Below are 68,995 nucleotides of genomic sequence, written 5' to 3'. Positions count from 1 at the left end.
GAAAAAGAGGAATACCATATGCCCAAGAAGAACTGTAGGGATAACAAACGTGAGAACTCCAGCTTCTAGCTTGCCGTAGCACAGTCCTGTTTAAAGAATACAAGATCACATAAAGAGAATGCATTTTCTCAATTTGATATTTAATGGGAAAAGGAAAAGAAATACATCTAACATTTACCTTCCTTGAAGACAAGTCCTGTCAAAGCGGCAAAAAGAGGACCGACAAGCCAGACAGCTGGTGGGTTATCAACAACACATTGTATTAGATTTTCATTTGCTGGTAGAGCAAGGTTGATGTAGGCTATAGCCGATCCAAGAATACCAAGCCCCCACAGTGCTTGTAGGGCACGCTTGATCTCAGACACGTAGATGTGAATCAACAGTAGAGATAAACCCAGCCCGCCTGACCCAAGGACATAAAGTAAATCAAGGTTTTGCTTGAGTGCATCACATAGTGCCGAGTTACTGGGCAAAAAGGCAGCACATGCAGCCATGACAAATGATGCAGCAGCTGTCACCAATCCTGATCTGTATAAAATTACCTGCCACAGGGAATAGCCAACCCATAAATACATAGCTTAAGCGAAAGCTTTAAAGCTGAAACTGTATATGAATTGTTGGAGATAACTGAAACTCAGTTTTGACAGTGGAGGGTATCAATTTTGTTAGTTAGTTGGTAGTTTTGATGGAAGTTCGTTACTGGTTGTGTTTGGATTTCAGTTCATTCGCCTCTAACCAACTTTTCATTCAATCTAAAGCACCAAGGGTTGAAGTTTGAATTTCTTTCATTAGGTTGAAAGTAACTCAAATACAAACACACATGTAATGGGTTAGTTACAGTAGTTAAGTTAGAGTGATAGTGGGAGAGCAAAATTTATGTAAGCAGAACATGTGTCAGTGTATCAGTCAAGGTTATCAATTCAACTTTGCTATCATCTACTACCATTTTGATTCAGCTCCCCTCTCTCAACCTGCTTTCAACCTCTTCCCCATTTCCAACATAGTATCAGAGATAATCCTGTATTTCACATGAAGAATGAGAACACGAACAGAAATCAGATTGAAGCTGAAGTTGAGGACATTTAACAAATCAGTCAAGTAAAACTGATAAGATAAAATCACTATTCCAGAACAGAAAGCAATTCATCTACTGCCATCTAGGACTGGGAGCCTAATAGTGCCTCTGTTCTAAATGATTGGAACTCTGACTAAAGAGTGGCAGATATGATCAGTGCTCCCTTTGTCAAGAATCCAGTACCTTGATTCAGAAGGATGTGTAATAGAATAACCAGCACCTGCAGGTTGCAACTTTTCGTCTGCTATCTCTATGAGTATTCTGAGCTGGTATGCCAGCTGATTGACTGAATGAGAGGTTTGAGCTGTTGATTGCTGAACCAAAGCTAATAAGGCTTCATGCTGCTCAGGAGCAAAGTTCAAGTTAGCATTCTGATTTATCTCCTTTAGAGAACTAACACTGCCAGCATCATCTTGTCTCAGATAACTAAACTCAGTTTTGACAATTGACGGATAACTGTTAGTTAGTTGGTGGCTTAGATGGAAGTTAGTTACTGAATACTGATAATGCAATCTGTTAGTTACAGTAGTTAAATTACAATGATAGTGCGAGAGCTCTATGTATATAAGCAGAACATTTATCAGTGTATCAGCCGAGACAATCAACTCAACTTTGCTGTCATGTCTCTTCTCTCAACCTTCTTTGAACCTGTTCATTTTTTTCAACATGTATTATGTAATACACACCGGTTCGCAGGTTCGTTTTCAATTGCAGCAAATTAATAATAAAATAATAATACTCATAATAATGAAAGATAATTGTTTACGAACTGATTAGTGTCTATGGTTAAAATGTCAATTTCTGTCAGTTATAGCTGCTAATTAATTAATGAATCAACAAATAACTAATATCAGGATCAGAGTGATTTAAAGGGAAGTGAAATAATGAACATATGTGCTTGGAAATGGAAGCTTAGCTATTCTGCATCGAAAATGAATACCTCTCGAACATCCGAGGAGTCAATGGTCCAAGGGCCATAAATACCCTCGTAAACTGCAGTGTCGTCTAAGGAACCTTGCCGGTTGTCTCCGAGAGCTTTATACCGTACCGACCCGATTTTGATTCTGCAACCCGAGTATGGAATCCGACCACCACGACATAATCTCGTTGTGCCGCTACCTACTATGGACCGAGGGCTGGGAGGCCTTACCGACACTGAAACCGCCACAGCCGCCGTACTCAATCCTCGCAGTTCCATAATCAGACTTGTCTTCCGGTGATTTCAGTTCTAAATTGAATTGCACGACTTGAATAATAACGTTAATTTGATTTTTCTAGTGGTCATGGATAAATCCAATTCGAGTAGCGGTCATAGATGCACGTCTTATATTAGAGCGTCATCATCCAATCATCAGAATTCATTTCAATATATCTCTTTCTTATAAAAAAAAGGATAAATGTGAAAACCGAACTTTGTGCGAGATCTGATTTTCATCTCTCGCCCAAAAATCTTTCTATGGACACTCTCAAACTACGGTTTTTTTTTTTGAAACCGTCCTTGTCGCCGATGAATCTCCGACCGTCGTGACAGGTGTCACTTTGAAGGCAGGACCGGGGAAGGAGTTTATACAGTTAACTCTTCTTATTTATTTTTGCAGGCACAAAGCTTGGAGGAGGCAGACCCAGTGTTTAAACTAGAGATGGCAGGAAAATCCAAACCCGCGGGGCCCAACCCGAACCCGACCCGAAATTGTGGGCGAAAGCCGATTTCTTTGGATTTGGGTTCGGATTCGGGTTTCACCCAAATTTTAAAACATGTTTGGGTTTTGGTGTGGGATTGATTAAACCCGCACCTAAACCCAAACTCAAACCCGAAGTCTAATGCATGTAATTATCAACCCTTATATATATACTATTAAAGCTACTAAGTCGAGTTTTTTTAAAGTTACTAAGTAGGCTTATGTTCATGAACTATATTTTATCCTTTGTATTGGAATGATAATGAGGTTTAATCAGCTTATATTCATGTTGTGCTCTTATGTACATGTTGTTTCCGAATTGATATTTTTGATTTTTTGTCAGTTCGGTGCTCACATTGGGTTTTGGGTTTGGGTTTGGGTTTAACTTTTGCACCCATATTAAATTTGGGTTAGAGTTTGGGTTTGAGTGTTAAGTTTGGGTTTGGGTGTGGGAATGGTCAAACCCGCACCCACGGGGCCCATTGTCAACCCTAGTTTAAACTGGTGTGGTCAGTTGTGGCTCCATCAAATATTAGAGCTTTTATTTGGCGACTGCTGAGAGACTGATTGCAAACAAGGGATAATCTTCGAAAGAGGCAGGTTATAGGGAGCGGAGATGAATCCTTATGCCCCTTATGTGGGTTGGAGGAGGACTCTTCCAATCACCTATTTCTCTTGTGTGCGGATCATCTGATGCAATTCTCCATCATTGGGGTCAACAAAGCACAGCGAGCTGGAGAGTATGTGATTTGGATGGCGATTGTGTGGACTATTTGGCTTGCCCGAAACAAAGTTATTTTTAATGGGGCAGAATTTGACAGCAGTCAAGTTTTGGAATTGGCTCAATTGAAAGCATGGAAGTGGCTGCGAGCAAAAGCTGATGGGTTCAATTATTCCTGGTTTGAATGGCAACAGAATTCGGCCATGTGTATTTTGTCACTTGGATGAGAAGAAGGGCACTACAAGCTATAGCAACATGCGTCTGGATGACAAAGTAGTATGCCTTTTATTTTTGGGGTCCTCTTGGACGTGTATCCTGTGCTATTTTATTTCCAAGTAGGTTTGCCAATTGTATTTTAGTTGTACTCTCTTTTTCCTCTCTTCTGTATTGGGTTGAAGTACCCCTTGTGCTTCATTTCAATATATTCTTTGGCTTATAAAAAAAAAACTTTGAAGCATATGTGGACATGCCACATCATTTAATGAAATGACATGTAATTAACAAAATTAATTTAGCTAAAAACCACTTTCAGTCCTCCACAAATGTGATGTGTGCGAACATGGTCCTCTTCTTCATACATCCTTCCATCATTTTCATCATATTCTTCAAAAAAAAAAAATCTAGAAAATCCATATTTTCTTCCAAACCAAAAGAATCAATTTTTTTTCCAGATCTCTTCATGTTCTTACTCTATCTTTAAAATCTTATTTTTTTCATCTTGAAAGCTATCTTGAAACAATTGATTGAAGTTTGAACAATACATCAGCTGCTAGAAAAAAGTGAAAAACCAGTACATAAGCTTAGATTTATGAATATATACCCACAAAAATACTCATTTACTAAAAGAAAGCCGATACAAGATTCTTGATCAAAATATATATCCCTCTCCACTCAGGCTGCATCATCTTGTCAGTTTCGTCCCTTCTCATCTTCATAATTCTTCTATCATCTTCTCATCTTCATAAACCATACACAAGGCAAAAAACCACCACTAAAAAATCCCTAAATCATAAACCCAGAACCTTCCCCTCCCATGCTCCTCCACTGCCTTCCCCATAAACAAAAATCCATCTTCATCGCCGCTGTTCGAAATTATCTTTCAATCACCTCATCGTTTTCGTTTTCCTTGGTCACAATGAAATACCTTCTCCCAATGTGTTGATATGGAGACCTAGAACCTCGATTTGCGACTTCTCCACCCACTCTTTCGATCTACGACTTTCAGCGATTCATTTTCTTCGATCTGCTTGTTCTTCTCCTTTTCTTTGACCTGCTCGTTTTGGGATGATGGAGTGATTCTGATGGAAGGGGTGAACGAGTTATAGGGTTGAGGGTGCTCGCGTGGTGTGGTCGGGGGTGGTGGGTTGGGGGTGGGGGTGGTGGCGTCGAGTGAAGACCTGTAGATATGGGTTTGGGGTGGTGGGTATCTATATACTTTATAAAAGAGTAACTTTATGATAATGGCTTTGCTGAGTTGTCACTCCCAAAATCAATCTACTCCCACAATGACTCTCCAAGCCTAAAATCCTACGTGTCATGCTCCCAGGATCCCTTAGAGAAAGGTGATGAGTAGTGCTGTCATTCATTTGAGATATATGGGCTCCACTAACTCTTCTGCATCCCAGATTTCACGTGGCACTCATCCACCAATCATATTTCGCTAGTCCCCACCCATTTAGGTGTTTATCTCCATGATTTTCAAATTTTGCATCTGTTCATTTTAATCCTTGACTGCTGCATGCATTTACTACTCTCTCGTTTCCAAGTCTTTCTTCCTTGAGATTTTCTTCTCCATTCACGCTTCTCCCATTCCAACGACTGCCACCTCAACTGTGTTCAATCAATTTTCTTCCCCTCCACTTCCTTGCCTCCCAGGCCTTTCTTTTTCTCAATGTTTTCTCATTTCCCGTGATATATTATTCTCTCCCCTCATCTCCATATCCGGATTCTTTCTCTTCAGGATAATGAAGAATTTGAAAGAAAAATTATTTCCCACTCATCATCATCCTCTTCCCCTTCATCTGTTCTCTGTCTCTCTGTCGCGGTCGCACCCCCCCCACCAGCCCAGCGCCGCCACGCGTTACGCATCCCAAAGATCTGTTTTCTTGATGCAGTTCCATATCTGGTGAGGGAAGCAAGGTCGATGACTCAATTGGAGAGGTACCGGAAATCTTTCCTCGGCGGAAACCATCCCCGTCGGAAATCTCATCGGTGGCCACACACACACGCGCTGATGGCTCTTACACCCGGGAAGCTCACCATTCTCCTCGGTGCAGGTCTTCAACGCTCACTCTTCTAATTATTTTATAAAGTAGTTTTAATTAATGGTGATATGACTTCAGTGAGAATGTTTGTGTGACTTCACTCTTCCATTTCTTGAGTGTTTTTAGATTCAGAAACGATAGGGTGTTTCAGCCTCCATTTCAGATAACGAGAGGGAGAAGGACATGAAGTTAGAATATTTGAGTCACGTCCAAGGAAAAAATTGAGTTGGTTTTTATTTGCAGGTATCTTACTTATTTTTTCATGTTTAACAACTATTGATTGTCTACATCTATTACTTTATTTTTTTGGTAAAATCTACATCTATTAGAAATTGGTGATGACTTCGAGTGTAGTTGTTGTAATAGGAAGCCACGTGTTCTCTTCGATCTGCTTGTTCTTCTCCTTTCTTTGACCTACTCGTTATGGGATGATGGAGTGATTCCGATCGAAGGGGTGAACATGTTATATGGTTGAGGGTGCTTGCGTGGTGTGGTCGGGGGTGGTGGCGTCGAGTGAAGAACTGTAGATATGGGTTTGGGGGTGGTGGGTATTTGCTAGGATTTTATTGTTGTGGGTTTTATTGTCATTTCTTTCATCTACCCTCTCTTAGGTTATGGCTTCAGATTGTGAGTTTGAAAATGGAATTGGTGGTGGCAGAGGAAAGGAAAAGGAATTGGGTCTGAAGGTGGAAGAGATGATGGAGGGGGTTTCGATATGATTTTAGTAGATTACAAATTAGGTTAGTGTTAGTTTTATTTTAGGGGTTTAGAAATTAAATTATGAAAGATTGGGGGTTAATTAAAAATTGCTTATGTTATTTATTTATTCTTTAAAAAAATTTACACGTCAGCTCTAAAGTGACACCTGGTCACGACTACAACTCTACAAGGACGGCTTCCAAACAAAAACCGTAGTTCGCGTGAGGGCGTTCATAGGAAGATTTTCCGGCGAGGGACGAAAATCAGATCTCGCTTAAAGTTCAGGGACGATTTTCACGTTTATCCCTAAAAAAATTCAAAACAGCTAAATCAAATCAAATCATCTACATTACTTTAACCAATTTTACTAAGGGTCTGTTTGGTACGCTGTATAGTATAAGGTCTGGTTGTATTAGAACTGATAGGATAAGGTCTGATAAAATTTTAATACTATACAACATTTGGTCATACACTGTATAATTTGGTGACGACACGGGTGGTGTAGTAGTGGTGGTACTGGAAGGTGATAATAGTGGCAGTAGTGGTGGTTGGTGGTGGTGGCGACGGTGGTGGTGGTAGTGGCGGTAGACGACAATGGTTGGTGATAGTGGTGGATGGTGGTGTTGGTGGCGGAGGGTGGGGGAGGCGATAGTAGTGGTGGAGCATGGTGGGGGCGGTGGTAGTGACAGAGGTGATGGTGGAGGGTGGTGGTAGTGGCGATAACGATGACTAGAGTGTGTTGGTGGTGGTGGTAGTGGTGGAGGCAGTGGTGGCATTGGCGGTGGTAGCAGTGGAGACGGTGGTGGTGGATGGTGGCTGTGGTGGCGACGACAATGGTGGTGGTGGTGGTGACGATGGTGGAGGGTGGTTGTGGTGGCAGCGACGGTGGTGGTACCCCCCTCTCTTAGAATTGGTACCCCATGTATTTAAAAAAAAAACAAAAAAACAAAATTTGCCCCATGTTTTAACACCCACTTTTCCCGAGCCTTCCTATTTGTGTGTATTCACGTTCCTCATTTCATTTACTTTCTCTTTCGAGCTTTAAAGCTCGGGAACTTACCGAGAGTTATAGCTCAAAAATGACTCACACCAGCAACATAAGCAACAGTGGTGTTACATGGCGGTGATGAAGATGGAGATGAACATGGAGATGATGTTGGAGATGATGATGGATATGAAAGGGATTCTATTGAACTAGAACATGAAGGTGCAAGGAGAGGATGATGCGGAAAATGTTGATGGTGTAATGGGTGAAGAAGATGAGAATGAGATGGGTGGAGTGATGGTTTGCGAGTAGGGGTGGAAATAGGTTATACCGTTCGTAGAGGTCTATGACCTAGCCTACCACAGACACACGTCAGGCTATGCCAAATTGGTAAATAAGCAAGGCTTAGGCTTTTTGAAAAGCCTATTTAGTTAAAAAGGTCATGCTCAAGCCATTCAGAAAGCCTTTTAAGCCTTATAGGCTCTCCTATTTAAGTAAAAATGATTAGTATTTCTTGATACATTGTAAATATGATTAGTAAAAATATATTTTACCATTGATGATGTCTATATATTAGAAATTTATCATGATATCTTGATATTATATACTTATTAACATTTTTATATATTTAGGCAAATTGACTTATATGATGACTCAAAGTTATAAGTCTATTTAGAAATAGATATGTAATGTATTTAAGTATCTTAATATGAAGTGATTTTAAACAGACTCTCTGACTCTAAGAAACCAATATAATCTCTCGTTTAGTTTCATCTCTACCTAGTAGCTTATAATATTATGAGTCTGATTGTTGAAAAAATTATTTTTGTATAATTTAACTTATTAGCTTATAAGTTTGATAGCTTATGTACAAATAAGTTTGTTAGCAAACGTAAAACTCTTGTTATGAAACATACCTTTAAATAAGCTACCAGGCCAAGCCAGACTTTTGAGAAGGCCAGTTCAGGCTCGAAAAAAAGCCTTTGACAGGCCACGATCCATGCTCAGACCTTAAGATTTTTAAACAGGCTAGGCCTATTTGCGCAAAGCCTACCTAGGCCCAGCCTATTTCTACCCCTATTTGCGAGTGAAGATGGAAGCGGGGAAGTTGCAGGAGACAGAGTTCATTGGAGTTCGGTGGGGTATTAAATTGGGGAGTTATGAGAAAGTTAAGATAGTTATGAGGGAGTTATACGATTATTAGCATGTATTTAAGGTGGGTCTGGGCGAGATTAAAATACCGAGCGATAGGCATCATAATCATCCCGAGACCTAGGTCCCAGAAAATGATATTTTGAGTTAGGTATAATTTGCCCGAGGTTTGATAACCTCGAGAACACATTTTTCACATTTCGAGCTTAACAAACCTCGGGAAATCCACGTTTATAAATTACCGAGGCATAATCCTCGAAAGGATTCTGGGAGTTAGACTCTCAGGATGTTTCCGAGCCACCAAATCTCGGGATAAGCATTAAGAGATGTTATAAAATATCCTGAGATTTAAAGCTCAGAATTATTTAAACAATGATATTTTGGACATTTCCCACTTTAAAAGGGGGTAAAAATTCTAAGAAGGGGGTACAAATTCCAACTCTCGTCGCCTAAACAGCGTAACAGACATCCCAAAAGCGATGGTCGTTAGTCGAACATCCATAGTTTACGTTACCCTAATAATATTTTAAAAAACATGTGCATTATAAAAATATTGAAAGCTTTTACAAGACAGATAAAATAAATATTTAAAATCTTAATTATGTATTATATTTTGAATAAAATTAATCTAAAAAACTATTGAAAAACTTACCAAGAATATACAAATTATAATATTTTTAACAACAAATGTTATTATTACAAAAAAATTTATTAAAAATTCAAATTTGAAAGCTTATAATTATTTTCTTTTCTAAAAAGTAATCATATACAATAACCACTACCTTAGTTTAGAATTAGTCAAGTAACTTTATCATAAAAAAATCAAATTAAGATAACAATTTTCTTTTAGTACATCAAAAAGACAAACTCCACCCTTCAGGGATTGATCCATGAAACCCCCACCCAACCTACATGTCCCCTAATTCTTACCACGTGAGCTATAATTCACTGACAAATTAAGATAACAATTTACTTGGTAACAAATTTTAATTTATTCTTTCATCTTGTTATGTTATAACATAAGTTCAACCTAAGATAAATATGATTTTTTAAAAAATGTTCACATAATTTTACACAAATCATCTCAAAAGATAGCGAAACCTAACAAAAAGAAAAGCCAATAAAAATAAAACACCAACAAGGGCCCAAAAATAAACAAAACAAACCAAGCGAGCATCATCCTAGGGAGCAACACCCAATAAAGGAGCTATAAACTTACACGGTTAGCATCAGGAAGCAAATCAAACCCCTGCTCGACCTCTACATAACTTAACGTGGTCAGCAAGCGACAATACATGCTCTTCTTATGAATAAATGATGGTTACGCCAATTTGATAATTTGATAATTTTGAAAATAATTATCAAGTAAGTTTATCATTCTAACTCCTTAATTAATGTTATTTATTAAAAAAAATAACATTAACATTATTATTTGTAAGGAAATATTAATATATAAAAAATCATAAACAAATTAACTTTTTTATGGTATAAAAAATACATTAAATATATATATATATATATATTTCTAATAAATATTTATATATTTCTACAATTAAAAATTTATTTAAAAAAATATTTGTGCAATTAAAATTATAAAAACTAAAAAAAAAATACTACACAAATTTAATGATAAAGTCACCCGTGCAATGCACAAGTAATTCAACTAGTTTATCTCTATCCATGAATAATAGTTCAAGTGGTAAAAGCTAGGAGAGATATGAGTTGGGTGAGGAGGTCTAGGGATCAAACCCTATAGGGTGCAATTTATCTTTTCGATGTAAAAAAACTAATTTATCTCTTAAATTAAAGACTTGTCAATAAATAATAAATTAATAACAACCCTTATTAGGGGGTTAAGGGTCAATCATCTTTTATTTGGTAGTTCAGGGTCAATAAGTCAGTAAAAATTTGAAAGTCACTTAGAGCATCTCCAATGCTAGTTTTTATTTATTAGTTCTTAACACTATTCATGTGGGTCCGTACTGTCACATATACTTAAGCAACTCTTTGCTGATTTTGCTTCAACCATAAGTTCTTAATTCTTACTTCTTAGTTCTTAACACTATTCATCCAGTCTCACAATTCCATTATATTACTATTTTTTATTTCCATATAATTGTGATTTAAATTTAAATGCTAATTCAATACTTAAATTAAATGAATGAGACAAAAAAAATTAATTTTTTATGTTTAGAACTCAAAAAGTAAAACTTCTTAGGGGGCGTTTGATAGAAAGTTGAGAAATACATTCCCGAGAATAATATTCATTGGAGTCTGATTGTTGGGAATATCATTCATGGGCAAGACTTAATGTGTGTTTGGTTAGGATTTAGGATTCTCGGGAATATTTTTTTAATTCTACTTAATTTAAAAATGAAAAATAAAAAAAAGTGATGCAATTTATGAGTAGTGGAAGTTACATTCACTTCCCCGTAAGAATGCAAGATTCCAAACTTATTTCATGAGAATCAAATGACAGAAGTTATAAAAGTTATGTCATTCCCGGGCATCAAATTTCCAACCTTATAACAAACACGAGAATATGATTCCCTACCTCCACATTCCCGGGAATGTATTTCCCAACCTTGTACCAAACGCCCCCCTTATATAAGAATCTAGATAAGAACTAGGAACTCCACGTCATCCTCTCAAGTAGTTAAAAACTCAATTCTTAAGACTTAACTAAAAAATAAGAAGCTTGCATTTGCATTTGAGATACTGTTACAAATAAAACTCACAAACAAATCACCCCTATTTCTGTACCTCCTCTCTCATGCTGCTTGCTTACAGATTGATTAGCTGACCCTATCGCCTAAACGGCGTAAGAGCAACTCCAACGCTGGGCTCTTAGGCCAGCTGGAGTTGCTAAGAGCCGGCTCTTATTTTTTCCCTGCATTGGAGAGAGCCTTAAAGCTCTTAGCTACAGTCCATAGGCTCTTCTGCAAGAGCTCCTGCTTAATGAGCTCTTATATTAAAAAACGATTATTTTCTCTCACATGCTCCTCATCAACTACTTTCAGAGGGAAGAAACGGTAGAAGGGAAGAAGAAGAAGAACAGATTTGAAATAAACTAACACAAGAACAAAACCAAAATCAATTTTTTTAAAAAAAAATCCAAACTTTACAACCAAAATCAAACTTTTACACTGCAACTGATATTTACATAGGAAAAAAAAAAAATTCTGAGCCTTGCATGTCCGATCTTGTTGAAAGGGAGACTTGAATGTGCGAAAAGGGGCTTCCTTTCCCCTGATCTGATCTGGTGGCTCCGATTTGGGTGGTGGTAAGTCGATTTGGGGGCGGTGAGGTGGATTTTGGCTGTGGTGGTGGGTGTTTGAGGCGGTGATGTGGGTTGGGTTTCGGTGGGGGTGAGGTGGGTTTTGGGTTTCAGTGGTGGTGAGGTGGGTTTTGGGTTTCAGTGGTGAGGTTGGGTTTTGGTGGGTTGGGTTTCAGTGGTGGTGGTGGGGTTGTAGAGGTGGGTTGGGTTTCAGAGGGGAGAAGAAGAAGAAGAGAAGAGGGGAGAAGAAGGGAAGGGAGTTTCGAGGAGGCAGGGGAGAAGAAGAGAAGAGGGGAGGAGAAGAAGAAGAAGAGGCTTTCGGTGGGTTGGGTTTCAGTGGTGGTGGTGGGGTTGCAGAGGTGGGTTGGGTTTCAGAGGGGAGAAGAAGAAGAAGAGAAGAGAAGAGGGGAGGAGAAGAAGAAGAAGAGAAGAGGGGAGGAGAAGAGGGTTTCGAGGGGGGGGGAGGGGGAGAGGCGGCTAGGGTTCACAAATGGGGCTCTTGATGGGTTTATATATAGGGTTAGGGTTTCAGACCGGTTTCAGACCGGCTGGAGCCGGTTTTTTAACCGTTTTAGGTTGTCTGACTGGTTTGGCCGGTTATCAGACCGTTTCTCTCCCATTTTCAGCTTTTATACATTATATATAGTGTGCACTTCATCATTTTACACATCAATTCAAAATGGATCACCAACATTATCAACAATACTATGATTTGTTGGACGATCAAACACTTCCCACCAATGAAAGTTCTCAACCTCCGCCGGTGTTACAACAAGGAAACCAACCTTCACAGGTGTTTCGACCTACGCCGTCATTTCCTCCTCACAACCAAGCGCGTCACACCCGAGGCAATTTTCAAATTTCTCAACACCAAATGTCTCCATATCCACCTCAAAACCAATCGCATCACCCCGGTGGCAATTTTCAAAATTATCAACACCAAATGTCTCCATATCCACCTCAAAACCAACCGCATCACCCCGGTGGCAATTTTCAAAATTCTCAATACCAAATGTCTTCATATCCACCTCAAAACCAATCGCCTCACACCGGTGGCAATGTTCATAATTCTCAGTACCAAATGTTTCCATATACATCTCAAAACCAACCACTTCACCCTGATGAAAATTTCACAAATCCACAATACCCCATGTATCCACCACAATACCAATTTCAAAGCCAAGCCCCTCCTACTGGTAGCACTGGTTCAAAAGTCTCTGATACACAATGTGAGGCTACGCCTGATGATACACAACACGAGGGTCTAGATGATATTGATCTTGAAGATGAGGATCAATCTTCTGGAAAGAAACGCACCAGATGGAGGGTTAAAGACGATTTACTTCTTGTTCAATCATGGCTCAACATTTCTAAGGATCCGACGGTGGGAACTGATCAAACGGCAGCAAAGTTTTGGGATAGGATCCGCGACCAATTTGATGAGTACCGTGACTTTGACACTCCTCCGAGGACAGGGAAGATGCTGAAATGTCGTTTTGGAAAATTGAGTAAAGATATTCAATTCTTTACCGGTTGCTACAACAAAGTTACCACTCCTTGGAAAAGTGGACACTCAGAGAAGGATATCATGGCTGAGGCGCATGCCCTATTTCAGGTAGACCATAAAAAAGATTTCACACATGAGAATGTATGGCGGATGGTGAAAGATGAACCAAAGTGGAAGGGACAATCAATGAAAACCAATTCAAGGGGACAAAAGAAGTCAGGAGCTGGCGCCGACGGAACATCGACTGACCCAAGTGCATCAATTGATTGCGACGAATATGAGGCAACACCACCAACAACTCGCCTGAAGGGCAAGAAGGCAGAGAAGAGAAAGGCCAAAACAACAGATACTGCGTCAAGTACTCTATCTTTTGCTCCTCACCCTGATGTGTTAGCCATGGGGAAGGCTAAAATGGAAATGATGGCAAATTTTAGGGAGATAAGGAACAGAGAACTAGATTTGCAACAAGCTGACCAACAACTGAAACAAAGTGAACTGCAATTGAGACAGGAAGAACTCAAATTTAAGAAGGCGGAGAACTTTCGGGCATATATGGATATCCTTAACAAGAACACATCTGGAATGAACGATGAGGAGTTGCGTACGCATAACGCACTACGTGCTTTCGCCTTAAGTGAACTAGGAATGTCTTAAATCTTCTTGTGTTTCTTAATGTGTATTAGTGATGTAATTTTATTCTTCCAATTTCTTAATGTGTATTGCATCAATGTTGTAACTTTATTATTCTAGCTTCTTCATGTGTACTGAATCAATGTTGTAATTTCGTTATTCTAATTTCTTAATTAGTATATTGTCAATGTCGTAATTTTATCATTCAAATTTCGTAATAAGTACTATGTCAATGTTGGGGAATATAGCCGTTGGAGAATATAGCGGTTGGGGAATATAGCCGTTGGGGATATAGCCGTTGGGAAATATAGCCGTTGGGAAATATAGCCGTTGGGAATATAGCGGTTGGGTAATATAGCCGTTGGGAATATAGCCGTTGGGAATATAGTCGTTGGGGAATATAGCCGTTGGGAATATAACCGTTGTTTCTCTTATTTATTCATGCCATATTTCATTCATTTCAACATTCAACAGTTCTTTCGTTCTCTCATCTTGTATTCCTCCTATCAAATTACACCAATATTTTGTCATTTGTGCCATATAATGGATCCAAACAATTTACCCGACTGGAACACATTTTACAACGAATGTGTGGAGGATTTTATGAATGACACGTTCGTTGAAGATATGATGCAGCAGGAGATGGAGTTCTATCAACAACAACAACAACATGCCAACACCGTTAGGCCCAAGAAAACAAGAAGAGTAATAAAGAGAGATCGTGAAGCTGGGAACGAGCGGTTGATGAAGGACTACTTCTCTGAAAATCCTGTATACACGGAAGAGCTTTTCCGACGAAGGTTTCGAATGCGAAAGCATGTGTTCCTCAGAATTGTAGAGGCCCTTGGGTCTTATAACCCGTACTTTTTAATGTCCGTTGATGCAGTTGGAAGACAAGGTCTATCACCATTACAAAAGTACACCGCCGCTATTCGTATGTTAGCGTATGGATCACCTGCTGACAGTGTTGATGAATACGTTAGAATTGGTGAAAGTACTGCAATTGAGTGCTTAAAGAATTTTGTAGAAGGTGTGTGTGAAGTATTTGGTGGGCAATACTTGAGGCGTCCAAACGAGGAAGACATGACACGCCTACTTCAATGGGGGGAGTCTCGTGGATTTCCAGGTATGTTAGGTTCCATTGATTGTATGCATTGGGAATGGAAGAATTGTCCAGTTGCGTGGAAAGGTCAATACACCCGAGGTGATCATGGAAGACCCACAATCATGCTTGAAGCAGTGGCATCACAAGACTTGTGGATTTGGCATGCATTTTTTGGCATTGCAGGCTCAAATAATGACATTACTGTGCTAAACCAATCTCCGGTGTTTAATGAGGTTTTGCGTGGAGCTGCTCCCATGGTGAAATTTAGAGTGAATGAAACAATGTATCACATGGGATACTATCTAGCAGACGGTATCTATCCCGAGTGGGGTACATTTGTGAAGACCATCCCAATGCCACAAGGAGAAAAAAAGCAAAAGTTTGCCAAAAGACAAGAAGCAGCAAGAAAGGACGTGGAACGTGCATTCGGAGTGCTCCAATCTCGGTTTGCGATTGTCCGTGGTCCATCACGCTGGTGGCATCCGAATGACATGAAGTCAATCATCTATGCTTGCATCATATTGCATAACATGATTGTTGAAGATGAGCGCAACACGTACAAAGGTAATTTTGTTTATGAGCAGGTCAATAATGACATATCGGATGCTGAAGTATTAAGCGGTCCTATTCCCGCTTTTAGAAATATGTTGGAAAGGAGAGCACATCAAATTGAAAAGTCAATCCATCGCCAACTTCAAGCAGACTTGGTGGAGCATATCTGGGACCTTCCTGAAATCGATAATAATGAAACTTAATCTTCACGCCTTGATGTGTATTTCGTTTCAAATGTATTGTTGTTTATTTTTCATTCTCATGTATTTCCTTTCGTATTTATTTTGTTAATGTAATGTATTAAGGTCTCTCTTAGGGATTGTTGTACTCTTTTTCCTTCACTAGGCTTGTATCCCAATTCGGCTTTTCCTAGTAAGGTTTTAATGAGGCTCTCTCTCTCAAGTTTGGCTCTCTTTTATTTCTATAATTCAATACAATGTACTTTTTTTAAAATTTTAGGAAAATTAATTTTAAATTAAATTAGTATAAGTAATAATTAAATTAATTTCTAGTTGAAGTATTGATATACTATTAAATTTTAAATCTAAATTAGGTGAAAATAAATATCATTATTTAATGTTGTATGGTGGGACACAGTGGGACCCTTGTAATAGTAATTTAAGAGCCCATGCATTGGAGCAAAATCTGCTTCAGGCTCTTAGCAGGCTCTTAAGTCTGACGTGGCACATGAATAGTGTAGAATAGTGCTGAATAGTGCACATATCAAAATTTCACTCCTCAAAGAGGATTGAGACAAGTGATATGTTATTCCCCTATCTATTCATTATTTGTGCGGACTGCGGAGCAGCGGTGATGTTTTGTGATTTATTTAGGAAACCTCAAGAGGACAGAGCTATGTATGGTGTGAAAGTATCTTGTGGTGTGCTTGAAACTAATCCCTTATTTTTTTTATGACAACATAATCTTTTTGCAGAGCATATAGGAAGGAAACATGTAATCAAGTTAATCCTTCAGGTGTATCAGGAAGCATTAGGCCAACAAATCAACTTGAACAAATTAGAACTCTCATTTAGTCAAAATGTTCTTGAGATTGTTGAGAGGCATTCTAAATATTTGGATCTCCAGACCTTTGAGAGAATAAAGATGAAGAACTAAAAGAACCAAAACCGTCGCCATATCTTACCATCGAATATGACCTCTAGGGCTTCTTCTCCGGTCTCTTGAGTCTCTCCCCTATTTCTCTATGTTTATGTATCTACAGAAATAAAGAAAATGACAAGAACCCCCTTCCCAAATGGTATAATTTAGCTATTTAAATGAAACATGGCGGTGGATTTTCTCTTAGTCAAGAGATGGTCCCTAAGTGTGCCTTTGAACCACCTTAATTTTCTTAGCGAGCCTAAGTGGACACTTTTCCTCAATGGTGAGGTTTGCTTCCCTCGCTAAGCGAGGGAACTCTTCCTAAGTTGAATTCTCCGTGCCTGATTTTCACTTCATGACATTATTCTAGCTTAGCAAAAATGCCATTCTTTCAAACTTCATTTCCACTTTAAAGCTTAGCAATTAAAAAGTAAGAATTAAAAGTTAAAACTATATTTCTAATAAATTGAACACATGATAACACTATAAATTAAATATTCACTAATTTGCTAAAATGGACAATCAGATAAGTGCTAAAATGGATAACGAAAAGTACGTTAATTTTACACTCATAATTTATCACTTTGTTTACCCTCAAACAAAATATCATAAGTATTATCAAACAAACAAGAATTAAGAATTAAGTTTTTAACATGAGTGTTTCAAAATTGAAATGTAGTGATTATAACAAAAAAAACACAGCAATGATACATTGTTCATTCCCACCCTCTTTGGTCAATCTCTTCTTTATTCTCTTGAAGTATATACACATGAACAAATTTGTAAATTTTTAAAAAGGAATTGATACAATATACAAACCACAAATAGAATACTAGCATCACCCCCAACTTGAATACAACCCACTATTATGAATGCTCTCTTAACCTATCAAACTTCAAGGAAGTCATTGTTTTCTCTAGGCTTGAGGGTTATAAACAATAACAAATCAAAAAAATAAATCAATTTTAGCCTAAAAAATGATAACTATGGAATTTAATTGAAAACTAAGTGACTATATATACATAATATTACGTGTTTTGATTATTTCCTATCAACCAATGATATCATGAAACTCAAATAAAATCAACCATGCAAAATAATGATGATCTTTTAACTCACAGTGTTAAAAAACAGTCTTTCACGAGTTTTTAAAAGGTTCAAATTTCCTTAATTTCAATTAATTTTCATGTTATATTTTATGAATTCTACGTGAATCATGCAATCATGTCAAAATTGTGTTATCCTTGAGTTCAAGCACAAAAATCACCCAACTCAATTAACATTATCAAACAATTAATGTGATACATCAAAATTCATGCCATGATTTGAAAAACAATAAGATCATCATGAAATTAAAGGAGTACTTAAAAACAAGTGGTTAGAAAGAAGTAAAATGTTTAGAAGTCGGACTAAGAATGATAAAAAAACTGTACAAGTGCAAATAATTAACAAAAGCATTAAAATTCTTGGTGGTTGTGGACTCTTCTAATCCCTTTAGATGCTGGTGAGGTGTGCGTTAAACCTGAAAGTAGGAAAAACTCCCTCATGAGTTGTTTCCAAGTGAATCTCATACCTAAGAATTTGGATTATCTCAAGGTATAATAAATTAATAATACATGAATCTCTTGAAATATCTTAAGAGAGGGAGTTTTTCCACCGAAATGAATCTTTTCACAATTGCTCCTTTCAACCAAACAGATGAAGATTATATTTTCCATCCGTTTTGCTCTTGTTTCGTTTTCGCATTGTCCATATACTGTAAGTCAATATGTATCGGTCAAAGTGTAATAATTACACACCGCACGGCACAGAGCGAGAGTCACAGAGTACTTAATTTAATTACTTACTTACTTACTAGTTACTAACTAGGTAATGAGTGAAGTAACATCTGATCTGACCTGATCTCTTTCACAAAGAGTAAAGGTAAAGGGGATGAATCTATCTATCTATCTATCTATCTATCGGCAGTAGCAGTGGCATTGGCAGATTAGATAGATGGAGCGGAAAGGGAGGGAGAGCCCGGTCTCTATCCGGCAGTGGAGCAGTGATTCTGGGAATGTGATATCGTCTCCATCACATTCACATTCACATTCACGTAATGGGCATGCTAGGTCATCCTCCCTCACTGGAACCGGAATTTCAACCATCAAAAGGACTCAGAATGTTGCTGCCAAAGCCGCCGCTCAACGCCTTGCCCAGGTTATGGCTTCTCAGACTGCCGACAATGAAGAAGATGACGACGATCTAGGATTTCGCTATACTGCTCCTCCACCTCTCTCTATTTCCAGGCACTCCACTTCCACTCATAGATCTTCATCTCCTGCGGTGCGAATTTAATTTTTCCCTTCCCTTCCCTTCCCTTCCCTTCCACCCCACATTTTTCAACAACTAACTAACTCACTTGCTTTCTTTTCTTTTCTGCTATTAGTTAGCTCGGAACCACCTTGTAGATGAATCTATGTATCTTCGTCCACCACCACCTAATACTAATACCAACAGACCACCTTTAAGCCAGCGGACTCCAGCTCCAATTGACCCTCCCCCTCCCATTCATAATAATAAAAGGTACCACTGCATTCTCCTTCCTTAATTGCTTCTGTATAGTATACTTTTACTCTTTAATTAATTTCTTTCCCTTAATGTAACAAGTTGGATGGAAAATTTACAGATTTCCGTTTGATACTGGACTTGTTCAACCAAAAGATTCAGGAGATCAGCGTCAGGCTTCTGCACTTCGTGATGAGGTTAATTACTCAGTTTTACCAAATATTATTTCCATCTTTTTATTAAACAGAATTGAGGGCCACACACACACACACATATATATATATATATATATATATATATTATTCTCTTCTTTTCAATTTGCCTGAAACAAACCTTTTCTCTCTGCAGGTTGATATGCTACAGGAAGAAAATGAAAGTATTCTTGACAAGGTAATATGATATTCTATGTTTTTCGCTGATTGTGAACAAACTAACATCACTCATAAGTGTTCATGTGTTTGTAAAATCTACAGCTCAGACTTGAGGAAGAGAGTTGCAAAGAAGCCGAGGCTAGAGTTAGGGTGCTTGAGAAGCAGGTGCTCACCTTTTTCTTTATTTGTATACAGCACTCTAGTTTCCTAGTATTGACTATGGTGTTCTGAAGGACTGTCTACTTGTTCTTGGCTCACAAGAGAACTGGTGTCTGTAATTTACAGGCTTACTGTACTGTTTATGATTAAGAGTATTTTTTCCTTGCTTTTAAATTTTAATTCACTCTAAATTATTGATGAGCATACTTATTTTACCTGCATAGACTGGGTTGTGTTCGGCCCTCACTCAGCTATTCTTATTTGATATGCTATGCTAGGAGAATGTGGCTTTAGGAGTGGACTGGTATAGGGTGTCTAGACCTATACTAGGGCTCCCTGAAGAAGCATGGTGAAACGCTTAGGGCGAGAGCGAGTAATTCGTGCTTGGGCCGGTCCTGGGAAAAGGCCTATGTAATAGTTTTGGGGGATACTAAAGCCCATGATGTAATAGACCCAGGATTAGAGTTTCAGCTCCACTATACCAGGCTAGACCCAAGACTGAATAAGACCAGTTCTCTCTTTGGCTAAAGACGGCTAAACTAACCCTAGATCTGAGGATTCCGAGATCCAAGGTGACCAGCCTTAGATCCTTACCAGAACATTGGGCTCTGTTCCATTTTACCTCAGGAAACTAAAAAAAAAGAGAGAGAATCATCGTACTTGAAGAGCTCTTTGATCAAGAAAACTCTTGTTTCTACTTATGTTATACTTCTGAAATTTTGTTACTTTACTTAGATATTTTTGTTTATAGTGTTATGCTAATGAAACTTCTGTCAATTCTACGTATGCAATCTTTAAGCTTTCTTTGTGACTGTAGGTTGCTTCCCTTGGAGAAGGTGTATCTTTGGAAGCTAAACTCTTGAGCAGGTGAGTGGATTTAAGCTAAAACAGTTGTAAAGTGCAGTTGGGTTTTCATGAACTTAGTAGTATGCATGACATGCCCATATTGTCTGCATTGCAGAAAGGAAGCCGCATTGCGTCAAAGAGAGGTATTGTGGAAATAACTCAAACTATAGAGTTGAATATCATATGCTGATCATGTTTGACTCTTCTGAATTTTCCTTCTTTCTTTCTATTTCATATAGTTTCATTCGATAGAACTGGTACAGCTAAAATCTCTCTCAAATCAATCCCTAAGTTCTTCGGATTTTATGTACTATAGGATCTCTTCAATAATAAGATCATAAATAGATTCAAGTTGGTATCTGAGCACAAGATTCTGATCCAGAAAAATCCTGACCCTAAACCCATTGTTTAGGCCGTATCTCTATTTGTAGCCTACTTTTGTATACCGCACTTCAAATCCAATCTTTCACAAGAGGACAATCACTTTTGAGGTTGATTTTCATTTGGGATAAATATTCTTGCAGTATACATCAAAGCTTCTTTAGTTTGTTCTATTGTTCAACTAGTGAATATTGTCACCAGATCCTTGCGAAGTCATAAGATAACTTATATATGTAACAACTAACAAGTTGGATGCATATGGCATATATGCCCCACCTTGAGGAGAGGTGTTGATTTGGCTTGTTTGATTGTGTTCTTGTTTTTTGGTTTTTGAGAATCATTTTGTAAATTAATTTTGAAAAATTGTTTTTGAAAAGAAAAAAAAAGAATAACTTGTTTGGTAGTTCTATTTTGTAAACTGTGTGAGATGAGGAAAACAAAACTTGCTTGGTAAATTTGTTTTCAAAACATGTTTTGAAAACTAAGAATCAGGAAACTTGTTTGAGTGCATTAGTTTTTTTATGCATTTCTTAAATTATATAAAGTAAAATTTATTTTTAGGCTTAAATATGTTTGGTATCTCAAAATTTATATATTTTTGAATTAATCCCTAAACTTTTCCATTTTATCCTTACATTTAATAAAATATTTTTCACTTTTAGTCCCAATAATCAGACTACTTTTTTTGATTATCGAAACTAATATTTTTATCACTATAACATTAGAGAAATGTTATCGGCTTTTGGGCCTGTTTGATTTTTGTTTTGGAATGGATCCCTCTATCAATTTTTTTTAGAGAAATGTGCTTAAGTTTTCACTATTAAAAACTCTGTTTAGTAAATTTGAAAAATAAAATGATGCATATGATTTAAAATAATCTTAATTTTCATCTTTAAAGTTTAAAATTACTAATTAATCTCAATGGATATATAGGGTAATAGGGTTCTTCACTAAAACTAAGGTATTACGAAAAAAATTATAGTATTAAAATAACTTATTGACATTTAAGATATAATAAGTTTTTTAAAGATTAAATTGAAACTTTACCAAATACTTAGGAAGTAATGAAAATGTTAACTATAAAAAGTTTTACTTGTGAAGATAATATATGCCTCAAGACAAATAAAATGTTAGCCATAAAATATTTTAAGGGTCCGTTTGGTATGTTGTCTAGTATAAGACTTGATAAAAATTTAATATTATACAACGTTTGGTCATACACGGTATAACTTTATCATATCGTTTAAATTAATATAATCTTATGTTTCGTGAAAAATTGAATAATGATAGATAATATAAAAATGATGATGGTGTTAGTATAACTTCATCAAAATCTTTTTGTTTTGGAATTCCCAATGAATTCAGATCTCTCCCACGAGTTAATTCCCAAAAGCTAATCTGTACTAATTCTTAACAGTTGCTATAGTCAACTGTTTACAATATAACTACCATACTCAGTCAACACTAGTAGTAGTTGGCTGTTTATTCCATCTCACATACACATTCTTAATGATAGGCCTGGCCCTGTCTCTAACATGTATAGATAAGTAGTTTACCATCTCTTCAATAACAAGATCTGAAATTATCCAGTTCCAAGTGGTTTCAAGTTAATACAAAATTACAAACTATGAACATAGTTAATTTATGCTATTCAGAGAATGGAGCTATTACTCTGCAAAATTGTAGGATGTGCCATTTCTTGTTTAGTACTTCATAATATATGAAGCTTTATGTTTCACAGGCTGCACTTAAAAATTCCAGAGACTGTAGGGATGGAGTTGATACAGAAATCACATCTCTACAGGCTGAAGTTGAGGTGAATATTACATTTAATTTTTTTCATATTCTCAAGACAGGATGCTATTTATGTTTTACTTATTTCCTCTCAAATAGAATGCCAAAATTGAGACTGAGGCTGCAGTGAGACAGCTAAATGGAGCTGAATCTGAAGTGAAAGCTCTTCGATCAATGACACAAAGAATGATATTAACTCAGAAAGAAATGGTATGTACTTCGGTAGTTGCTGGAGTCCATTAGTAAAATTGTTGTTTGGAAAATTCATTGTATAAGTTTTCTTCTTATCAGGAGGAAGTTGTTCTAAAGAGGTGTTGGCTTGCTCGTTATTGGGGGTTAGCAGCAAAATATGGTAAGCTTCTGCCTGGTAGCTTAATTTTTTCTTTTCTTTTGGGTTAGGGATATGTAATCTCTTTCTGACATACGGAACAGGGTATTTTTGTATCAATTGGTTACATATGTTAGTCACTTTTGACAGAAACTGGATAAGCTTTTAGAACACTTTATTATCATATTTTAACTGTTTGAACATGTCAGTATAATTGCAAAACTAATGAGTGCATGATTACATATTGGATGTGCTTTGTATATTGGGATTTATCTGCAAAATAGACTAAACTACTGTAGGCGGTGATTTATCTTCCTTTTGTTCTTTTGTTGGTGAGGTAAGTCCATATCTTGTCAGAACTGGAGTGCATCAGCAAAGCCTAAGTATCATTTTTTTTTTCTGTATGCGTATATGCATGTATAATTATTTTGGCTATTTATCTAGTTTTAATGTGGCTGAGTTGGATAAGTGAATAATTTCATGGTGAACTTATTACTGTCTTCTCCCATGTATGATAGGCATCTGTGCAGATGTTGCAGTTTCCAAGTACGAACTCTGGTCATCCTTAGCTCCTCTTCCATTTGAGGTCGTTGTTTCTGCAGGACAAAAGGCTGAGGAGGAATGCTGGGAAAAAGGCATGAAATATAAAGATTAGGGCTTTGCAATTCATATTCCTGCATAGTAGAATTAATCCGTGCTCTATTTTTTTTTATAGTGATGATTTTCACTATTCTTTTGCATGACCTGTGAATTTCCAATATATAATTTTGATTGTTTTTTAACAGGCGAAGATGCAATGGAGAAGCGCAGCAAACTTGTTCCAGATCTGAATGATCTTATTGGAGAAGGAAATATTGAAAGTATGCTTTCCGTTGAAATGGGACTGAAGGAGCTTGCTTCTTTAAAGGTTGTCTTTGAATGCCTTGGTTGTCTTGTTTTCCTCATGTGCATCTATTTAAGTTTTTGTAATCTTCTTAAATACACCATACATAAGCAATGCTAAAGTTTTCACTCTCTCTCTCTCTCTCTCTCTCTCTTGGTTATTTTCTAAGGTTGAGGATGCTATTGTGCAAGCATTAGCCCAGCAGCGGCGTCCAAATTCTGCTCGACAATTAGTCTCAGGTATGCATTCATTCTTTCATTACCTGTCTTGCCGTATTCCTAGTTTGTGTGTTGTAAACCTAAACCATGTACTTCAGTCAATAAGCATGTGCTAAAGACTGTATATATATGTGTGTGTGTGTTTGTGTGTATACACACACAATTGCCAGGACACTCCTCTTCAAAGGAGTGTCTCGGTGTTGGACATTGACACAAAACCCCTACGACCTTTTTGCGGCTGAGTAATTTTTTCCTCTTTGGCTCAAACACTTGAAAGTTGAAACTGACACCTCTTAAAGATAGGGATTAAAGTATTTCTCCTTGATTACTCTCTTGTCCTATTTTCTAGATGTGTTTAAATATGTAGGATAAAGTCTGTTTTTCATATGCACTAACAACATTGCGTACACTTTTGGTCATTACCAGATATTAAATCACCTGGGGACCCTAAGTTTATGGAAGCTTTTGGTATGTTCCCCCCCCACTTGTATTGCAGAAATAGCTATGGGTTGTCCCTTTCATGCAAATGATAAGATAATGCTATCCTAAATATTATTGTTCTTATGTAGAACTTAGTCCAGAGGAATCTGAGGATGTTCTCTTCAAGGAGGTATTTCATTCTCTTATGAATTATTCATGCTCTTTTTTATTAACAGCTTCTTGTATGTCTGTGTCCATTGCAGTTCATTTCTCTTCTATGAGTAGACATGCCTTCCTGGATCCTGGATTACATGGATCTTTTACTTTGATTTTTGTAACTTTTACTTTTCAATCATTTACAGCACCCTTCTAGCTCTTCAACCTTTTCATAAATATTGGTCGCTTGCAACTACTTTTGATTTGTGACCAGTGAAGTTAATGGTCACTCCTCATTATTCTGTGTTTGACAAGACATCTGTGGTTTGTATTGCTGTAACATGCTTTCTAAGTGAATTTACATTTTGCGGACAGGCTTGGCTGACATATTTCTGGAGAAGAGCCAAGGCTCACAGTATAGAGGAGGACATTGCCAAAGATCGTCTTCATTTTTGGATTGGTCGGAGTGGGCATTCGCCTACCTCACACGATGCTGTTGATGGTAATTATTGTCTAACATTTGTATTTGAAATAATTACTTTGTAGCGCATATGGTGTATGAATTTAGCTTCTCTAAAATAAGGAGTTCCGTTTAGAGAATAAAGTGCTGAATTATCAACATTTGAGATTTTAATAACTTCGTAGTTTGTCATAGATGTGTGTGTATCGTATCACTAACTCAACTGTTAGTTTTCTAATTGATGTTCAACAGCCAAAACCTGGATGTGTCAACCCAGTATTACACTAATTTGCTGGGAAGAAAAGGCTCAGTTTAGGTGTAACCAGTAACATATGGCTTGGGTTTATGTTTTGAGAATTGTGGTTTGATACGAAACGGAAAGTAAGAATTTTAAATGCCATTGCATCTCCTTGTTTTCTTTCTGTCTTTGAGTTTTGTAGTCAATAACCATTTATTACACTAAGCACCAATCATATGTGGCCACGTGAGGATTCTTATGTTTCGAAACTTTCCCTGTCCGTATTAAATAGCAGTCCTCTTATGTTTTACTACAGATCACCTTTATTCGCCGAAGATATAGTTAACACTCCTTATTATGTGCAAGAAGACTTGGTTGAGGACAATCATGGAGACTTAAAGGAGTGTTTTTAAGTTGGAGACCTAAGATTGCACTTCAAAAACATAAATACCACATCTAAATTTCTCCAATTATGTCGGTCCTCTCACAAATACATCACAGATAATGCTTTAATTTCACCTCCATTGATGACGACTTTAACTAGGCTAAGAGATGAACTCTTGCTTAATATTCTCAGGAATTTGCATGGTCTTAATTATATGAATTTTCAAATTTCAGTTGAGCAAGGACTATCAGAGCTGAGAAAATTGGGAATTGAACATCGACTTTGGGAAGCATCCAGAAAAGAAGTTGATCAAGACCATACTATTTCACTAACATTGACTACATGACCTGAAATTTATATATTGAAATGTTTGCTGATTTATACATAGGAATTGTGATTTCATCTTGCTTTTGAAGATCGTTACCTTCCACTTTGTTTTTAAGTGAGGTTATTCAGACTGTTGGCTGTAAGTATTACTAGAATGAATTTTGGAAGTAGGAACTGATGCTCTAGCTAGCTTGTTTCTCTGCTTCGGATGGCATGAAAAATAGTGATAATTTGTCACAATATAGTCATTTTAACATCAAACAATTAAGATGGGTATGCCCTTCAATCGTGAAAATCAGCAATAATGGGAGGTAATATTGAATAGACTTGTTCTTCACCGTAAAAATGCTCCTCTAAAGGCTAAAGTGAGTTTGTTTTTAACAAAAGCGAGTGAGTTTCCTATCTCTCCTCTTTCCACCCCAAAGAGGGGTGTGAATGCAACATTATTGCACAAAATCAGCTAAAAAGCTATCAAGAAGCTGAAAAATTAGGTTTTAACTGAAAACTTATAACCAAATGGTGTTAATCTAACTACTTGAATTGACTGTGGTTAAAGATGTCACATTTGTAGCTGCTACAATTAGTTCCAAGACTTTGGGATGCTTAGATTAAGGTTGAGAATGTCTAGCATGAATCAAAAGAGGAAGGTTGATGTTTGGTAAGGTGAACAGTACTCATCAATAATAAGGATGAGAATAGGACATGTAACATCTTGCAAAGGTCAGATCAAACCAAATTAATGATAAATAAAACCTAAACTTTTTTAAAAGCTTAGCAAGGTCCCTCGGGCCATTCAAACAACCTTGTAAACCTAAGGGACTAGCATAGTTAGCCTGTTTATAGAAATATTTCTTTTAGTAGTACTATTTATTGTTAGCATATAAATTTACTAGTCTCTTTAAAAATAAGTTTGTTGAGATATGTAAAAATCTTATCACAAAACAAACATTTAAATAGGTTACCATGCCGAGTCATACTTTCATTTCAGGTCATACCAAATTCAACAACAACAAAATTACGATAGGTAACAGACCAGACTCGGGCCTTAAGATTTTTAAGTACGTCAAGCCTATTCATAGACTACCTAGACCCAACCTATTCTCACTGCTAGCAAGAAGTTCATTTGGCTATTGTTAATGAAGGAGCAGAGCAAATTGCTAAGAAGAGCTGAATAGGGAAAGTCAATTGTTAGAAGATATTCAGTTTTAGAGGTCCAAATGCTTAAACCAAAATTTAAAAACCAGATTGCTAAAACCGGTTAGAAGAGAATGAGCCTTGTATAGACTATGCCTTGACCGGGAAGAGAATTGGTGATTGACAACAGATACGTAATATGCATGCGTAGAATAAGAGAATGAGTATAATAATAAATCAATGATGAGCAGTACTTAACTCTGTGATCCAAATGAATATATATCATGATTTTTATTTCTTGACATAGCAAAAGCAAAGCAAAAAGAAAGAAACAGGAAAATCTCAGTCTGTCTCACATATGAATATGATGTATTTAGTAAGAAACAAAAGGTGATGCATGGTGGCGCTTTAGAGCTTTGAAAAAAGTGGCTTCCGCTTCTGCATCTGTGCCATAACTGCTTCAGTTAAATCAGCAGATAACAATCTGGCAGAATTCAAGGTTGCAACATAATCCAAGCCTTGATCCACAGTTAAGTCCCTACTTCTAAGCAACACAGTTTTTGTCCCAATAAGCGCAAGGGGAGACTTGGTAGCAATTGCTGTCATAAGATGGATCATGTACATAACATGATTGATGATTTAGTTAAAAATATGAGGAAATCTAGATTGATAGATAGATAGATTTTGCTGCTCTGTATGTATGTATGTATGTAACTTATTAAACTTACCCTGAGCGACCTGGTAGACGCCCTCGTCTAGGTCGTGTTTGGAATCGAAAGCCCGAGAAACGAGACCCAACTCCTTGGCCTCCAAACCTGAGAACCTGCGAGCCGTCAAAGCCAACTCCATGGCGTTGCCGAAACCGACAATCATGGGCAACCTCTGAAGAGTTCCCAGATCAGCCGCCAGGGCCAAATCCACCTCCTTCACCGAGAAAAACGCCTCCTTCGTACAAAACCTTATGTCACAGGCGGTTATGATATCAATTCCACCACCGATGCAAGCTCCATGTATACTGGCAATGACGGGTTTCCTGCATCGTTCCAGGGACGTCAACGAATCTTGCATCGCCAGGATCTGTCGCCGGAGACTCTCGCCGCCATTGGCACCAGTAGTAGATGTAGATTTCAAAAGGGAAAGGTCGATGCCGGAGCAAAAGTGGTTGCCAGCACCGGATAAAACGATGACGTTCACGTTGGGGTTGTGGTCGAGTGCACACAGGGCTTTTGGGAACTCACAGAAGAAATCATCGGAAAGGGCGTTGCGTTGTGAGGGACGATTCAATGTAAGATACCACACACCAGAACCAGAACCAGAACCAGAACCAGAACCAGAACCAGATTTTGGGACAATTTCTAGGGTTTTGTATTTCACTTCCATTATTATTGCCTGCCTTGCCTTATCTTCTGTCTCTCAACAATTTCATATAGCAGAGCACAGAATTTAATTAATTGACGTTCAAACAAAAACAATAATTTAATTAATTAATTGATTCTAAAAGAACAAAAGGTCCTACCGGGAGTCGAACCCAGGTCGCTGGATTCAAAGTCCAGAGTGCTAACCACTACACCATAGAACCAACTACATGATGATGTCGCTATTAGCACGTTATTTCAATTTACTATTAATCTTTTAGCACGTTATTTCAATTTACTATTAATCTATTACTACCTCAATTCCAATATATCTATCCCCGAAGAGAAGATTCACACAAATTAAGTAAAGTAATTAATTGTGTTGATTTTCATAAAAGTATTATTTGTTTTCCTATTTCACCCTTTAAAATGTATTTTATCTTTATTTATTTATTGTTTCTGTAAGGGCATTTCTTGAAAAAACATCAATTAACGCTCTCTTGAAACTAAATTGACAGATATATAGGAACAATTTTTTTCTTCAGTGAACAGTTAATAAGGAACGGAGGTAGTATAAATTATTGAATAGCCTCAAACTTGTTATTTAATGGAAAATGTAGCATCTTGCACGTTTCATTTTCAGAATGGATACTCTATTTTTCATGAGGTCACTTATTATTTTCATATTATAACATATATCTAAATTTTTCACATAAAATTAAATCAATTATTCCTTAATTAACAACTCAATAAAAAAATACTTTCCTTAATCAAATATCAAAGTTTCTTCAATTAAATATTAACTATAATATAATATCTGTAATTAATTATTAAAAAAATAAATATCAATAATTGGACATTAAATTTATTTTTAAACTATTGAAATAAATATTTTTTAATTAAAGTATATTTTAATTCAATGTTTTCTATATTTTATATAATACCGTGCAAATTGTACATGATATACTACTTGCAAGTTAAGATTTAAATGTTAGAAACTTTAACAAACTCTTTTAAATGATTTCTCTAACCTGATAGGACCTTTGTTTTCCAAATGTAATACCAAAAAATAGATTTCTCTAACATACTCTTCAAGTTTTAATGATTGTCCCCTCATCTCACGGTTATTTAATAATCCAAAAAAGAAAGGAAAAAAAAATTAGAAGCAAATTTGAGGCGTGAATCAACATTACCATCAAGCAAGTGTAATAGAAGAGAAACACTTATTTTTATGAAGACTTCTATCGCCCGAAACGGAATACTACATATGTACCGTCTGCCAATTTGGAAGTTTTAACCATTTTGCGTTTCTTCAAGTTAAAATTCACACTAAATAGTGCTCCTCGTATTAGAAAGATAAGCTACAAACTAAAAGAATACAAAAAAGAAGTGTTTATATAAGCAATGTCTAATATTATTCAAAAAATTACTAGAAGAGAAGTGATGATTATTGCATCATTTTTTTATTGATAAGTGGATTAGAAATTTCATGTTTTATCATTTATCTTAAATATAATTGGTCCAGCTAGGACTATGGTGATTTAACCACGACTTTTATCTAGGTTCATTTAGACAAACCCCATTCTTATATATTAACTCTTCAACTTTTAATAAAATTTAATATTATGCCATGATAATTCATATAATGACCAAATTAAGGATTTATTCATACAAATTTTATTGTTGTTATTCAACTTTTAATTTTGCTGTTAAAGTAGAAGAATGAGTTAAAGAAAATTGCGAGTTAGTTTAATTAAAAATTTATTGCTAACTTCTGAGGTTAGCATGAAGACGTGGAATCTCTCACTTCAGCTCAAACAAAACCTAAAGCGAGATGGAACAAGTAATTTATCCTTTAGTGTTTTTGCCGCAGCATTTTTGAAAACGCCAGTCATATAACCTTGACACTCCTAGTTCTAGCAAATAATGTACACTGTCCAACTCCAATATACTCGTGTCAATGAGGCAAAATACATAACAAAGTGCATGAAAGGCTTAGTTAGAAAGATTTTGGTACCAGGTTCATTATGTTTCGTAGCAGCCACAAGAAATGGCCAGCAGACAGATTTTGTAAACAAATGAGAACCCGGTAAATGGCCAAATTGGTTATCCAGACTTGCCCTAAATCAGCCAAAAGAAAGCTCCCAAAAATTTCCACCTTGCATTGCATGGCCGCAACTAAGATAAAAAGACGGTGCTGGGATTTGCACAATGGAAACTAGGCATTAGAACCATCAAAACTGCCCTGCACACTTTGTCGTCTTTTTTCCCTCCAGTTCTCTCCCCACATCTTGGCTTCAGCTACAGCACGTTCCCTATCAAGATCCCTGTTTAATATCCTCGCAGTTTCACGTGGGGAGTCATCTTTCTCCGATCCTTCCAAATCCCATCTTCTTCCAGATCCTCCACCTTCATCATTTTTCAATATTCTGCCACCTTTATCATCTCTGCTCCTTTTATCATGCCCAGCATTGTTAATGTCATTAGCCTGATTGGCCAGGTAAGAGAGTGCCGTCACGACATCACCAATCAGAGGACGTGCTGCTGCCTGCTCTTGAATGCACATTGATGCCACAGCTAGAGCTTGGTAAAGACCGCGCATGGGATACCGCCCCTGCAGCCGGGGATCTGCCAACTTTGGAAACTTCCTGCGGTCATTGAACAATGGGCGTGCCTGTTCAAAACACACATAACCACCATTACCGCTCCATTGTTATGTATGCACAAGTTGATGCATGCCAATCTAACTTAAAATGAAAAGAAAAGATTAGAGGACTACCCATGTGACAAGGTTTTGTTCTCCATGGGGCAGAGTGCTGTCAATGGCTTTACGGCCAGTAATCAGCTCCAAAAATACTACCCCAAAACTATATACATCAGACTTCACTGTCAGTTGCCCAGTCATAGCATACTCAGGAGCACAGTAACCATAAGTTCCCATGACACGGGTGGAAACATGTGATTTGTCACCAACAGGACCAAGCTTTGCTAGACCAAAGTCAGAAAGCTTTGGATGAAAACCTTCCTCAAGTAATATATTAGATGACTTGAAGTCCCTATAAATGACTGGAGGATTTGCCTTGTCATGTAGGTATTCCAATCCTTTTGCAGCACCAGCAGCTATTTTCATCCTAGTGTTCCAATCTAAGGGCTCCTTATCAGGGGGAAGATCTGCACACGAGTCAATAAACAATGATTAAACATTAGTTATCAAAGATAAAAGATAACATGATGATCAAGAAGACTGTAATGTGATAACCACAGCGTTTATTCTCCATCCTTCCCAGAGTTTACAGACACTCCTCAATCATCAGAAGACAAATATGATTACAAGATAAAATGGAAACACCTCTAGAAGACAATACAATGATTAAAATATGTATAGCATTCCTTTTCTGTAAATTGGAATTAAGACAATTAACATGGAAAGGCTAGGCTCCCCACTAAATTGAATAGGCTTGTTCAGGAAAAATTATTAGATTTCATCAGCCACTACATAACATATATATGCATAATCATTGATAAATAAATCTTCCAGAGTGACATGTTCATTCTTCTCTCTATGTCTCTCTTGAAGGAGAAAAAATGGAGCCCTGAGGAGTTTAAGATGAATTGCTCCGTCCTTCTAGCTAAATTGATGGTTTGGAAGTTTCATTAGTCATTAGGTATAGACTTTTAAAGTCCACTATTTTATAATACCACAATATTGCAATTTCAAGGACTTCAATGAATACACAATAGTTACCTCCATTTTTTATTCTTTCAACCAAGAAATTCTATTAATGTTCAGGTTCAAGATCCTACATTGTCAATGCACTTAATATCACACTTTATTCACCCCTGCATACATCTCTAGTAAAATGAGTTGGCAAATCAGAAGGCTAAAACAACCAATGAAATATCTTCACTGTAGAAATTCCAATTAATTCTTTCACGCCCAGGTCTGAATATAATTAGGCCATGCTTGGCCTTCGAAAGAAACATATATATATATATATATATATATATATATATACAGGTTTAACTCATTTAAAAAATATCCTTCACTTTTCATTTAAAACTTTTTAAATGTAAATTTTTTATTTTATTCTTATATGAAATTTCGGAAGGAGCCTTTGGCCCTCCTACTTCTATTCAGACTGAGCTGATATTTAGTTTTCTCTATCAAAAGTCTTACCTCTAATCCAAAAGCTTAGCCCCAATGATCACCGCTGCCTCACTTAATATACAACAACAATCAAGGTTGTCAAAATCAAGTTCCTACTTAGGATTGAGAGGGAGGTAAGTGAAAGATTGTAAATCAAAAGGATCCTAACACAAATCATAAGATCCTACCAAAAATATAAAGAAGTATATACTATAACATAAAAAGTGTAATGATACAATTCAAGTATATTATTCAATATCTATTGTATACTTCATAGTGATTATGAAAAGAAGAAAATATAAAGGAAATAGGAAAGTTTATAGGGAACCCTAAACCCAAAGATCTTGTATACCCAAAACTCCAAGATCAAAGAGGTTGTATTTCACGAGAAGGCCCAAAACAAAGACCAAATGTTTAGAGTTTTGCTACTTCAGATAAAAAAGAAGAGCAAGAGCCGGCAGATATAGAAAGGTCTATAGCAGAGAGAGCTGGAGAGTTGAGAGATGAAAGTGACCCAGGTTGACGATGGTTGAGACGAGAGAGGGGGGGGGGGGGAGTGAATATGAAAATAGAAATGCTAACAAGTTATATAACAGCAAAATTTAAATTTAAATTTTATTTATAGTTGCCTCTTATTGGCACAGAAACTAATAAGCACAAAATAATGAGGATTGAGGAAAACCACATGAAATTATCCTGATCAATGCTACAGAATATTTGTTGAGCAAGCAGCAATCTCAAGACATGAATCATGGCCATGTCGTATCGTACTGTTGCCCAAAATTTTATTACTTCTATGTGAGACTTGGCTATAACCATATACATCATAGAGGCAAGGCACAGAAAATAACAACTAAAAGCTCATAACATAATGAGCATAGCTGCATAGGTGTTCCTATATAAGAGCAAAAAACCCACAGACAATTGCCTGTAACCATAATAAGTTCAAGACTAAAAGTTGTGGAATAATTAAAATTACCAAGACGGAAATTTTCTTATCACCTTCAAGAATGTAAGAAAAACAAACAACACTCGCTCACTCTAAATGCTGATTAAGAACATCTTAACCATGACTACCCTGCATTCCAACAAGCACAACCAACTAACTGACAAGAAGTGATATTCTAAAAGAGAAAGTCAAAGTCAGTCCTAGAATACACCAGCTACTACATGATTTAACCTTAGCACAGCTTTTTTCTTTGGATCTTTCAATTATGTTTTTCAGTATTGCAAAATACATAGTGGTAATTTACACTGTACCATAATTTCACCATTGATGTAAGATAATGTACCATTTTACCTTAAGTCTTTTCTCAGAAATATGAAACTTCAGATAATGTCTTGTCTTGTGACATGCTCCTTATACTAGTATTGTAAAAGACATAAGGGATATTGATGAGATTTTAATTTCATTTTTAAATGTATTAGCTACTCATCCTGGGGTTCAGTACATTTCTAATGAAGAATACTAATATCCCATCCCATTTCTTAGTGTATGAAAAAAAACTCAACTAAAACAAAGAAATTCCCACAGAATCCAGAGGTGTAGATCACAACCATACCATGAAGGTGGTCTTCCAATGATCCCAGTGGCATAAATTCATAAACCAGGAGGCGTTGGTCTCCATCCGCACAGTATCCAATGAGATTCACAAGGTTAGGGTGGTGTAGAAGACTAAGCATGAGAACCTCAACAAGAAATTCCCGATTACCCTGGAGACCATTTCTGTCCAACTGTTTAACAGCAACAACCTGTAGAGATAAATGAACAACTGTCAGGAGTCAATAGACACTGGAAGCCTCAACCAAACTAAAACTCTTAAGATTTATCTTCTAAACAAAAACAAAAGACAAATTTACGAATAAAAGTTGGCAAACATTGAAGTTGCAAACTGAGTGAGAAGCAGAAACAAGAGCATGGTGAGTTGAGAAAATGTTATACTATATAAGATAGAGAAGGAAACATTAAGCAAAAAATATGAACAATTATTATTATCCATTAGTTCATTGTCCTCCTCGGGGCTGCCACAATTATTATTTTTCATTAGTTGCATACCATTATTTCCTAGTTTACCACTGTTTCCAGTGATGATAAGAACAATATTGTGAAACTATGAACAAGGGGGAGAGGCAAATTGTGTCCTTTAAAAATCAAAATGGAGATAGTGCAGTGGTGAGACAAGCATACAAAAGGGCAAGGGAAAATATGGGGAAAAACACCATGTTGTTTGGTTTTCTATTTTTGGATATTATTGAAGAGTAGTGAAAAAATAAGAGGAAATGATAGAAAGGTTTACGTACCTGGGCAGTGGTTTCGAGGCGCCCCTTGTAGACCCTTCCAAAACCACCTTCCCCTATAAAGGACTGGGGTCTGAAGTTTTTGGTAGCAGCTGCAAGTTCACGGAAAGTAAAAGTTTGAGCGGCAATTTGGACAGCTGCAAGTCCGTCCTTGTCCTTGTCTTTGTCCTTGTCCTTGTCCTTGTCCTTGTCTTTGTCCTTGAGGCCAGGTGCTGGCAATTCCCTTTTGGAGGCTCCATTACTTGTTGGGCGTAGCTTGTCTACTCCTGCTATGCAATGCAATACAAAACAACAACAGACAGACACAATTAGGTTAAACGAAACAAAGCTGTGCTGCGTGACCATGAATCACCGTGAATTGAATTGAATTGAATTGAATGAATTAGGAGCAGCAGTCATGACATGAGTGAAGGCTAGCCTGCTTGATTCAGATGATCCTATCCCTGATTGCTTCGTCAATAATTAGTAACTTATGGTCAACAACTAAGATACATACAATACAGGATCTGATTTCATATTAATTTCACTCAACACTCGTAAATAATCATCATCGGAATTGTAACCTAACAAACATCGACAACAACATAATCATCATAATCATAATCATCATCATCATCATCATCATCATCATCATCATCATCATCAGATCAGATCAATCAACTAGATGAGTTGAGTTGAGTTGAGTTTACTTAGATTGGATTGGATATAAATATATAATACTATTTTATTTCACAAGTTAAAAAAAAAAAAAAAGAACTAACCAGAGGCAGAGGGTAATCTGGAAATATGATTATGATCATGGATTTGGTGGGTCGGATTAGGATTGAGCTTCTCATCCTCCTTGGAATCGAAACACGAAAAACAACCCATTCGGAATCAAACGCAGACACAGACACGGAATCAAGGGCTCATCTTCCAATTCTAAAACAAACAAAGAGATTCTGTGATTTATTTTTAAAAAATGGTTTTGCTTTTGTGCTGTGCTGTGCTTGCTTACAACTAGTTGAGTTGTGTTATACTAACAAGACCAGGAAGGAAGAGGTATGGATGGATTTGGATGGATAGAATATAAACAGGAGCAAGAGCAAGACTTTAATTGGGAATGGATCCCATCCTCTAATATCTCTATTTCACGCCTTTTTTTTAAACACGATACCGAACATAGTCAAATATTATTAAATTACTATCATTTAGGTTAAGTTACTTAATTCTATAAAACAAGATATTTCGGTAATCACCATTTTTGTAAAGAGCTTTTTAGTAACTCAATAAATTATTGTACGACACTCTCATTTTAGTTCAAATCTATATTATTTTTTAAAAATTCTATCACAATCGTATCGTTCATGTCATTGCATACTTGTGACTGTTTTACCTCTGAAATTACTTGTGTGTTGCTTTTTAGAGTCTACACTATTCAAAAGGAACTTTAAATGTGAAGGAGTATATATGTTTTCCAATGACAAACCCAAGAGATTGAACCTGTTCATCCCTGTGGGCCGTGGCGGAGTTCAATTTTTAAGTGTGGGCTGCTTGGATATATTTACGACTTATCAATTTGGTGTCTTACTTTGGTAGTTGTAGAGTAGGGGTGCACATGGGTTAGGTTGGATGAGTTTTGGTCAAAATAAAGTCCGAACCGATCAAAATTGTCTGGGTTGGATTGGGTTGGATTTCACGAATTTCTTCTTCAGACCCGATCCGAACCAACCCGATGAAGTTCGGATTGGGTTGGATGGATTGATTGGGTCACTATATTAAAATAATAATATATCTGAAATATTAAATAAATCTTGAAAATATTATTATAAATTCAGAAAAGTTATAAAAAATACTAAATATGTTATAATACTAAATAACATGAAAATGACACAAAAAGTTATACCAAATAGCATGAAATAATACCACATAAATGACATATAGGGCCTGTTTGGTTCTGTGTCTGGGAGAGCTAGAATCACGTCATGTTGGCAAAACGTGGATCTGTGATATTTTTTCATGTTTGGGTGAAAATATCAAACTCACGTTTAACCTTCTAGACTCACGTCCCCTTGATGCTCGTCCTTGTTGCTTCTGCGTCTCCTCTAATCGATTCAAAGACTCAATTATGAACAAAAATAAAGTTTTCCCTCATTGCCCATTCTCTGCACAAATTTTTCTGCAACTTTTTTCTTTCTTTCCATGGTTATGGCGGTGGGGGGCTATGGTGAGATGGTGGGTCCCGCACTTAATAATATTTATAAAATAGTAATTTTTCAAGTTATAATAAAATATAGGGTTAATCATCTAATTGGTCCCTGTGGTTGTGTGGCCGTCTGAAATTAGTCCCTCCCGTAAAATTTAAGTCCTCATGTTTGGAAAGTGTGTGGAAATTAGTCCCTCCGGCGAGGACCTGCTACACACACTTTTTCAAACACGAGGACTTAGATTTTACGGGAGGGACTAATTTCAGACGGCCACACAACCACAGGGACCAATTAGAGGATTAACCCTAAAATATAATGTCAGTACATATATACCAATCCTTAATGATATGTGTGTCTCTCTCTTGCTATTCATTTTTTGTTTACCATGCTGCTAGTGTGTACCCGTAGTGTGGATCTTTTCAATATGTCTTTTTTTCCCCCTTAGCTCTATAGAACTTTTAGTTAAATAATTAGTCCCCAAATTTTGGCTGGTCTCCAAAACTTCATTTGATGGTCCCCATATTTTGTTTAAGCATGTTAGAAAATTGTTAGTTTTTGTGCAATTGTTTCTTTCTTCTATACTGCACAAATATTGTATAAAAACAGTGGTTATATTTCTGTTTGTTTCATATTACATTTACAAAAACAGTGGTTAGTAATAGATACGAGTTAAAATGATAGCAGTAGCTTTAGATTTATTTTTATAAAGTTTTAAGTGGTCAAAGGAGAGCGCCAAGGTACTAGCTTTACCAAGAAAGGGTGGATAGGAATTGAAAAACAATTTAATGAGTCAAGTGGAAGGAACTATGACAAGGTTAAGTTGAAAAATAGGTATGATAATTTGAGAAGGGATTGGCGAATATGGTATCAAATATGTGGCAAAGAAACAGGCTTAGGATGGGATCATGTGAGACACACTTTTGATGCACCAGATGAGTGGTGGGAGAGGAAGATCATGGTATGTAATGATAGTATTTGTGAAAATTTGCAAGTCTGAAATTTAAATTTAGTGTTTCCCTTTTATAACTAGATTATTGGAACATGCAGGAAAACCCAGATTATGAAAAATATAGAGAGAAGGGACTTCCATTTGCTCATGACTTGACTATACTTTACAGAGATGTTGTGGCAACTGGTGAGCATGCATGGGCACCCTCATCAGGGGTACTCCCTAATGGGGTTCAAGATGCTAATGATGGATATCGCCCATCCCTAGAGAATCTTGGTCCTAGTAGAGAGGAAGGCTCAGGTGATAGTGAAGATGACAGTGTTGGAGCCACAAATGGTTTAGCTGGTATTAATTTAAATAGTTCACAAGGAAATGTGAGTCAAGGGGTTGAGAGCCAAAGGACTGGAGAAAAGAGAAAGAGAGTTAGTTATTCTGAAAAGGGAAAGAGTAAGAAAAATTCAATTGCATCCTCAAGGATAGCAGATGCTGTCAACGTGATTGCGGAAACATGCAAGTCACGCAATGATGCAGTGGACAATTCATCCATTGGTGAAGTTTTAGGAGAGCTGCAAACCATCAAAGAAGTTTCAACTGACCTTGAGTTTCATACCAAATGTTGCCTACTAATGATGCACAAGCCAGCTAGGGATGTGTTTGTTGCATTGCGAGGTTTAGAGGAGAAAAGGTTGCATTGGCTTAAGGTTGCTGCAAATAACCCGTAGCCATTTATGACTATGTAGGACTAGTTATGAGCTATCTTGAAAGAAGTTGAAAATGACTTTGTCATGAATTATCTTTGTTATGTAATCTCTTATTGTGAACTAGATGTGTCTTTCTTGTGTACTCTCTTTATGTTGAACTAGTTGTGACTTTGTTGTGTACTCTCTTTATGTTGAACTACTTATGACTTTGTTATATATTTTCTTTGTTGTGGATTAGTGAATGACTTTGTTGTCTATTGTCTCATATAAGATTATGTTATAATATGAATTATGTTGTACAGGTGATTATGACCTAAAATGAATAAATGGAAAGAAATAGTTGAGCTTGATACCAATGAAGATGAGCAGATTATGCAAGAAGCTTATTGTGTGAGTGCACTTATTGGTCAGTATGCAATTCATCATTTGTGTAAAGAGCCATGTAGTGATGGTGATCAAACAGGTCATTCATGGGTTCGAAAAATTTTGCAAGGTCATCCGATTCGTTGCTATCAAATGTTTCGGATGGAAAAACACATATTCCATCAACTTTGCACAGAATTAGTTGGGCATGGTCTGAAGCCCACCACTCATGTGGGGGTTGAGGAGATGGTTGGAATATTCTTAAACATTGTTGGTCATGGGGTAGGTAATAGATTGACTCAAGAAATGTTTCAACACTCAGGAGAAACTGTGAGTAGACATTTCCATAATGTACTAACTGCTTGTCTTAAGTTGTCAATTGCATACATTAAGCCACACGATCATATGTTTCGAGATAGTCAAACAAAACTTCGAAATGATCAACGTTATTGGCCATTTTTCAAGAATGCTATAGGAGCAATTGATGGTACACATATTCCATGTGTGGTTTCTCCTAGTGATCAAGCAAGATTTATTGGAAGAAAAGGACATCCCACCCAAAATATAATGGTTGTATGTGATTGGAACATGTGCTTTACTTTTGTGTTACCTGGATGGGAGGGTACTGCTCATGACGCTCGTGTTTTTGACCAAGCTATCACAAATCCTAGCATGAACTTCCCACATCCTCCCACTGGTGAGTTCCTTTATATGGTTGTAACTAATTTCGCTCTTATGTGAGAAAATCATCTAAGCATTTTCTCCTTTTCATGAAAATATTACTTGGTAGATGCTGGATACCCAACACCAAAGGGCTTCCTTGGACCCTATAGATGTGAGCGCTATCATCTTCCTGATTTTAGGCGTCAATCTGGATTTTCAAATCACAATGAGGTATTCAATTATTATCACTCAAGCTTAAGGTGCACAATAGAAAGAACATTTGGTGTTTGGAAGAATAGGTTTGCAATTCTGCGGAAGATGCCTAAGTACAAAATTGAAACACAAGTTCAACTAGTTTGTGCAACCATGGCTATACACAACTTTATTAGGAGGCACTCTGAGATGGATATTGACTTCAATCACTATGAAGATGAGAACATAATTGTTGACACAAATGGTCCTAATCAACACGGTGATGTTAACTTGGAGTCCTCACCGGTTCTAAGCATATCTTCCTCACCAGAGATGGATCATGTTCGAGACACCATTAGAGATCAAATTGTAATGTCCAAAAACATTAACTAGGATCCTAGTTATTTGGTTTAAATTGTAATGCACTATAATTTATATTTCTCATTGTGCTTTTTATTGACTACTTTATATTTGCTTGTATGTTAATTTGATAATTATTATTGTCCAATTCATATCATTTGAAAGTTTTTAGTAGTATATATACATTCACATATTGTTCCTGGGCAGGGAAGGATTGGAGAGAAAGAAATTTTCATGTAGCTGGGTGCCTTTGAATATTGTCGCAGCTCCATGTTCCTGTGCCTTTGTAAAAGTTTTTAGTAGTATGCATTCATATATTATTATTAATTTAATGAAATTAATTTTAATATTCATATATATATATATATTAATTAATTTATTGAATTTAAATTTTAAATTAACTCATACTAATATAAACTTGAAAAAATGATGCAAGCCTTATATAATGATTTAAGTATTCATACCCATTTTGGTCATTATACAATCAAAATCAAATCAAATCAAGGTTATCCAAACAAAATTCTACTACGAAAATCAATTCCTGATAAATGTATCCAAACATAAATCACATCACTCAAACTCACGTTTACCAGATCCAATTCAGTCCAGATCCAATTCTGCTCAGATCCAATTCTGCTAACGCTGATCCAAACACACACATAGTCAAATATCATGAAAACATAAAACTTCATTACCAAATGACATGAAACAATCTAACATAAATAGTACCTAAAAAGTGAAAAACAACACTAAATGTCATGTCATGACACCTAGAACTTAGATGTCTCAAACATGCCAAATAATATATATAGACATGTAACAAATAATTACGAACAAATACTCTAAGTTCAAATATGACAAATAACTACAAATACTTAAGTTTCAAAGTTTCAAAAAGTCATCACTCTGACACTAGCACTCCAAGTATGAGTAAAATTATAAAAAAAAAATTATTATTATATGTATGGATTCTGGGTTGGGTTGGATGGATTTGAACTGAATCCGAAATCCGATCCGAACTTGGTTGGGTTGTAGTAAAATTCATCCGATTAACCCGATTACCCGATCCAACCCGCATTTTTTCTATTGGATCGGATTGGGTTGGACGGGTTCATTGGATCTACCCGGCCCATGTTCACCCCTATTGTAGAGTATCAATTTCTTTGCTAAATTAACAAATTTTACTAGTACAAATATTTGCAACAAATGTGTGTGTGTGTGGTGATGTTTATGCTTGTAATATTGATTTGTTGTCGTTTTTATGATTAGTTTTGTAATTTTTTTTGATACACCGGATTTTAAAATTCTTAAAATAAACATGTGTATAAAATATTTCATCCGTTCCTAAATAATTAATACTATTTCTAGCTCAACTAGTGTTTTTACCCGTGCGTTGCACGACGATTTAGTTTATATTTGTATAATATCTGTACAACAGAGAATAAGTTCAAGAATATATGTGAATAGACCAACTTAAAAATGTGAAATAGAAAACGTTGTTTAGCCCACCAATGTCATATTAAGGTAAACTAATTACAGGCAGGAAGGTCATTACCGCTCTGAATTGTTTAATAATTTTTTGATCAGCACAAAGTTTTTTGACACAGTATGATTTCTCAAACTTAGAATGGAAACTATTTGCGACTTCAATCTTGAATAAAAAGGTCCTGTCAATGAAATTCAAAATTTCCGTGGGAATTGTTAAAGGATTAGAACCTGCAATTGTGGAAAAAAATATTAAAAACTTGTTAATAATATACACATAAATTCTAAATTGAATCATACGCTACCAAAAATATACGTACAGTAGTTTCAAGCAGATCTGCACAAGATTTGCATAGAAGCGCAGTAGCCTCCTGATAAAAAATGACGAAGGTAGCAGTATCTTTTGAATCCATCACACGAAGTTGTAGTCTAACTTGTGAGCCGGAGAAACAACGTGACGATTACATGGCTCACAAAAATACATTCCGGCAGAAAGATATACCTTCTTGCTACATTTGCACGCAGGGTAACAGTACCAAGAACAACACAATAGGACTTCTGCAAAATTAAATTCGAAGATAAAAACTTGTACTATATGTTGAAACTAAATATGGAATAAAAATTATTATTGAATTGTAAAGTCAAGAGTATACCTCAGCAAGATCTTTGAGTTGCTCAATGGTTTTTCCATCATTATGTTTTAGGAAATCATCTTCAGGGGTAGTTTTTTTGCCGAGTCCTGCAGCAGGCTAATCACATGTGCAACAGTATCATTTGATTCTAAGAATCTGAAAGATGACCGATTTTATAATTTGATATGAACTAGTGATTATACCCGTGCGATGCACGGGATCTAAATCATTAATTTCGTTGAAAAAATTACGATTAATTTAATCTAATCATGATTCCTTATTTTATTATTACTCAGATCTCACCATACCACATATATTTATATTATTCATTTTTTAAATTTAAAATTAAATTAATGCTGCAACTAAAAAATATTTAATTAATATTTATAACAATATAATTTATAAGTAGACTTAATTATATTTAAATCCGGACAAAGAGGTTCGAAGGAGACGCAAAACCAGCTCTAGCCGGTCAAAACTGAGTACATGAACTGGAAATAAATTGTATGACTTCGACATGGTACACTTGAGCACACCACGATTTAGATTCGATGGAATTCAACTTAAAGTAGTGTTATCTTATTTTTCAAAGTAGTGTTATCTTATTTTTCGATGGAATTCAGCTTTATTCACATTAAGAGATTCATATGAACCTGTCAATGAGAGTAAAACATCCAAGTCGACAATGGATAAATCATAAAAATTAAAAAATCTAGAAAACAAACATCAATAAATGCATTAACCAAAGCCAAACACAACAAATACAAAACATATTTTTAACACTAACAAATGAGATACCTTTCAAGTTCCAACAGATAATTCCATGCAGTCTGTGGTTAACCCTTTTAATGAAATTTCAGCTTTCTAAAACAAACTATGTATATATTTCCATAAAAGCATATTGATAGCACACAACTGAATTACCATAGAAACTGAAAGTTAGCGAGCTTTAAATGAATTAATTTTTCATTTAAGAGATATCATTTCTAATCAACACCCACAACCCCGCCAGCCATGTAAAAAATTGGGATTCTCAAAACAATTTCATCCTTGTGATACCAAGCATTGCCTAAATGAAAAGGAAGAGAGCAAAAAGAGTCCCTGAAAATGACCATAAATTAATGTGTTAGAATAATCAAACTGCTCTAAAGGGGACATCAATTTTTATAATATCTATATAAAATTTGAAGACAAAAATAAATAATAGTACAATAAGTACTCTATGACTAATTAACATGATAAGTAACTTACTTTAGACCAGAAAAAGTGGAAAGAAGATGAATAGGTTCTCATAGTGCACATAAGAAATGTATAGTGGCAAAGAAACTAAAAAGGAAGAAGTTAAGATCAACTCCAAATAACATACTACACAATTTGAAGAGAATGAGGAGACAAACTGGAAACATTTGTGGAAGTTCATAATGTTTTGTTAGTCATCGAGGGACACTAAAAAGAGAAATGAAGAAACTGAAAGGAGGAGGGTTTGGATAAAGTCATAGCTACTTTGCTAGTCTGAGAAACATATGATGTGCGGGTTGCTCAATCAATAACATGACCTAAGTGGCTAAGCATCTTACATCTTGAAATTCAGGTGCCATGATGTACTGATATACATCTTACATCTTGTTTTACATGATACACCAACATATCAGATGAGATCAATATGCAACACCCGAATTATCCGCATACATTTTATGCAAGATTCTATTTTAACCCCATAAATTATTATAAGACCTTCAACAACTATTTCAGATTAATCTAGAGTACAACTGTATGAAACATCATTGAGAATACCACCATACATAATAAATATTTTGTAGTTTGTAGTACTTTGTACAATAGGCTAAAATTAAAATTCCAAAGAGGCTGACATTGAACCCATAACCTGTGTAAGACGTGTTTCCACAGCAACAATCTTGATTCTTGAGTGCAATTCACATGGATGATGATGAGGATCCACTGCCAAATCTCACAGCAATTGGGCTCTTCACACGGTAACTTCCATCACTCCACTCAATGGACCCAAAACTCTGAGAACCACCATACCCAACTGTAGTGAGAGTGACCTCAAAAGCCTGTGTCTTGTTCTTAGAACTGAACACAAGCTTGCTTTGGTGAGACATTAACATCAACACCATTAGGAGCATTCACCTTGACACTGTAGGGGATCACCTCTTGCTGTTTGTCAAAAAATGAAAACTTTAACATCGACCTTTCTTGCATGTGCTATTAAGAAATTGAAATGGAAAGAGAGTATCACATTACAAAAGGAAAGAGAAATCGTGATTGAGGGTCACCGGGAAACTTACCAAACTGGGTTTTGCGGTGGTTGTGTCGTCGGGGATGCTTGCGGTTGTTGAAGGGGGTGTTTGTCGGTTCTCCGGTGAAGTGGGGCGGCGGCTATTGAAAGGGAAGCACAACAGAGAGGGAAGAATAGAGGCAAATCTCGGTATTTCGAGACAACGAAGCCATGACACCAAAACCTTAACAAAAGATGGGTGTTTCGAGAAGTCTATCGGAGGGATTACTCATGACTCAAGCGGTGCCAATGGCTGATCACCGTTTGGGTTTTTATAGCTGCCATGCGCATTTGACAAAGAAAGAAGATGAGAAAAGGGGGGTAAATGGGGAAGAGGGGAAGATTGCAGCAGATTTGTAATCTGCAGAGAAGATACTCCGTACCTACGTTTTCAGACATCCTGCATAGGTATCGGAAAAACCGCTCCAAGACCCGACCCTTGACCCGGCCCTTGCAGATTTCTTTTGATGAACAGTACCCAAAACCCTCTAGCTTTAGTTAGTTATAGATAAAAAAAAATGAAAGAGATTTAAAAATCAGAATAAAACTCACCGAGCTCGGAGAGGGGCAGCTTCTTGTATGAGAGGATTAAAAAGAACCCTTGTAGCCTCATAAACATTTTGGAGACTTGTCTTACCCGTAAAAAATTATGATTAAGGAAAAAAAACACCACCAACTATATTTTGATTATTCGACACCAAATCAAACTTTAAAATACCTTTAAAGGGCTTGATCTTTGCACATTGCACAACCACAACATCATTTGTTGCATCTCCCGATGCAAGATAACCTACGACTTCAGCAACATACTTGCCAAAAAAGGCGCATTCAACCCGAACCCTATTCAAAAAAATGGGAAAATATAAAACCGATTTCATAATAATAAAGATGGATTAAATGTGAATAAGCATTGAACATTGAGTGTACCCATCTTGGTCAAGTTGAATAGTAATTCTCTTATGCTTTTCCCCATCCTTCTCATTCTTGAGTGGAGACACACATATTAAGGGTGTGATTATTTTTGTTGACTTTTTAAAAAAAGTGAGAGTTATTTTTCTGTTTTACCCTTTAAAGCATGTGTTATCTCTCCTCATTTATTGTAATGACAAGAGCATTTGTTGTAAAAATATCATTTAATGCTCTTTTAAAATGCTAAGTAAACAATTAAATAGGAATAAAAAAATTCTTCAAAATTGACAGTATAGGAACGGAGGGAGTAAATGATAAAACTTATTTTTTTGTTTGATAAGCCATAAATGATAAAACTTATTATGACAAAAAACGTGAGAAACAAAAACAAAAGAGGATGAAACTCCTTTACTTTTTAGATGAGTGCCGGATAAATTACCTAAATTTAACTCCATTTTTCTCTCGTTATATATTTTTTTCTCTTAATCCCAGCAACTTGAAATTCATCTCATAATTTTGGTTTATATTGTTTCATATTTTGTTTCTCTTTATACTATTATTTTCTCCTCCCATTTTCAAAACAAAACATAAAGTAATTGGATAGTTAATCCAAACAGATAGGGCAGTGCAAGGCCGGGCTGATAGAGCATCCTCGATAATATCTATCTATCTATCAATCCATTCATCCATCCATCCAGAGCACTGGAGCGGAGGAGTGGGGTGGGTGTTGACGGACGATGGCAATGGCGGCTGCAACAACAGCACTATTATCACTGGTAGGTAATTAGTTTTTTGAAATGAATCTTCGATACTGATGATTGATGACTGTGTCTTTGTTTTGAATGGTCAGTTAAATGTTCCAGAAAGAGACGGAATCAGCAGAGCTTTGAACCCTAACATTCAGTTCGTAGGGTTTGGTAGGCGCGTGAAGATGATGAATGTTTGTTGTCCTGCTGCTCCTCCTGCATTAACAAAAACAAGAGCGGATTCGGTAGTAGTGAGGGCCAGTGGTAGTGGTGGTTTTTCTTCAGAATCAGAGGAAGCAGCAGGAGCTGGTCTACAGTCAAAAGTGACTCACAAAGTATACTTTGATATCAGTATTGGAAACCCAGTTGGGAAGCTTGCTGGAAGGATTGTCATTGGACTCTTCGGTGACGATGTGCCCCAAACTGCTGAGAACTTCCGTGCCCTTTGTACCGGTAAGAAGGGCTTTGGTTACAAGGGCTCCACCTTCCATCGTGTCATCAAGGATTTCATGATTCAAGGAGGAGACTTTGACAAAGGAAATGGAACTGGAGGCAAAAGTATATATGGCCGTACTTTTAAAGATGAGAATTTTAAATGTATGTATGTCACTTTATTTATTTATTTATTTATTTTGCTTCTTTTAATTTAACTAAACTCACCGCCTAATTTAGTTTAAGTCCTAGTTATTGCAAATATACTACTGATATCAATATGTATAATGTCTCTCTCTAGTGTCTCATACTGGACCTGGAGTTGTTAGCATGGCAAATGCAGGTCCAAACACAAACGGGAGCCAGTTTTTCATTTGCACTGTCAAGGTATATTTCTCTTCTTAACTACTTCTTTTAGTCCATGCTTTTTCTGGTTGATTATGAAATAAATATGCTATATTCCTAACTAAATGTCTGTTTCAACTCTTAAGGTTCCTGGCTTCCTGCCTATGAAAATGACATACATTTTCGTTATGCTACTGGTATCAACTGTCTTTTCTCTATGCAGGTTAAATAAGCCTGATTTTCAGTGTTAGCTGACATTTGCACATTTTTCTCTACACTTACAAAGATCATTGATTTCATACTCAGATGTGAAAGTCTCATATTTAAAAAACAGCACTTTTTAATTTAGATTGTAATTAGATTACCACATTATTCCTACACTGAGTCACTGAGATTGATTAGTGTTTATGATGACAAGTTAAAACCTCTTAGTATCTAGTGAACTAAGGGGAATTTGTTTATAATCCTTGGTTTTGACCTAATAAACATGTCTGATGAATTGACAGACACCATGGCTGGATCAGAGGCATGTTGTATTTGGCCAAGTTTTGGAAGGCATCGACATTGTTAGGTTGATTGAGTCACAGGAAACAGATCGTGGTGACCGTCCTAGAAAGAGAGTGGTTATCATTGACTCTGGTGAGCTTCCAATTGCTTAAAGTTGTTCTCATGTATTTTTTGGGTCCTGACTTCTAGTGTTTCTTCCTATTGAGGAGGGGGGTATACGCAACTCCTGCTTTCTGGAATTTTTTGTTTGACTATTCCAAGACGAGTTCTGTCCATTTTCTTTTCATACTGAACCTATAAACTTTAAGCATCTATTGTATTCTAGTAGCATTATAGTTTGAGTTGGTGCCAGCTTGAATCTGAATGGTATCATTTGGCTAAAGAGTTGTTTTTGTGTGGAATTTAATGGTGAAGGAATTCCAGGAGTCTTTTACAAATTTAATAATAAAATATTGAGTATCATTGCAATTGAATTGTCTTAGACTTTCTCTGCGCAATTCTAGCGTATCATTAATCAAATTTCATTTTTTAGCCTGTGAAGAATGTCATTTTATGTTTTCAAATTAAAGAGTTCTTACTCTTTCTGAGGATATCCTGTCAATTTTTTTTTCAAGGTGATACCCATTTAGATAGATTGATTTTTAAATTTGAAAGCATCTAGCTAAATTAGCACTTGCTGCAGCCTGTAAGATTGGAGTGTGATGCTGATGTTAGGTTCATCTATGACCTACTCATCGGTCTCGTATACTCCTCTTCCTACCTAGTGCTTGCACTTGCAACTCTGTCCCCCTGCCCCAAAAATACTGAAATTTAGAACTTCATATGTTTGTTATCCTATTTTTACAGTTGATGCATGCTTTGTCTATGGAAAAATGCTGTATAGAGTTAAAAAATAGTAATGTTCTAAATTGTAACTTTCTCACGGTACATTCTTACTTCTATTCTATCCAATGTCTCCTATAATTTTCATTGTACATATTAAATATTTAGAGCACCTAATGGATCATAGTAGCTTGTGAAAATTCATCGTCGTTTATGGAATCAGGTTGTATTAAATTGTTCCCAGAGACCTTCTAATAAAAGGGATTTTATTGTTAGAAATGCTGGTGTGTGCTCGAGCGTTGGGTCCTTTGGATGATTGAATGATGAGTCGCTTGTAAGTTTCACTTAAAAAAATATTACAGTGAAGGCTTGATGATCAAGCTTCACTTACGTATAAATAGTTACAATTACAAGTTACAACTGTTTCGTTGTTCATTCAAATCACTACCTCTGTTTCACATTATTTCTTATGCTAATGGATTGGAAGAAAGCACTGCTGATTGTGGAGATTGATCAGGTAAAGAAGATTGTGGTGAAGGCTGATAAATTGAAATGGGAATACGAGTATTAGATGCAGGGCAGTCAATAAGGGGTGATACAGAACTGCTATGAGATGTGGCCTGTGGGTAAAGGAAACATGGGAAAGACATCCCTGTTGTGATCACAATTAGTTCCAAAGAAAAGAAATACATTCTCATAAAAAACTACATGCCTTGAAAGAAAAATCTCCCTGGTATGAGGATCAAGGGTAAGATATCCCTTAATGCCCTCTTTGATCCCCAAAACAACTCACTTCCTAGCCCTTGGCTGAAACTCTATCCTTTGAGCTGTGTTTGTAGTAGCATAACATAAGGAACCCAAAATTCTAAGAGAATGGATCTCAGGATTTTTATCATGAAGGGTAGAATAGGGTGAGAGTGAATGAAGTTTCTTGGATGGTAGAATATTAATGAGGTGGATAACATGAATGATAGCATAAGACCAAAAATGAACTGGCAAATGATAATGAAACATGATAGACCTAGCTATCTTTAAAATGTGTCGGTGTTTTCTCTCAACCACCTGATTCTGTTAAGGGGTGGTTTCAACACAAGAAAGTTGGTGAAGAATATCGTTTGGGTGATAAAAATCAGTCATTACAAATTCTAAACCATTGTATGATCTTCTGGCTTTTGTTTGGAGGTGAAATTGTGTTTGAATGAAACCCAAATTTGTTCTTCATTTGAAGAGACATTGTCATTACACAAGCCCAGTCATGCTAATTGGGACCTTCGAGAACAGGTATGATTTGAATCAAAGAAGGATTTTCATGAATGTAGTAATCATGAGAAGAACAATGATGAGGAAGAACAGGCGTAGAGGAGACACTACAGTAGTGGGCATACTTGGCATAGTATGGCGGAGGATGCCATGGAAGAAAGAGAACATCTCCAGGAAAGAGAAGAAATGCGGAAGAGAAAGGTTATATTTTGCATTACTTCACTAACAGTAGGAAAACCATTGACAAAAAAAAAAGAGCAGGAAAACTGACTAACTGATCATCTAACAATAGTTAAACTATTTTTTTTTTTGACAGAACAATAGGTAAACTAACTACTAAGTACGAACTATCTAATTGAATCTTATCATCTAATAACTTCCCCGCCTATAAAAAAAAAAATCTAATAACTTCCCCATCTCCATTTTGAAATCCTCCTGTGATTTGGTATCTTATTTTCTTCTTATTTTTTGTGATATAAGAAGTTAATACAATGTTTGAAGTTATTTTTGTTTGATGCTTTATAATCCTGTAAGTGAAGCTCCATTCCATTAATTCTTCATCTTTTGGCAAATTTGAAGGGATCATCAATATTTGAAATAATTAATATTGAGTAGGCTGGTTTGTTTATGTGGGATTTTATATACTTGTTCTCCCGATTGCCATACGAGCTGGCACAAAGAAAGCAAGGAAAAAAAAAAGATAATCTGACAATGAAGTTGGTTGAATGCATGGAAGAGTGCTCCTTGTCTGGTCACTTTCATCAGTTAAAGCAACTACGACGTAAGGAATAATGTGAACAATTGTATAGAGGAAACTGGGTATGACCAATCTGAGTAGGATCTCCACTTCCGCAAACAGCTTGAAGTTCCCCTTAATCACTTGCGTACTAAGAATAAATAAAAGGTTTTTTTTGTTGAAATGAATAAAAGGTTAAACATACATTTTTACATATCAAAAACATATTTAAGTTAAACAAAAGTATTCTCAATTATAAATTTTATAATATCAAATCGTAACAAGTGCGGGTAATTATAAGTGCGGGTAATTATGAGTTAGTTTATGTATTTTAATAATATAAAAAGATATTAACTCATAATTACCTGATAAGAGCATCTCCAATGCTAGTTCTTAAGCTAAGAACTAAGAACTAGGTTCTTCTAAGAACTAGGTTCTTAAGCATTGAAGATAGTTGAGGTGAAATTCTTAGTTCTTAAAAATATGAACTAGTTTTTACTTTTTATATAAGCAACTTTGCTTTATGAGTTCTTAGCATAAAATAATTTTTTTTCTCTCTCATCCAAATTACTTTATTATTTTATGAGTTTTGTTTTATTACTTTATGTAAATAAAAAGTATAAATAATGTGGTGTAGTGTGACCAAATGAATAGTGCTAAGAACTCAAAGTTAAGAATTTGTGGTTGGAGCGAAATATGCAAAAGTGACTTAAGAATTGCTTAAGCATATGTGGTATATAGTACGAACCCACACGCATAGTGCTTAAGAATTCACCTTTAAAAATTAACTAGCATTGGAGATGCTTTAAGCCGTTACAGTTTCATGTTATTTTTTACCCAAAACCTGAACGAGTTAGAGTTTTTGAACATACAATGTTGTTATAGATATTAGATAAGTTATGCATTAATTTCACTTAGGAAGTTAAATTTTAGGTTAAAAAGCACTTTTGGCCCCTGATGTTTCAAGTTTTTGCAAATTATGCCCCTACTCTATTTTTGTCGATGTTTCTACCCCTTATGTTTTCAAATAGTGCACTGTCAACCCCTCCGTCACTCAGACACGTTAAAAAACTAACGAAATGGGCTGATTTGACTTTTTTTTTTTATATTATTTGGATCTGTCACATGGAAATTACAAGTGAAATTGGAAAAATTGGGCATGGGAGATTCAAACTTAAGACCTGTAAGTAGCAAAACATGCATTTAACCAGTTCAGTTACATACATAATTGATATATACATCAAGCAAATTTAATTGATATCATTTCCTTAATCATCATCAACTTCATATACTCCTCTTCATCTCTCCAATCCACTCAGGAACCTCTCCTGAGAAAGCTTGAGTGACGGAGGGGTAGACGGTGCACTGTTTGAAAACATGAGGGTAGAAACGTCGACAAAAATAGAATATGGGCATAATTTGCACAAACTTAAAACATCAGGGGCCAAAAGTGCTTTTTAGCCTAAATTTTAATATATTCGCACTTCAAATTTTTTTATATTTTATTTTCACTTATTTTACTTCTTATCTATCTACATTTCCTATAACATTACCTATTACATCACTTGTTTATCTCTCTTAACATGCATCAAGGTTTACCCTTTATGAACACTTGATGTCGTTGAAAGAGTGTGACTTCCATTTTTGTCAGACTGCGAGCTTGCATGATAAATAATGTGCTATAAATTAAAATGTCAAAATCTCCCAAATATTTGAGGAATTGACACTACTAGAAAAACTAGTTTTCACATCGGGTATTTTTGAGTTTTAACATCGGTTTTTATCCGATGTAAACAATGTTGATGTGGTATCTCCTAACCTTTTCACATCGGGTTTATAACCGATGTGAAAGGTATACCTTTCACATCGGTTAAGTCAACCAACTGATGTGAAATGTACACTTTTCACATCGGGTCAGTCAGTCAACCGATGTGAAATGTATACCTTTCACATTGGTTCAGCCAGCCAACCGATGTGAAAAGTAAACATTTCACATCGGTTGAGTAAGCCAACCGATGTGAAAATTGTACATTTCACATCGGTTCAGTCAGCCAACCGATGTGAAAGGTATACTTTTCACATCGGTTAGACAAAAAACCGATGTGAAATGTATACTTTTCACATCGGTTACACAAAAAACCGATGTGAAAGATATACTTTTCACATCGGTTAGACTAAAAACCGATGTAAATGCTCAACCATTTTATTTTTTTTTTACACGAATTTGACCTGAATATACATATTTTTTTTAATGAAAATTTATTAAAATAAAAAGAGATCTTGAGAACACACTCTCTCAAGTGAGTTAAACATCCAAGGTCCCAGGAAATAAAAAAAACCATAATAGCCTAAAAAGAACTAGAACAATTCAGCAATTCTAGTTCTTTAAATGTAGTTAAACAGCAACAACTCATGAAATTATGACAAAATAGTTAAACAGCAACACAGCAACAATTCGGCAAAACAGCAACAGTTCAGCAAATTAATGCCCCAAGCAGGAAAGCCACCAGCACCATAAGCATAAATTAGGCTGCAACCTTGCCTACAAATGAATAGATTTTTATACACTGAATATATATCAAAACAGTACATATTACAGCCAGTGTTAAGTAGTATAAACAGCAACATCAAGACGCAACCATAATCTACACTACACTTACTTTGGGATGAAGCCATTGAGTCTTTTTTTTATTACCCTCAGCCAATTGATAAACCGCCATAGCTCTATATAAAAAACTATCATCGAAGTAAGTTATACATTTTAGTGTAAAAGGACATAATAATATAGCGCCATAGCTCCACCAGGGGGATTTCACAATGGACTCTGGCATTCCCCCACTGTTCTGTTCTCCAATATTTTTCCGGCATTAATTAACTTCACATCTTTTACAGTTTTTGGGCCATACTCCTTGTCTTCAAAACAGAAACACAATCTTACATCTCATATATTGCTAAAATGTATGGCAAAATGTTTAGAGTGAGACCTCATAATATATTGAACCAAATTACACAAACATTTAAATGCATGGCTGTAAATATATTAGTATGTGAACACATATGATAAGGTCCATGAAAGGCATATGACATGGACACTTAGCTGCAAATAATACTCTAGAGAAACTAATAAGGAATAAAAACCAGTAAACTACCTTAATTTTTCAAAATTCATTTATGGATTTGAGAAAGTAATGTCATGTGGTAAGTGCACCAACACTTAGAAGGCATCAATCTTGAACCTCTCAAGGAGGAACAGGCAGACAGCATGGTATAAAAGAGAAGAAATATAAGTTTAGCTAACTACTTTTTAAGAGAGATATCTGATCTAACACATGTATTCTCCACAGGAGTCAATTCTGCTCGAGCCATGAACATCTACATCCTTGTGAGGCTCTCTAAGCAGAGTTTTTTCATACATAAGACTTGAACCCGACACCTTGCTCAAGGGGAATCAAGCATGTACCACTTGAACCAACAACTACCATTGGTTCAAAATATGACCTAATCAATTCAATTGGATCCTATAATATTAACACAAACACATCTTCTCTACTTTGCTTCACTTGCTACATTCCAGATCTTGTCAGCTTAGACTTTTTATACAATTTGTGAATCCCTAAAGAGTGCCTTTTTATGATGAAAATGTCTTTCTATTAATGCAAAGCCTACTCAATTTCTCTATGAAAGAAGGGAGCTAACTAAACTATGGTACAACACAAAGACATGCTCAAGTCTCAACACTTATGCACAAGAATCTGCAGGACATTATATCTCTGACACACTTAAAAGTCACAAGATTACATTAAATGAAAATTCTGTCTGTCTTTGATATAGCCAGCATACTGTTCATTCATTGCTCTCAATTCTGATCACAAGAATGAACTACATCCCTAGTGCATTATCACAAGCATGATCTGCAACCATATACTCAAATCAAGTCAATCATGACTTCTTCTATCTCAATATATCCCTTCTATATGTCAATACATCCACATAATGGTCCTTTACCTCCATGTGATTCACTCCACCCAACCACCAATCTTTCATAATTTGCAGCACAACGTTCACGAGTCATGATAAACGGGAAAACATAACACTTCCTCACATTGAGATATCTTAGTATTCATAAGAAGAGCAAAAAGATATGCAAAAAATTAAAGAAAGACAGCAAAAGCTAACCTTTCGGCCATTGAGCAAGAATACTTTCTTTCAGTGCTGCAATTCTAGTAGCAGCAGCAAAACTTTTGGGGCCAATATCCGACCCGTCACTCAATCGAAACTTGATCTCTAGTTGATCTTGGCTCTCCGCCATACTCAGCCGAATAAAGGAACCCGTTAAGTTTAGATATTGGTCGGCTTCAGTTAAACCTCAGAGCTCAAACTAAGAGTGGATCACTTCAGTTGAGTTTCAATCATGAATAGAAGGAATCAAATCAATGCATAACGCTCGAGTATTCTGCAAAATTTGATGCAAACAAAAAAGCTTGAGTCCTCCCAGTCACACTCTGTCCCTAAATAAAACAACATACAAAATCTGAAATAGTATAGTCCCAAACTAAGGAAACTACGAAAAGAGATGAAATGTTTTGATTAGAAAACCTGACATAAGAAAATGAATGAGGATATTGAGAATTAAAAAGCTTGGTCTATCAGAATAAAATGATTGAAATCCAACAAGTAATTCACAAAAGGAAACACCATGATCCATGACAAATTCAACACACCAACAAAGGAATCTTACACAGCTACAACAAAAACCAATCCAATACTCAAATGGACATGCATTAAATCACAAGTTTATCTTGAATTCCCAACTGGGTCACCTTCAAAGCCAGCAAAAAAAGTTTATAAATTAGAAAAAATAACACGCCTTGACTGCTTCTTTGAGCTGGTTCAATCACTGATCTGGGTGCCAATTGTGTCAATCAGAAAATGAAGTGAGTGATGTATTCTTCTTTTTCCAATAATTGATATCTCATCAGAGTCAATGAAAGGGGTAGGAAGCACTTAGCAGAGTGTTTCAGAGTTTTCAAAGACTCACAAAATCTATGGTGAATGATTCCATGTTTTCCATGTAATGAAATAGAAGGGGAATAGAACATGTTCTTCTCATCTCATCACAGCCCAAAAGGGTCAACTTTTTGGTGTCAGCAAGTGCATGTCTATGTCACCCCCACCCACATTCTTAACATCTCCGACATTACCATCCTACACTCCTACCGTTTCATCTGTAACCAGGTCACCGTTCACCTCACATGAACACTGCAAACTTCAAAACCCATATCAAACAATATGCTCCAATCCATGAAACAAAGAACAAGAAAGCAACGCACCTTAACGCAAGGAATCAAAGTGGACCACAGAGCTGCACGAGCGACGACGAGCGACTGCGGAACAACGGCGAGACTGAGAGAGAATGAGAGTGAGGTGAACGGTGAGCTAGCGACGGCGAACAACGGCGAAACAGGACCTGCACAACGCACAAGCGACGGCGAGCGACGGCGAGCAACGGCGAAAGAGGAGCAAGAGCGTAGGCGACTTAGGTTTTCAACGGTGAAAGAGGAAGAAAGCTTTGAAAGAATACTATTCTTTGTATCCCGTGTAAAAATTAAAAAAAAGAGTGATCTTTCACAACAGTTATAATAAAACAGATGTGAAAACTAAAAAACAGAGACTTTTCACATCGGTTATATTATAACCGATTATAACCGATATGAAAACTAAAGAAAAGATGGACTTTTTACATCGCTTATATTATAACCGATGTAAAAAGTATTTCATTAAAATTTCAAAAATGCCACCGCATTTAGCTTTCACATCGCTTATTCTAACAACCGTTGTAAAAAGTGTTTCCTAATTACTTTTCACATCAGACATATTTCCAATTGATGTGAAAACTATCATAAAAGTTCACTATAATTTCAATATTGCCACCGCGTTATCTTTTACATCAGGTAATTGATTAACCGATGTGAAAACCCTGATGTGAAAAGTCTTTTTTCTAGTAGTGTGAGGCAACCTTCTCTCACGTCGTCTTAACCAACCAAGGACAACAAAAAAATACAAATATGCGGTATCAAACGTATCCTTCATCATATCCACAAGTAGGTTACAATAAGTCACTTAAATTTAGAAGATGGAAACATGGTTTTTTGTTGTTGTTGCTAATTGTGAGGGAAAGCATGACTTTTTTATATATTTGTATTGGTTGTCATTACATCTCCACATGGTATTCTTAATTATATTATGAGATCCAAGTTGGAGTCATACAGTAGTTTCAGGCCCCGACGACTCAGGGCAAATATGTTTGTGCCCACATGCTTCAATAAAGCTAAATGGCATGACCACAAAAAATGAAATGTTACAACATGGCACATGCAAAACTACCACATGTGAGTTTGGCATTTATGTTAAGTTCAATGACGAAAAGATTAAGTGGAGATGAATATGCCTCTCAGTGCGAGCTAGAGATCTCTTCTTGTCGGCTAAAGCCTGCCTTGCATATTTTAGTTTCACAAACATCAAAAGATATGGCTAGAATGCTTGACACAGTTAGGGCAGTCAAGGGTCTCTACATCTTCAACAGGAACTCAGTTACAGCTAGTAATTCTGTCCCAGCCTCTGTAAATTCATCCTCTACTCAAAGTCTAGTTAGTAGTTTTGAGTCAAATGCACACAATTTGTGGCATTATAGGTTAGGTCATCCCTCACTTGTTAAGGGTCATTCAATAAATGAGCTATTTCCATATGTACATTGTAGTAAAGCTCATGTTTGTGATGTTTGTCCTGTAGCTAAGCAAAAACGATTGAGTTTTCCACTCAGTACCACTGTATCTACCACTATTTTCCAATTAATACATGTTGATATTTGGGGCCCAGTTTCTGTTATGTCTTTGCATGGCTTTTCTTATTTTTTGACTATAGTAGATGACTATTCAAGATACACTTGGGTTTATTTACTAAAGTCAAAAGCAGAAGTTAAAACCCTTGTTCAGGATTTCTGTGCTATGGTAGTTAATCAATTTGAAACCACTGTGAAAGTCATTAGAAGTGACAATGGGAAAGAATTTGCATTGAGTCACTTTTATGCTGAGAAAGGTATAATTCATCAAACCTCTTGTGTTGAAACCCCTCAACAAAATTCAATTGTTGAGAGGAAACATCAACACATTCTCAATGTGGCTCGTGCATTGTTATTTCAAGCCCACCTTCCTAAAATCTTCTGGGCTCATGCTATTGCCCATGCTATTTTCCTCATAAATAGATTACCTACACCTGTGTTAGATAATAAATGTCCTTTTCAGCTACTCTATAAAGTGTTACCAGATTTGTCTCATTTAAAGGTCTTTGGATCCCTTTGTTTTGCTTCAACCCTTGCTAGCCACAGAACAAAGTTTGACCCTCGAGCCCACAAATGTGTTTTCCTCGGGTTCAAGTCAGGAACCAAAGGATACTTAGTATATGATCTCCAAACTCACAACATTTCCATCTCCAGAAATGTAGTATTTCATGAGAACATATTTCCTTATTATGCAAAGTCTCCTATTGACAATACATCTCAGTCCCATGACTTTCCTCAGCCAACATTTTCAGCAAATGATATTTTTGATTACATACTCCCTGCTCCACCTGAACCAAATATGCCATCACCAGCTCCTATCTCAGGATTCTCTGCAGATCCTTCTCAAGCTATTACCCAAAGGGTTTCTCATAGAGTAAGAAAACCACCCTCTTACTTACAGGATTATCACTGTACTCTGACTGCCTCTACAGCTGTGCCATCCATACCATCAAGCAAAGGTACATCCTATCCCCTGTCCAAAGTCTTATCCTATAATAACCTGACTCCTTCTTACCATAGTTTTGTCATGAACATCACTACTGCTATTGAGCCTACAAGATACACAGAAGCAGTAAAGCATGAATGTTGGAGGAAGGCTATGGATCAAGAAATTGAGGCATTAGAGAGAAATCAGACTTGGATTCTTGTGGATAAACCTCCTGATAAAACACCAATTGGGTGTAAATGGGTTTACAGAATCAAGTATAAGCAAGATGGTACTATTGATAGATACAAGGCACGGTTAGTTGTGAAAGGCTATACCCAAATAGAAGGCATTGATTTCTTTGACACCTTCTCTCCTGTGGCCAAGATGACCACTCTTCGGGTCTTACTAGCTCTTGCATCATCCAACAACTGGTTTCTTCATCAGCTGGATGTAGATAATGCATTTTTACATGCCAGGCTAGATGAAGAAATATATATGTGCTTACCTCAAGGAATGCATACTGACAAATCAAATCAAGTTTGTCTTCTTCAGAAATCTCTTTATGGCCTCAAGCAAGCCAGTAGGCAGTGGTATACTACCCTATGTCAGGCTCTCCAAACACTGGGATTTACACAGAGCTCAGCTGATCATACACTATATATTAAGAAGACTGATGCAGGTTCATTCACAGCTCTATTGCTCTATGTTGATGATGTTTTATTAGCAGGCAATGATCTCAGTGAAATCCAGTTAGTCAAGCAATCTTTACACTCTCAATTTCGTATCAAGGATTTGGGTGAGGCTAAATTCTTCCTGGGCCTTGAAATTGCAAGATCAAAGGCTGGAATTGTTTTGAATCAGAGAAAATATGCTCTTGAATTGTTATCAGACTCAGGATTGCTAGGAAGCAAGCCTACTACTACTCCTATGGATAGCTCCCAGAAGCTAGGCACTGCATCAGGGACTCCTCTTACAGATATTGGCTCTTATAGAAGGCTTATTGGTAGATTGCTCTACCTTACAACTACCAGGCCTGATATTGCTTATGTGGTCAATCAATTGAGCCAATTCTTATCAGCTCCAACTGATGTTCATGAAGCTGCTGCTCAGCGGGTTCTTCGTTACATCAAACTTAATCCTGGCTGTGGTCTTTTTTACCCTGCTGATTCCTCCACTACTCTCACAGCATTTAGTGATTCTGACTGGGCAGGGTGTGTGGACACTCGCAAGTCTATCACAGGCTATTGTATGTTTCTGGGTTCTTCCTTGGTGTCATGGCGATCCAAGAAGCAAACTACCACTTCCCGATCATCCTGTGAAGCAGAATACCGGGCCATGGCAGCCACGGTTTGTGAGGTTCAATGGCTCAGTTACTTGTTGCATGATTTACAAGCTCAACCAACAGCACCTGTCTCCATGTTTTGTGATAATCAGTCTGCTATTCATATAGCACACAACCCAAGCTTTCATGAAAGAACAAAGCACATCGAGCTAGATTGTCACATAGTTCGCGAGAAGCTCAAACAAGGCCTTGTGCATCTTCTTCCGGTTGCTTCTTCCTTTCAGCTTGCGGATATCTTCACAAAACCATTGAGTCCAGCTCCTTTTCGTCACATTTTCTCCAAACTGGGATTGTTTAACATACACTCTCCAGTTTGCGGGGGGCTAATAGATAGTAAATAATAATAATACTAACCTTTCAGCTTTTACCTTAGTTTAGCTGGGTTAGTTAGGATTGGTTACTCAAGTTGGTTAGGTTAGTTAGCTGGTTAGTTAGCTAACTTTACTCTTTCACCCTCTGTATATAATCCTTATCCATTGTACATTGTATTCATTCAGTCATTCAGTGAATTGAATCAAGCACCGTTTCTGTTATCTCTCTCTTACCTTTCTCTGCAACTTCTCTGCAATTTCTTGTTAAACTTAAAATTGCAGGTTGTATTTTGAGTAGCAGCGATGCTTCGTGTATATGTTATTTGTTTGATCAGTAAATTTTATATTCCAAATTTGAGTCCCTAAATTTCTTAATTTTGCATTTTATCCCCCAACTATTAATATTTTTTAATTGTTTTTGAAATAAAAAAAATAAAAAAAACCTAAAATAAGATTTCAGAAACACTCAACCATAATAAAAAGAATTCATTAACCCTAAATCTTTTTAGCCCTTTTTGCTTCATCCAAGCTCTCTTCAGCCGCAGTTAGCCTCGTCGGTGGTGGTTCTAGCTAGCAGTGGCAGCTCCTTCCTTTGCTTCCACCACCGTACAAATAGTGCATATGCATACCTTTATCAAATATCCCGAATTCTCTCTATCTCTTACTTCTATCATATATCACATTAATTACTTCATTTTTTTCTTCCTTTTTTATCGTTCTAATTGTCTGTAGAATGTCTACAAATCATTTTTGTTTATTAATAATACACCAAATCATGAATATAAATTATAAGCCTCATCAGTGTTATGTCAACCTTGCACATGATCAGATAAACATTGTTGAGGACCCACTAACCATTAGGCTAGCTACTTGAGTGCATGTTGACATAGGATAAGAAACAATATATGTTTGTAAGTATCTCTATGTTTTTCTCGTGTTAGCTCTTTAGAGACATGAGTAGCTTTAATTTGTGGAAGATGATCGATCTTATGAAATAGAGTTCCTTCGCTTATTTTATCCTCAGAATTCACGCAATCAAAGCTCAAAAGATGAAGGTAAGATCCATTTTCAAGCATGCCTTGCAGAACCAAATTCGACTGTCTACATGCTCTTCTGAGTTGGTTAATATATGCAATCTCTGATCACTTTGCTGCAGTTACTTGGATGGATGCACAGAAAATTTCGCCAGAATAGCACTGAACCGTTTAAAGATCACTTGGTTATTGGTAAGTTATATATATGCTGCTGGCATAATACATTTTTTATGGGCCACCAAAAGTACATAATTAATTTAACTAACTGCATGTCTAACTAAATATTACATGACTTGATCATTGATGTATGTCACTACGTACCTTGAAATTATCAAGTTCACGAGAACTCTGAAATCAATTTAATTTAATGTGTGTATCACCATAAATAAATATTGGTATAGCCTATTAATAGTAAACTACCCAAGGTAGGACAATAATCTTGTAATTATCTTTCAGGGAAGGCAGGACATGAAATTGATGAACGCAGTTACCATCTGAAACCGAACTTTGGGAGCAAACATGTCCAACAAATTGAGAAAGAGCACAGCCTTAGAAAATCTTTCAGTGGTCAGGAAGCTGCAGATGCAAGAGTAGAAGATGATGAGTACGTGTATGAGGAAGATGGTGCTATGTATGAGCTTTTCCATGGGTTCCTCGCAATTGGAACTCTTGGGCTTGGGTGCAGTACTGATCCATCAGCAACACCAACATTTGGCAATATCTGTGTTGAGAATATAATTACTGAAAAGGAAGATGAAGTGACTGAGAATGAATTGAAGCTGATCAATGATGAGCTCGAGAAAGTTCTTGGAGATGATGAGTGTATTAATTCTGCCAGAAATAGCCATGTAAGTAGCAGTACTGCAGGGAGAAGTAGTCATGGAAGCATGATATCATTGAGCGGAAAGCCAATGAATATGATGGAAGGTAATTCTGGTAATATTGGAACTTCTTCAATTTGTCCACTTCAGGGTTATCTTTTTGGATCAGCTTCCATTGAATTACCAAAAGTAGTACCAGCAAAGAGTAGGACATCACTTGGGGAGCTATTTCAGAGAAGCAAACTAGCAGACCAGGAGATTAATGAAAAGGGTGATAAAATCAGTGAAAAAGAAGATAAATCTGCCCTGCATCTGGTAAGAAAGAAGCTAAAAAAAAAAATATTGCTCCATACTTGTTCCCGAAACTCCTCCTCAAATAACGGTGGACCTGTTGATTCAGCTAATTCAGCAGACACAAAATTGCGTAAGGTACGTACATACACTTGTAAATTCCATAATAATGTGATATTCGATCGTTATGGTTCTTCTAGTCATTGAATAATTTGTGGTCGGGTTGTAGATTCTCCATATGTTCCACAGGAAAGTTCACCCTGAAAATTCAGCAGCTGAACCAAAGAATGAGTGTAAAAAGAAAACAATCAATGTGGACGGAGGCCATAACAAATTTGAAGCATTAGTTCCAAAGGAAAGCAACAAGAGCCAATCAAATCCAGTACTCCAGTTTAGCCTTGGCATTGAAGATTCATCAGAGAATAGGGAGCACTGGATCAAAACTGATTCGGATTGTAAGCAAGCACAACATTACTCTCGATACAGAACAGTACTCCAAATGGATTTCCATGAATATGCATGATAACAATTAAGGCCAATAGTTCCTTTTAATTTGAGTAATATGTGTGATACATGCCTATAAATACTGTACCTGGCTCAGATTTTGCTTTTTATAATTGCAGACTTGGTCTTGGAGCTCTAGCTAGGAGGCCGCAAAGGAAGAAATTGAGCTGTTTTTAAGCTATATCGTCCTCAGAAATTAATAATGTGTTAATTTGTAAGATTTTCTCTAATTTGCGATCGAGGAGCAAGTATTAAACATATTATATATCATTTGTATGTCAATTATATATGTATGTATGGTTTCAATCTGAAGCATCATTTTGCATGTGCAAGTACAACAGGAGAAACCATGTAGTGCGTGAATTTCAAAATTGAAACATCTTGTGTTTTTAAAACAGCTGAATCACCTCGCCAACCTATTCATCAATCTACTCTCTTATATATTAGAATGGTGATAATTTAATTCATCATACAAAGGTGATGTAACATAAGATTGTAACGTATAAGCTACTCAAAGACATTTAATTTAAGGGTTAAATAAGTTTTTCGTTCTTGAACTTTGAGCGAGTTTTGATTTTTATCAATTGCCGGAAAATCTTCCGAAATACACCCTCAAACTTCGGGAAATAGCTGGGGTTGGTCCTCACCAAAAAAAGAACTCCGATGACTTGCCAGGAGTGCGACGACAGGACGACACGCCATGTGTTTCATTAAGGGACCAAAACCAATTTTTTTAAAACAATGGAGACCTAATCCAAATTTCTTAACAGTAATGATATATACACACCTCATTTTTAAAACACTTCATTTCCACCTTTTTTTGTTTCTATCTCTCTCCTCTTATCATCTATCACATCCCATACTTTCTCTCTCTTACTTTTTTCTTTCTTCCTATCTCTCTCCCCATTCCACCTCTTACACCTCAAAGAGAGGTGTGTATGTAACATTATTCATTTCTTAATTAAATTTTTTAATCAAAATCTTTTTATCCTTAATATCTCATCATTGATTGAAGCGAAAAATATAATAGAATGAGGGAAGGGTTCCCCATCTCGACAGCTTCCAAAAGAAGGTTATTGACCGGTAATGCGACTTGCAGAAGACTCCCTACTGCGGAGCAACATTCCAAGTGACATTTTAATGATAATTGAAGTTTGGACCGACAACACACTTTACCGCACACTTTCCCCCAACCGCACTCATATCATAATGTTATCTCTAACTTAAGCTTAATTAAAAATTTCTTTAAAAAAGGCTTAATTAATTTTAATAATAAAAAAATAAAAAAATGTGAGTTTCAGTGAAAGTCGGAAATGATCTAGATGTAACCTTTTTTCCGAAGAAAAATAAAAAGTGTAGACTTTTACCTTTGGAAAGTTTAAGTTGTGAAAGTGTAATTGATTATATTTAATTTTTTAGAATTATGAAAATTGAAGCTAATTTTAAAAATAATATTATAGTAATACTCCCCAGGTGAGGTGGCAGTAGCGCAGGCCCAAGTTAACATGGTTGGGTTGGTGATACAGGCCCAAGGTATAGGGAGTTGAAAGGGCAGGGAAGAGGGAAGAGGGAAGAGGGAAGAAGAATAGAGGAGAGGAGAGGCTATGCCGAAGAGAACAACTCACACATACTCAAGCGAGGATGCAGCTCCGGAGGGTCCTCACTCTGATCTCTTTGTCTATTATTGCAAACACTGCGGATCCCATGTGCTCATAACTGGTATAGGGTATTGTTACGTTTGATTTCAATTTCTTCAGTTTCAATTTCTCAATTTCAATTTCAATTTCAATTTCTCAACACCACACAGATACCCAGTTACAGAAAATGCCCAGAAGAAAAACCGACAGATCTTACGTCCTGGACAAGACCAAACATCTTGCCAGATTCAACATTCACGAAGCAGGCAAAGTTGTCTTAAAGCGACCCCAAGGCAAGGTCGAGAAACAATTCCGCATGAACTGCATCGGCTGTGCCCTCTTTGTTTGCTATCGCGCTGAACACGACTTCGATTCTTCCTCTTTCATATATGTCCTTGACGGTGCCCTCAGCACTGTTGCTGCTGAAACCAACCCTCAGGATGCTCCCGTCCCTCCCTGTATATCCCACCTTGAAGGTGGACTTGTTCAGGTTGCTATAGAAGTCGACGATCGTGCACAACGTTCCGCAATCACCCGTTAGTGTAACTCTCTCTTTTCCTTCCATTTATTCTTATCTTAGCTGCTTCACTTCATGTTTCTGCCTGCACCCATAGTGAACAGTGATAGATAGCACAATAGTTAGAGCTTGAATTTGATCATTGTACATGATTCATTCTTGATAATATATTATAGGCTTAATTGCACTTTTGGTCCCCCAACTTTGGCCTTCCTGCGAAAATCGTCCCCAAACTTCAAAATTAGCAAAAAATGACCCTGAAGTTTATACACGATTGCACTTTTGGTTTTCCGTCCAACTTCCGTCCAAAACCTAACAGATTGCTGACGTGGTATTATTTAATAATATTTTAATTAAGAAATAGAATTTTTTTAATTTTTGGGACTAGTGACAGAGATAATCCGTTACAACATTACAGTGAGCATTTTCATCAACCTCTTTCCCTAAGATTTTCATCACCTTCATCCTCAAACCAGAAAACCTCAATTGCACCATACTAGACTTGCCCAAAACTCAAACCAGAAGCAGGAGATGAATAAAGCCCCAATTCCCTCAACCAAATCCCTAAAGTGTCAATCAGATAGAGATGAAAGAGGAACTACAAATCCAAAATCCAATAACAGAATGGATCTCTGCTCGAGCCACTTCGTCACCTATGCTTCAACCTCCTTTTTATGATTTGGGTCTAGATTTGTTTGGATTGGCTTCGTCTTCTGTTTGATTTGGCTTCATGGGTTGGGGCTTGGATTTGAGAAGGAAGAAAGAGGGCCAGACACCTTAGATCTGTGTGTGTGAAAGATGGGTTTTGGGGGGTTTTAGAGGAGCTGGTGGTGGTGTTCGGTGAGGGGGGGTGGCGGTGGTGGTGCTGCTGGGAGGGGGGTTTGATGAAGATGAACAATAATTGATGAAAATGGAGATGGGGATGGTTTTAATTTTAGTAGTTACAAATTTTCTGGATTTGTACTGATGAAGATGGAGAAAGTGTGGAATGAGGAGGGGAGGAGGAGTGGTGGGTATAGAGTGGGGGACTAAAAATGCAACTGACTAATAGTTATTTAATTAAAAAATTATTTTTTTAAGTTAAAATTAATTTAGAAATGTCATGTCATCATTTTCAGTTAGATTTTGGACGGAAGTTGGACGGAAAACCAATTTTGCAACCGGGTGTAAACTTCAGGGTCGTTTTTTGCTAATTTTGAAGTTTGGGGACGATTTTCGCAGAAAGGCCAAAGTTGGAGGACTAAAAGTGCAATTAAGCCTATATTATATTATGTTATCATATCATTCAATCTATGTACAAATTAAGCTATAAGTTAGTTAGACTTTTTTCATCTATAATAAACTTATATTCTGTTTTTTGTGTCAGGAGTAAATGCAGATGATGTTCGGGTCACCGTAGCTGCTCCCGCTGCTCGTGGAGAAGCTAACAATGAACTTTTGGAATTTATGGGAAAAGTATATTTCTATCCTCTTTGTTTCTCTTTTGTGTGAGCGGTGAGCTTTCTGCTCAACGTTAAGGATATTCCTTGTGACGCCATAGTAGTGGGATCTTGTCGCGTAAACAACCTCTTTGTTCATAAGAGCAAGGTTGCCTGCAAATTATCCTCCCTCAATTCCCTTGTGCATCTGGCATCATGTCTCTTTGCTCCATCTTCTTCCTCTGGCCAAAGACAGTTAGCACTAACAACAAATGACTACGCTTTTTTGACACAGGTTTTGGGTTTAAGATTGAGTCAAATGACTCTTCAGAGAGGATGGAATAATAAGTCAAAGCTTCTTGTGGTGAGTTGCATCACTCTCTAGCTTACCTTCAAATTAAGCATCCACATTCATATAAATTTGCATTAGAGGAAAAACCAAAAATATTTCTAGTTCTCTATGATATGATGTACCATGTTTAATCAATTCTCACCATGGACCACCGTTTCAGGTGGAGGATCTGACTGCTAGACAAGTTTATGAAAAACTTTTGGAGGCTGTGCAACCTTAATGCTGTTGTTTTAGCGTTTATTATGCATTGTGATCTGGCTTCTGTGACGTGAAGATTCTTGTGCAAATGAATACATTAAAAATGAGTTTAAGGTTTGAATTTCGTTCAGAGGATATGGACAAGGTGCACCCCTGACCGTGATATTGGGGATCTATTAGACAAACTATTTCTATAATCGTTCATCAATCAGCAACTGAGTTGTTGAACCAAAATGAGATGTATGTTAATGTGTAAAACTGTTAAAAAGCTACATTGTTGAAAAACCTTGATGTCTGTCACCAACTGACTACATGTTAACAGCTGGTTCGATAGTTGATCAAATGCTAAATGGTGGTAGCATTTGTTAATTACGAGTTTTTATATCTCTTTGAAGATATTGAGCCTCTTTGGTTCTCCTTATTATTCAGTTTTCGTTGAAGATAAGTGTTACCATACATCCTAACTTGTGCCACATTGTTTGTGTTTTAGATTAGTATGTGTTTTTAAACTTTAAAAAACTTGTTTACAAAAAAGTATGAATTAAAGGTCCAGATTTTTCACATGATCATGTTATGTGAAATAACACATGAGGGGATCCAAATCTGACATGATCATGTGAGATTAACGCATGAGGGGATCCAAATTCGACATGGTCATGTGAGATTAATAAATGAGATGATCCAAATTCGATTATCGATACTTTTCTTCAAAATGTTTTATAAGATTGTACCAAAAAAAGTGTTTTATAAGATTTTTTTTTCATTTTGAAAACTCCATTTTTTTCATTATATCTAGAGTAAAATACACTCACCCCCTCAAGATTTGCAAGAATGACACTCCACCTCATTTTTTTAAAAAATCTACACTCCACCCCATTTTTTATAAAGGCAAATTTTAGTGACGAAAACAAATTCCTCACTACTAAAAACTAATTACTAATTAGTAAAAATTTAAATAAATTTAATGCATATACACTATCATACATTAATTTATGAAAATAATTTTACTGAATTAAATTTAAAAAAACCATTCACTCTGTCTGTTAAGTCCACGTCCCATCTATCTCCAAATCATATTTCTCACCACAAACGGCCACCACCAAGCCTTTACTCCCTTTAACACGGCTCCACTGTCCCACAATGTGAAACCCCATGGCACCTCCATGCCTCAAAGTTTTGTTGCAACCTGAACCCCAGAACGTGAATCGCACATCCCTAAAGCCACTTGTTCAACTACTTCTTGTGAATTTCACCCCTTGAAGTTGTGAGCGAACGCTCTGTTGGTCTTAGATATTGTTGGATTTTGTTAAAAACGATGCTCCACCGCCTCGTTGGGCTCTAATAACCTCAGATTCACTTCATATTTTCATAATTTTGTTTCTCTATTTTCTTCACCCATTTGTGTTGCTTTTTTGGCCTACAACCCAATTTTGAAAATTGGAGGTATAAAGAGATTATTTTGATTAAAATTGAATTATTACCAAATATGAAAACACAAGCATGTTTCACTATGTTCGAGATATGGTTTGTAAATCGGGCAGGTGTGCTATTGCATAATTTGCATTATGAATTTACGGAGGAAAAACGCGATTGAGAGAATGAGGAGGATTGTGATGTTTTCATTTTTAAATTTATTGGATTATATTGATTTTTTTTTTGAAATTATTGATTAACAATTTAAATAATAACTAATTATTAATGAAAAATATTTTTTGTCACTAAATTTGCCTCTATATAAAATGGGGTGGGATGTAGATTTTAGATAAGAATGGGGTGGAGTGTAATTCTAACAAACCTTAAGGGGGGTGAGTGTACTTTACTCTTATATTTATTATCTTATATTGATTTTATCAATTCTATTTGTAAAAGTGATGTATTATTATTAAATCTAAATAACATTTATATTTCTTAAATTTACTTTTACACATCATTTCTAAAATGTATTCATTTTTCTAAACTTAGTTTTATCAAAATTTTATTCTTTTCCAACTCATAATTAAAAAAATAAGATAGAGGGCTAAGA

The 68,995-nt window shown here is 36.4% G+C and overlaps 11 protein-coding genes, 1 long non-coding RNA gene and 1 other non-coding gene across 15 annotated transcripts in view; 8 read left to right on the top strand and 5 right to left on the bottom strand.

Annotated features, from left to right (window-relative positions):
* The window catches only part of LOC130718474 (uncharacterized), a 3,736-nt gene extending 1,313 nt beyond the window's left edge, over positions 1-2,423 (bottom strand). Inside the window, exons 1-3 of the mRNA XM_057569072.1 lie at positions 2,016-2,423; positions 179-542; positions 16-86 (exon numbers count right to left, since the gene is read on the bottom strand). Of these exons, the coding sequence (XP_057425055.1) occupies positions 16-86; positions 179-542; positions 2,016-2,273 (693 nt within the window). The 5' untranslated portion in view covers positions 2,274-2,423. The remainder of the gene's footprint in view (positions 1-15; positions 87-178; positions 543-2,015) is intronic.
* Positions 2,424-12,864: 10,441 nt separating this feature from the next.
* Positions 12,865-14,013, top strand: LOC130720047 (glutathione S-transferase T3-like). The gene has a single exon (XM_057570630.1). It carries the CDS (start codon positions 12,865-12,867, stop codon positions 14,011-14,013), a length of 1,149 nt encoding a protein of 382 aa, XP_057426613.1.
* Positions 14,014-14,532: 519 nt separating this feature from the next.
* On the top strand, positions 14,533-15,849 carry LOC130720046 (uncharacterized). Its single transcript, XM_057570629.1, has 3 exons — positions 14,533-15,115; positions 15,278-15,549; positions 15,679-15,849. Exons 1-3 carry the CDS (start codon positions 14,533-14,535, stop codon positions 15,847-15,849), a joined length of 1,026 nt encoding a protein of 341 aa, XP_057426612.1.
* Positions 15,850-18,599: 2,750 nt separating this feature from the next.
* Positions 18,600-26,449, top strand: LOC130717586 (coiled-coil domain-containing protein SCD2-like). Of its 2 annotated transcripts, none has more exons than XM_057567868.1 (17): positions 18,600-19,072; positions 19,176-19,312; positions 19,416-19,491; positions 19,643-19,684; positions 19,768-19,830; positions 20,642-20,691; positions 20,786-20,813; positions 22,793-22,867; positions 22,945-23,055; positions 23,137-23,197; positions 23,692-23,808; positions 23,959-24,080; positions 24,226-24,295; positions 24,701-24,742; positions 24,844-24,884; positions 25,226-25,352; positions 25,563-26,150. In XM_057567868.1, exons 1-17 carry the CDS (start codon positions 18,743-18,745, stop codon positions 25,637-25,639), a joined length of 1,569 nt encoding a protein of 522 aa, XP_057423851.1. In that variant the 5' UTR covers positions 18,600-18,742; the 3' UTR covers positions 25,640-26,150. The 2 variants fall into 2 exon arrangements, with proteins under 2 accessions (XP_057423851.1, XP_057423850.1); XM_057567867.1 differs by lacking the exon at positions 25,563-26,150 and adding an exon at positions 26,167-26,449 and having other exon boundaries at positions 18,608-19,072.
* Positions 26,450-27,621: 1,172 nt separating this feature from the next.
* LOC130717588 (delta(3,5)-Delta(2,4)-dienoyl-CoA isomerase, peroxisomal) lies at positions 27,622-28,825 on the bottom strand. The gene is made up of 2 exons (XM_057567872.1): positions 28,123-28,825; positions 27,622-27,993 (listed from the first exon to the last, which is right to left on the bottom strand). Exons 1-2 carry the CDS (start codon positions 28,772-28,774, stop codon positions 27,803-27,805), a joined length of 843 nt encoding a protein of 280 aa, XP_057423855.1. The 5' UTR covers positions 28,775-28,825; the 3' UTR covers positions 27,622-27,802.
* Positions 28,826-28,901: 76 nt separating this feature from the next.
* Positions 28,902-28,973, bottom strand: TRNAQ-UUG (transfer RNA glutamine (anticodon UUG)). The gene has a single exon. It is a non-coding gene; the product is annotated as a tRNA-Gln (tRNA).
* A 1,651-nt stretch (positions 28,974-30,624) lies between these two features.
* Positions 30,625-36,314, bottom strand: LOC130717587 (serine/threonine-protein kinase PBS1). Of its 2 annotated transcripts, none has more exons than XM_057567870.1 (5): positions 35,956-36,314; positions 35,198-35,463; positions 34,459-34,648; positions 31,529-31,920; positions 30,625-31,423 (listed from the first exon to the last, which is right to left on the bottom strand). In XM_057567870.1, the coding sequence occupies exons 1-5, from the start codon at positions 36,062-36,064 to the stop codon at positions 30,968-30,970; spliced, it is 1,413 nt and encodes a 470-aa protein (XP_057423853.1). In that variant the 5' UTR covers positions 36,065-36,314; the 3' UTR covers positions 30,625-30,967. The 2 variants fall into 2 exon arrangements, with proteins under 2 accessions (XP_057423853.1, XP_057423854.1); XM_057567871.1 differs by having other exon boundaries at positions 35,198-35,460; positions 35,956-36,313.
* A 1,067-nt stretch (positions 36,315-37,381) lies between these two features.
* On the top strand, positions 37,382-39,051 carry LOC130720045 (L10-interacting MYB domain-containing protein-like). The gene is made up of 3 exons (XM_057570628.1): positions 37,382-37,400; positions 38,106-38,338; positions 38,428-39,051. The coding sequence occupies exons 1-3, from the start codon at positions 37,382-37,384 to the stop codon at positions 39,049-39,051; spliced, it is 876 nt and encodes a 291-aa protein (XP_057426611.1).
* A 297-nt stretch (positions 39,052-39,348) lies between these two features.
* LOC130720044 (uncharacterized) lies at positions 39,349-40,641 on the top strand. The gene is made up of 2 exons (XM_057570626.1): positions 39,349-40,090; positions 40,184-40,641. The coding sequence occupies exons 1-2, from the start codon at positions 39,349-39,351 to the stop codon at positions 40,639-40,641; spliced, it is 1,200 nt and encodes a 399-aa protein (XP_057426609.1).
* Positions 40,642-44,818: 4,177 nt separating this feature from the next.
* On the bottom strand, positions 44,819-45,497 carry LOC130718642 (uncharacterized). The gene is made up of 3 exons (XR_009012749.1): positions 45,408-45,497; positions 45,035-45,302; positions 44,819-44,903 (listed from the first exon to the last, which is right to left on the bottom strand). It is a non-coding gene; the product is annotated as an uncharacterized LOC130718642 (long non-coding RNA).
* Positions 45,498-46,443: 946 nt separating this feature from the next.
* On the top strand, positions 46,444-48,431 carry LOC130718641 (photosynthetic NDH subunit of lumenal location 5, chloroplastic). The gene is made up of 4 exons (XM_057569259.1): positions 46,444-46,709; positions 46,784-47,276; positions 47,413-47,498; positions 47,963-48,431. The coding sequence occupies exons 1-4, from the start codon at positions 46,671-46,673 to the stop codon at positions 48,113-48,115; spliced, it is 771 nt and encodes a 256-aa protein (XP_057425242.1). The 5' UTR covers positions 46,444-46,670; the 3' UTR covers positions 48,116-48,431.
* A 12,707-nt stretch (positions 48,432-61,138) lies between these two features.
* Positions 61,139-63,185, top strand: LOC130720317 (protein LAZY 1-like). The gene is made up of 5 exons (XM_057570946.1): positions 61,139-61,255; positions 61,357-61,426; positions 61,691-62,484; positions 62,576-62,801; positions 62,970-63,185. Exons 1-5 carry the CDS (start codon positions 61,250-61,252, stop codon positions 62,987-62,989), a joined length of 1,116 nt encoding a protein of 371 aa, XP_057426929.1. The 5' UTR covers positions 61,139-61,249; the 3' UTR covers positions 62,990-63,185.
* Positions 63,186-64,346: 1,161 nt separating this feature from the next.
* On the top strand, positions 64,347-67,370 carry LOC130717351 (UPF0235 protein At5g63440). The gene is made up of 5 exons (XM_057567554.1): positions 64,347-64,569; positions 64,658-65,023; positions 66,371-66,459; positions 66,718-66,786; positions 66,935-67,370. Exons 1-5 carry the CDS (start codon positions 64,455-64,457, stop codon positions 66,992-66,994), a joined length of 699 nt encoding a protein of 232 aa, XP_057423537.1. The 5' UTR covers positions 64,347-64,454; the 3' UTR covers positions 66,995-67,370.
* The last annotated feature ends 1,625 nt before the right edge of the window (positions 67,371-68,995 follow it).

Source organism: Lotus japonicus, chromosome 5 (assembly GCF_012489685.1).
Source record: "Lotus japonicus ecotype B-129 chromosome 5, LjGifu_v1.2".
NCBI classification, from domain to species: Eukaryota; Viridiplantae; Streptophyta; class Magnoliopsida; order Fabales; family Fabaceae; genus Lotus; species Lotus japonicus.
This window is presented reverse-complemented; position numbering and strand designations above follow the sequence as displayed.

Coding starts and splice junctions, on each gene's coding strand:
- LOC130720047 (XM_057570630.1), top strand. CDS start 12,865: ATGTCTTCATATCCACCTCAAAACCAATCGCCTCACACCGGTGGCAAT.
- LOC130720046 (XM_057570629.1), top strand. CDS start 14,533: ATGGATCCAAACAATTTACCCGACTGGAACACATTTTACAACGAATGT. Junction 15,116..15,277: donor GGAGTCTCGTGGATTTCCAG/GTATGTTAGGTT, acceptor TTGGCATTGCAG/GCTCAAATAATGACATTACT. Junction 15,550..15,678: donor TCCAATCTCGGTTTGCGATT/GTCCGTGGTCCA, acceptor GTTTATGAGCAG/GTCAATAATGACATATCGGA.
- LOC130717586 (XM_057567867.1), top strand. CDS start 18,743: ATGGAGCGGAAAGGGAGGGAGAGCCCGGTCTCTATCCGGCAGTGGAGC. Junction 20,814..22,792: donor CCGCATTGCGTCAAAGAGAG/GTATTGTGGAAA, acceptor TATGTTTCACAG/GCTGCACTTAAAAATTCCAG. Junction 24,296..24,700: donor TGCTCGACAATTAGTCTCAG/GTATGCATTCAT, acceptor GGTCATTACCAG/ATATTAAATCACCTGGGGAC.
- LOC130717588 (XM_057567872.1), bottom strand. CDS start 28,774: ATGGAAGTGAAATACAAAACCCTAGAAATTGTCCCAAAATCTGGTTCT. Junction 27,994..28,122: donor CGTCTACCAGGTCGCTCAGG/GTAAGTTTAATA, acceptor ATCTTATGACAG/CAATTGCTACCAAGTCTCCC.
- LOC130717587 (XM_057567870.1), bottom strand. CDS start 36,064: ATGGGTTGTTTTTCGTGTTTCGATTCCAAGGAGGATGAGAAGCTCAAT. Junction 35,464..35,955: donor CAGATTACCCTCTGCCTCTG/GTTAGTTCTTTT, acceptor TGCATTGCATAG/CAGGAGTAGACAAGCTACGC. Junction 31,921..34,458: donor ATTGGAAGACCACCTTCATG/GTATGGTTGTGA, acceptor ACTCGTGTGCAG/ATCTTCCCCCTGATAAGGAG.
- LOC130720045 (XM_057570628.1), top strand. Junction 38,339..38,427: donor GGTGGGAGAGGAAGATCATG/GTATGTAATGAT, acceptor TGGAACATGCAG/GAAAACCCAGATTATGAAAA.
- LOC130720044 (XM_057570626.1), top strand. CDS start 39,349: ATGAATAAATGGAAAGAAATAGTTGAGCTTGATACCAATGAAGATGAG. Junction 40,091..40,183: donor CTTCCCACATCCTCCCACTG/GTGAGTTCCTTT, acceptor ATTACTTGGTAG/ATGCTGGATACCCAACACCA.
- LOC130718641 (XM_057569259.1), top strand. CDS start 46,671: ATGGCAATGGCGGCTGCAACAACAGCACTATTATCACTG. Junction 46,710..46,783: donor CAACAGCACTATTATCACTG/GTAGGTAATTAG, acceptor TTGAATGGTCAG/TTAAATGTTCCAGAAAGAGA. Junction 47,499..47,962: donor TTTTCATTTGCACTGTCAAG/GTATATTTCTCT, acceptor ATGAATTGACAG/ACACCATGGCTGGATCAGAG.
- LOC130720317 (XM_057570946.1), top strand. Junction 61,427..61,690: donor TAAAGATCACTTGGTTATTG/GTAAGTTATATA, acceptor ATTATCTTTCAG/GGAAGGCAGGACATGAAATT. Junction 62,802..62,969: donor GATCAAAACTGATTCGGATT/GTAAGCAAGCAC, acceptor TTATAATTGCAG/ACTTGGTCTTGGAGCTCTAG.
- LOC130717351 (XM_057567554.1), top strand. CDS start 64,455: ATGCCGAAGAGAACAACTCACACATACTCAAGCGAGGATGCAGCTCCG. Junction 65,024..66,370: donor ACAACGTTCCGCAATCACCC/GTTAGTGTAACT, acceptor TTTTTGTGTCAG/GAGTAAATGCAGATGATGTT. Junction 66,787..66,934: donor ATAAGTCAAAGCTTCTTGTG/GTGAGTTGCATC, acceptor CCACCGTTTCAG/GTGGAGGATCTGACTGCTAG.